Source organism: Quercus lobata, chromosome 12 (genome assembly GCF_001633185.2).
Source record: "Quercus lobata isolate SW786 chromosome 12, ValleyOak3.0 Primary Assembly, whole genome shotgun sequence".
NCBI classification, from domain to species: Eukaryota; Viridiplantae; Streptophyta; class Magnoliopsida; order Fagales; family Fagaceae; genus Quercus; species Quercus lobata.
In genome coordinates this window covers 8,007,443-8,068,390 of record NC_044915.1, presented here as the reverse complement: position 1 = coordinate 8,068,390, position 60,948 = coordinate 8,007,443, and the positions used below count along the sequence as shown (strand labels likewise).

Genomic DNA, 60,948 nt, shown 5'->3' with positions numbered 1-60,948 from the left:
GACTTGCAAGACCTGTCAATCCGTGGAGCACGTCACAAAGGAACGTTGGATGTGGCTATGTAGAAAAAAAACAATTGATGACTGTCTGAGACACTCTCTTCATTACGCTTTTTCTAAGTAATTGTACGGGTTCATGATAGTGACAAGGGTCACTTGTATTGTGGAGTGTGAACCTCGGTTACGAAGTCTAGCAATCTTTTAATTCACTCAATATCTATCTTAGACATAAAAATCAAATAAATATAAATAATATTAGAAATACAATTTTTTTTATAAATTATCAATTTAGTGAGTAATTATTGATAAAAAAAAACGATATTAATAATATGTCTAAATGAATACTAATAAAAAATTGATCACATTAAAATTTTGTAACAATATTATAAAATAGTTTGTCATTGTAACATTATTCAACAAATATATCTCTTGCAAAAATTTGGTTTATAATTAATATAAAAATTTATTTCTTTTTCAGCCATTTTTCAAAAATTTCACATAATAATATATATATATTTTTAATTTTAAAATTTTTTTAGTTATTTCTCTCTCATTTCGTACATCCATCAAAAAGCATTCCACAAAGTTTCAAAAAAAAAAAAAAAAAAAGCATTCCACAACTGAAAATTAAAACCTTATCAACACCTATATTCTTAAACAATAACGTGGGTTTTGGTTATGGGCTTAAACATTCCACCGCTGCTTCGTCCTCTTCTTCTTCTCTTCCTTTTTTTTTTAGTTTTCTCTTTATCTTCCTTTCTATTGTTTTATGATCTGCCCCTACCCCACGAGAGTTTATTAGTTTTTTACAAATTGGCACACTTTTCAAGGGACTGACACCGGTTTGAACTGAAGGTTTAACAAGTAGTGTGAAAATTTGAATGTTACTTTTTAACTATTCAAACTCTCTTTTATCACATCAATCAGTGGCCAGTAAAAGTCACACTCACGTGTTCAACACTTTAACTACAGGCTTTATTTTAAAATTCATTTTTCTTTTTAGTAATTAATAAATTATAAAGCATTATAGTTTACAGAGCATTTTAGTTTATATGTGTGCCGGTGTATGTTCATAAATTATTAATTAGTTTTAGTATATAAAAAAATTATTATTTATTTATATAATTTTAAATATTATTAATTAAAATATTTATAACGTTATAAGTTCGATCAGAAAATTAATAATCAGTCATTTTTTCGGTTTTTTAACCGTATCAATTTTTATAACTACGGTTAAGATCCAATCAATAATTGATACATAAAAATATTAGATTTAGGTGTGAAAAAAGATATATTGTTAGCATTAATTAGAGTTAGGGATATAAATTTTTTTCAAAATACAAAAGAGAAAAGAGGGAAGACAAGACAAGACAAAAGAAACGAATAATAGCAAGAAAATGAGAAAGAAGAGAAAAGAAATCAATTGTCTAGTGTATGTTTGGAAATAGGGAGAGAAGGAGAAAAGAAAGGAGAATAAAGTATTTCTTTTTCCTTTGTTTGGATTGTTTCGATTGCAATGAGGAAGAAAATAAAAAGAAAATATATGTTTTTTTTTTTTACTTTTATACCCATATAAATGTAAAAGAAGATACATGAAAATTATGAACAAATATGTAACTTTATATCATAAAAGAAGATACATGAAAATTATGAACAAATATGTAACTTTATATCATATTATATTGTGTACGTGGGTTTTATTATTTAAAAACCATTCTCCCCCTTCAATTACGCCCAATTTGAGCAGATTGCAAATATGTGAATTCAGAAGAAATGGTTTCTTCCTTTTTTATTACTTTTATGGTATCCATACAAAGGAAAGAACTACGCATCTTCTCATTTATCTTCTCTTCCTCTTTCCTCCCGCCTTTCAAAACGAAATGTAAATTTCTCTAAAGACCTAGTTCCTTTCACACTATAGACCCCACTTCCCACATGGGTGCACAGTAATCTTTGCCGAAATCCTGGCGCCACATTAGCCCAAAACCCACCCTCCCCGTCCCATCATCAAGTACACAATGGCTCACTCTCTCACTATAGCTCACACAAATTAGAGAAAGCGAGAAAGAAAATAAAGAGCGAGATATCTGGCGGTCAAAATCGAAGGACTTAACATTTGACAGGATAGGGTGTCTTAGTGGGGCGCAAACGTATCAGAAAAATATTTTATATAAAAGAAAGAAAGAAAGAGACAGATAGAGATGGAAAGAAAGAGAGTGATGGGAAGTGCTATTGTGTGTAAGACTGGCTGATAGAGATGGAAAGAAAGAGAGTGATGGGAAGTGCTATTGTGTGTAAGACTGGCTGATAGAGATGGAAAGAAAGAGAGTGATGGGAAGTGCTATTGTGTTATTGATGTCTATTACTGCATCGGGAAACAGCTCCCGTGCTGTTTCCACGCGTTCTCTTGCTAACGACAGCTCCATTGGGACCCACAGTCCATGTCAGTTGGTCCCACTCACCAGCCAAACTAGCAGGTACAGTCACAGTGTGTGTGAGAGAGAGAGTCACACTTGGTGTCAGTGATAGATAAAAAGAATCCAAGTTAATTAAACGAAACAGAGACTCCCACACTCAAAAACAATCACTTTGGTACATACATTTTTTTCGTTTGGTAACTTTCAAGTTCAGTGTGTCATCGCACTATTTAAAGAAAATTTGATTTGAAAATGCTCTCATTACTTTTATAATTTTCAAAAAAAAATTTCTTAAAAATAAAAATTAATATATACTCTAAGTCACATGTTAATAAAATCCTTCTTATTTTTATGTCTCAGCTTGTGAACCCAAACAACAAGGACATCAGGGATATTCCTGGATTAGCGCCACCCGCAATGACTCGAATTTTACTTTGGAGTGCTAGTTAAAAATTTAGGAAAGGATCATCTAATGAGATTGAGATGTTAATTTGTCATCTTATTGGATGGATATCAGCTTAAGCTTGTGATGCTGCTGGTGGCACCTGTTTTATAGAGTTGGTCTAGTTGAGTATAGATTTCTTTCTAGTAATTTTTCTGCAGAGTGGTCAAACTTTGCCTAACGATAGTCTCTCAAACAACTGCTGGGATTCATTAGCTTCAATTGGAAGTGGTCTGTATGATTATTTCTTCCCCGACTGAAAAATCATTCCTATTTGAGGGAAACTAAAAAATGTGTAGATTGTGTTGGTTCACACCATATATTTGCTACACTTGTAAGATATTTTGATATGCACTTCATAATTGATTTATATGTTTTACTGGAAAATTTTGTTATTTACTGTTTATTTTGCAATATCATATCCGCTATTATCTAGAAATCTTCACATTCAATTGGATTTTTATGTGATTTAAAAATATTCACATTAATAAAAAGTAACTTTATTTAGAAATAGAGTTATAATTATCAAATAATAAATTTCATTTTGAATTTAAAAAGAGAATTCTTAAAATTTAAGATTTTTTTTCTTTCATGTTCAAAAAAAAAAATTACAATTACTGCTTATTTTTAAAATTTATTCTTTTTATTTGTTTGAATTTTTTTCTTAAATGTCTGGATTACTTCCAGTACTTTTTTAATTCGAATTTTCTTTTATTTTAATGAGAAACTGTCATATCATTCACAAATTAAATAAAACATGGAGATTAAAACCCGTTACTAAAGGTAACGCCACTGCACTATATGACTCTTACATATTTTTTGCATTATAAATTCCATGATGTTTTATTTTTTTTCTTTAACTACGCGTATGGATGCGTAGAGATGAAGCCCAAGGCTGATATATGGTGGATTTATTACAAAAGTATACGGTTGTTAGTCAAAAAGTAATGTAAAATAAAATTTTTTATAGTTGGTCAAAAAGTAATGTAAAATTCACTTAAAAACCTTACGAAAAGTAATGTAAAAAGAACTTTATAATGAATAGGTCACAATATTCACCAAAAAGAAAAAAATTGGTCACAGATCAATATGATAAGAAATTATTTGTTCTTTTTTATGCTCTAATAAAGGTTTTTGAGAAATTTCTTACATGCGTGTGATCTGCAACTGGCTACTCAAACGTCAAGAGATAGAGTTGCTCCATTACCCATTTCTTTTACTTTTGTCACTCTCATATGATAATAATTAATAACATGGCTTTTTCTTTACACTATGTTTGGATTGGTGGATTTTTAAGAGGATGAAAAAATTTAGAGAGAAAATGAGAAAGAATGTTATTTGGTAAGGAGAGAGGGGGAGGAAAATTTTTGGTGGTGTCCAGGTATTTTTCACCTGGGCCCACCTAAAACTTGTCTCTTTAAAATGGAGAGAAAATAATATGAGAGGAGTTTTATGGATAAATGACAAAATTACCCATCATACTAATTTCGTCCCATTGTTGTTTTTTTATTTTTTATTTATTTATTCTTCTGCCTGCTTTCCTGGGCGTTTGCTCCTTTTAAGGCATTATTTATTATTATTTTTACTTTCTAAGAACGATGCCTACTCTTTTTTTATTTTATTTTTTTTTATCCTTTTTTCTTTTGATTTTCTAGGCTGTACATAGTATATTATGTTTTTTTTTTTTAATTAGACATGATTTTTTTTCCTTGACATAATTTTTATTGTTTTAATAAATTTGAGTGATTTTTTTTTTTTAATTGCTTGTCATTTTTTTATTTTAATCGTGCATCATTTTTTAACAAGGGTATATGAGTAAATTTATACAAACTCACTTTTTCCATCCCTCCACTTTTTCACTCCCAACCAAACAAAAATGAGGAAAATTAAAGTATTTTCTATCCTCCCACTTTTCTCACCTTCCAACCAAACACACCCTTAGATTGTGGTACATTGTGATTGGAAATGGCCAATGGTGCATTTCACACCGCTCTTTTCACAAAAGTCACCATGTGACGTGGTTTCCACACTACGTATCTATTTGGTATAATTAATTTTGCCATTTATACATCTCATTGTATTTTTTGATACTATTTATAAGTCCTATTGTATTATTTTAATTAACTTTTATTTTTATTTATGATACTTTTAGCAAAAAATTTTCAATTTTAACAAAATAAACAAATTTCAAACAGATCTAACACAAATTTTTAACTTCAAAGCAATCGGCTTTCAGTGACCACTGAAACACCATGCCAAAGTAACGAAGGTTTCTTGGAAATTTCCTCTGTCTCTGTCTCACTCTAGCATTTTCCTGGGTTGATTGATACACGTTGAGGTGAAGGAATGGAAATTCTTTTACATACGCGTAAAGAACCTCAAAAGTTGTGCTTGATCCTCCTTTCTCTTTGTAAAGAAAAATTCTAGGCACATCCTCTTTTGTGCTGTGATACTGTGATAGGAGCCGAAGTGAGGTCCACCACAATACAAATACTTACTAAGGGGCTGTGAAATTATCAATTACTCTCAAGAGAAAAAAATATAATTAAGGAAATAAATTTGAAAAAAAAAAAGGAAAAAAGAGAGAAAGAAAAAGGACAAAAATACTATTTTATGTATGTGTATGGAAGTAAAAATGAAAAGAAAGGAAAGAAAAAGAAGGAAAAAATAATGCTAAAAAAATTATTTTATTTTTTACTTTTTGTAAATTATAAATGAATAATTCATTAAGAGGAATTAAAAGTAATTTTACAAAATACTCAGAACTTTTTTATACTTCACAAAACATACAGTGAGTTTCCACACTAATACACTAACTTTTAACTTCAAAGCAATCGGTGCCCTCCGCAAATCACAGACAGCTTTTGACAACTTTGTTCAATTTTCAACACTAATCATATCATCAAACCCAGCAAATTCTCAGTCATGAGCACTGAAACAAAATGTAATGGTAATGAAAAAAAAACTTTGTTTTTGGTACGAAAAACAAAACTTTATTCCCAGTCAAAAACAATATAAAAACTTAGAAAGAACTTTTATATTTGGTCAAAAAGTAACGTAAAAGGAACAATGCCAGTCCCACACAGTTTTTAGAGAGTTGCGCCATGATCCATTTCTTTTACTTTTGTCATTCTCAGAAAATATTAATAACATGGTTTTTTTTTTTTTTTTTTTTCCGTTAGATTGTGGTACAATATTTGTGATTGGAAAAGGCCAATGGAAATCGAGAGGAAAAGGGTAGTGTTTGGTAAAGTATTTTGAGAATTATTGTTTATAATTTTTTAATGTTTTTTTAAATATATATATAAATAAATAAATATATCATAATATATATAATATTATTTAAAATATAAAAATTATTATTTGAACTCGATGGTTACAAAAGTGTAGTTTTCAGTAAGTTTCGGCACTAATTAACATTAATTTTTAACTTCAAAGCAATCGTGTTTCGGTGCCCTCTGCTAACCACGCTGACAACTTTGCTCAATTTTTAACTATCGTGAAGGATACTCTCTACATGGAGTTATCAAGAGGGTACAGTGGGAAATCAACGGGCAAAATTTGGCAGGATAGGTGATTTGATGTTTTCCTGCGTCTATGTTTGTCTTGGATGTCAGGCTAGTCTGTGTAGCCCTGAATCATCTATCCCTTTCTCTCTTGTACTTTTCTCATTATTATAATATAAATTCTACCCATTCAGTCAAAAAAAAAAAAAAAAAAACACCACGCAAATTCCCAGACATGAGCACATAAACACCACGCCAAGTGAGGTTTAGTTCCGGAACAATGAGTGGAACACGTAATTTTACCCAGTGCGGCTTAACGTACATTTCAGGGGGTTCAATGCACCCCTGACTTGAAAAAAAAAAAATATATATATATATATAATATTATTTTACTAATTTAATATTTTTTAAAATATTTTTACACACTTTATTTTAAAATCTAATTACATATCAACTTATCTCACGATTAAAACAACAATTTATTATATTATTTATGGATGGATAGGTGTGGTCATGTGAGTTAATAATTATATAGTACAAGTAGAGTTGAGTTTTTTCATTTAGTTTAAAATATTTTTATAAAAAAAAATGACAAATATATAACCACAATTGCATAAAAACAAAAATATTATACAAACTTAACAAAATAAAATGGTCATACTTATATTGACAATAGATAATGAAAACTGAAAATAAATTATTTTGAGACGATTTCAAAATATGAAAATTCATAAAAGGAATTTGTATAATTTCATATATTGGTGTGTTTTTGTTTTCGATAACTCAATATGTTCAAGTTTTTTTTTTAAATTAAATTTTTGTTTAATTTAAGTTTCTTAATGATTCCACTGGAAAAAATTTCTAGAGCTGCCATTGATTTTACACAATTTTGATCATAATTATTTATGTGATTGGTTGTGAGTGATAGAGGTATAGATTCATATAGACCCATCATCATATATTTAATACATTGTGAGTTAGGGTCAAAATTATGTGGTCTTAGCCACCACAATACAAATATTGTGAAGTGGGTATTAAATTTTCAATTACTCTCTAAAATTAACACTATGTTTAATGGGAAAAAAAGAAAAGAAAAAAGGAATGGGTTTGGAAAAATAAAACAAAAAAAAGAAAGAAAGAACAGGAACAGAAAATACTCGTTTATGTATGAGTTTCGATGTGAAAATGAAAAGGCATGAAAGAAAAGGATGGAAAAAAATAATGCTAAAAAATGATTTTTTTAATTATTTTATTTTTTGTAAATTATAAATTATCGATTCATTTGGATTAATAAAAAGTAATTTTACAAAATATCCAGAACCTTTTTTTAATATATTTTCATGAGGTTATAAGAGTAATCTTGCAGAAAAGTGAATCATTTCTTTATTTTTCTTTCAAATCCACAGCTTCCATCCATTTTCCAATTCTCTACTTCCTCTCGTCCAGTACAACCAAACATAATATAAAAAGGTTCTAATGAGAACTTCGTCTACTCCAGAGCATTCAAGAAGCTCTCTCTTTCTTCTCTCTCTCACACAAACAGATTCTCTCTCATACACACATAGATTACCGGCAGAGAAGTGGAGATCGGAGTTCTACACAGATCGGCATTCCGCAGGTTTATTTTTTGTTTTTGTTTTTGTTTTGTTTTGATTAGTTTTATTTTATTGTTCAGATTTCATTAGGCTTGTGAGAATGATTGTTTTTGCATCTCAGATCTTTCGATTGGGTTTTGTGTTTTTGTTTTGATTGTGGTATGTTTTAGTTTGTAACCATTGAGATAGAGAAGCAAGAGAGAGTGAAGAACAAAAGGGAAAGGAATGAGAGAGAAATAATTATTTTATTATTCAACCCGGTATCATTTCAAGGGATAATATTGTTTAGAGATGTTACAGTAATTGCTACCGCGCTCTCCATTTTAAGAGAGTTACTGTTGCAAATCTAAAATTTTTTTTGGAGATGGAAAGGCCGTTGGAGGGTTTTTATTTTTTATTTTTTTTATTTTTTGTGTTTGCTCTCTATATTTGGCTCTAGAGAACCTATCGTAGATACTCTTACGTAATTTTTAGCAACAAATTTTAATTTTTAAACAGTATTATACGTATTTTAAATTTTTTTTATGTATTTACAAACATCGTATTTATCGACACCATGATTAGAGCAATATTACCAAATACCCCATAAGATTCCTGGACATTACCACTGTTTGGTTGAAGAAAGAAAAGAAAAAAAAGAAGAGATTCGGGATAGAAACTTTCACGTAACGTAGGATCACTTTGCTGTTTGCTCCTCAAAAGTTGTGCCCCTCTTCCCCTCTCTCTCTCTCTTTGAAATTAGTGCACCCTCTCTATATATCTCTCTTTGAAATTAGAGTAATGTTTTTGGATGTTGAGATTGATACAATAATTGTTCCGTTAGCTGAAGGAAAATTATCGTGTAGACTACTTGGAGCTCTCATATGGAGTAGGCTCACACGTTGAGAAGAAGAGTTGGAAATTTCTTACATGTGGGGTTTAGTTGTGCTTGTTCTTTCTTTCCCTCTCTTTCAAGAAAAATTCTAGTAGACACATCCTAAATTTCACCGAAAATTTCATATACCTGCTCTAACAATTTCATGTTGTGAATCTTGTGACGGGAACCAAGAGTTTTAGTTCCAACGCAATACAATTATTGCGACGCGAGAGTCATATTTATAATTACTCTCTAAAATTAACACTCTTTTTAAAGAAAGGGAAAAGAAGTGGAAAACGATTAAAAAATGGAAAAAAACAAGATGAAAAGGGAAAAATATTCTTTATGGTTTGAACGTAAAGATAAAAGGTAATTTCCTTTTCTGCATTCTAAATTATATCTTATATACTATGTCGTAATTAACCTCTATTGTTTGTTTTATGCTAAAACTAATAGATTTTAACATTAAAAAAGTCATTTATTTCTCTTTTAAAAACAAAACAAGTGGAAGAGGGTAAATTGATATTTGAATACTATATTCCATTAGACTTAATGTTACATAGTTTTAGGGGTTTTAATTTGGGGAGCCGACTGTGTATTCTTGTATAGGCGATGGTAGAATAGTTTAAATTTTTTTAAAATGAAAAGAATGTAAAGAAAAAGTTGAAGAAAATAATGCTAAAAAATGATTTTCTTTTGTATTTTTGTAAATTAGAAATGTATAGTTCATTACAAAGAATTAAAATTAAAAAATAATTTTACAAAATATTCAGATCTTTTTCATACTTTTACGAGGGTGTAAGAGTAATCTTGTATAAAAGTTAATAATTTCTTGTTCTTTTTTTCTCTCTCGAATCAGACAGAAAACGAAAGTTAGAAAAATTTGTGGAGCGCAAACGACCACAGCTTTCATCCATTTTTCTACCCTCTACTTCCTTTCATCGAGATAATTAAATTTTAGGTCACGTTTAGTAGACTGTGTAATAGAAATATTCTAATGAAATAGATATTTTTATAACATAATTAATTGTTTGGATGTTTGGTTATATTTTTATTACAGTGTATAGTTATTTTTTATTAATTGCTATTCTTAAAATGGACAATAACTATTTTTTATCAAAAATGTTGAATATCTATTCTTTTATTTTATGTAATAACTTTTAAAAAAAATTTCCTAAATAACCATTAGTTGTCACATCTTCAAAACGAAAGAAAATAAAATTTTCTTGCTAATTATTGGCTCTGTTTTGAATTTTTTTATGTTAAAATGGTTACCAAACTAATGAGGAATAACTATTCTTTCTCAAAAGTACCAAATATGTATTCCTCTAACCTTATGTAGTAAATTTTTTTTAAAATTTCCTAAATAATCATTACTTACTACATTTTTGAAAGGAAAGAAAATTAATTTTTCTTATTAATTATTATCTCTATTTTAAACATTTACTTTTTAAAAAAATTTCATAAATAACCATTATTTGCCACATCATTTGGAAAGAAAATAAATTTTTCTTATTAATTATTGGCTCTATTTTTAACGTCTTTAAATCAGTGTATAATAAGTGTATTTTAAAAAATTTGACGTAAAAGTGATTTAATTACCCATCTTTTTTAAACTCTAAATAATGAATAGTAATATTTTCTTACATTTCAATTTTAATGTGTTTTTTGTAATATTTATTCTTTTTCTCATGTAATATTCCTTACAGTGTAATAATCATTACAGTGTACTAAACGTGACTTTAATATGAAAGTAGAGATATAAATTCATATAAACACGTCATCATATATTTATCACGTTGCTAGATAGTGAAATGGGTATTTAATTTTCAATTACTCTCTTAAATTAACACTATGTTTAAAGGGGAAAAAAAAAAAGAATGAGGGAATGGGTTTGAAAAAATAAAAACGAAAAAGAAGAAAGAAAGAAAAGGGACAGAAAATAGTCTTTTATGTATTAGTTGCAATGTAAAAATGAAAAGGCAGAAAAGAAAAAGAAGAGAAAAAAATAATGTTGAAAAATGAATTTTTTATTATTTATTTTTTTGTAAATTATAAATTGTTGATTCATTTGGAATAATTAAAAGTAAATTTCCAAAATATTCAGAACTTTTTTTTAATATACTTCTACGAGGGTATAAGAGTAATCTTGCAGAAAAGTTCGTCATTTCTTTTTTATTCTTCCAAAGCCGCAGCTTCCATCCATTTTCCAATTCTTTACTTACTTTCGTCCGGTACAACCAAACATAATATAATAATGAGAAGAATATGTGGCTAAACTTAAACCTGTAAACACATATCCCTAGACCATTTTGCCTTAACATTCACAACACCTCCATTGGTAAAATTACACCCGTTCTCCTTGAGTTCTGAACAGTGACTTTAATTGCGGTTTTTCATAAAGAACAGAAACACAGAGGTTATGTTATAATGTATGACCCATCTTAAGAAGGGAGAGATTCAAAACATTGCATCAAATTTTTTTTTCTTCTTTCATAAATTATTTTTTTTTCAATTTTTCTTCGGTTCTAATTGAATGTACTCTTTTTACAATGCAGACCTATTCCGTGCTTCAATGGCTTCAAGCTCGTCATCTTGTTCTTCTATTATTTCTACCAGCCGATGGACGTATGATGTCTTCTTGAGTTTCAGCAGAGCTCTTCAAAACAATAAAAGAATCCAGATTTGCTGTGGTCATTCTCTCAAAAAATTATGCATCTTCAACTTGGTGCTTAAACGAACTTGTAGAGATCATTGCCTGCGAAAAAATGGGAATGACAATTCTGCCTATTTTTTACATCGTGGATCCATCTGATGTGCGGAAACAAAAGGGAACTTTTGCACACCCTTTTGATGAATATGAAAAACGATTTGAGGAGAAGGTGGGCACATGGAGAGCTGCTTTGAATCATGTGGCCAACATCTGCGGATGTCATGTTGATAAGAGGTAATTTTATTTGATATATATTCAGCTGACCCACTTTTGTCAAAACCTATCTATTTACATATTTATATTTAGTCGGCAGATTCGAACACCTAATATCTACCATATTTTTCATGGGACCTATTAATTGGTCATCGTATCTTGTTCTCTCTTCATTGCAGTCCTCTCTCAACAGCTGTCGAAAGCATTGCTGGACAAATATCGCAAAAATTGAGTTGTGAATTCTCAGAAATTACTGAGGGCTTGGTTGGAATGGAATCTGCAGTGTTGGAATTGAGGTCATGTTTAGCTATATGGTTAAAGGATGAAGTTCTTTTTATAGGGATCTGGGCGATGGGGGGAATGGGGAAGACAACCCTCGCCGAAGTTGCCTATAAGATGTATTCTAAAGAATTTGAAGTTAGTTGTTTTATCGATAATGTTAGGGAAAAATCTGAAAAAAAAGGTTACCTAACATTGCAGAAAAATCTTATTTCTCAAATATTAAATGACACAAATTTGAATATTAAAAAAAATGTAAAGTAGAACACATGATCAAGAATAGGTTACGGGGTAAAAGGATTCTTCTTGTTCTTGATGATGTAACCTATTCTTGATCATGTGTTCTCTTTCACATTTATTTTTTATATTCAAATTTGTGTCATTTAATATTTGAGAAATAAGATTTTTCTGCAATGATAGGTAACCTTTTTTTTCAGATTTTTCCCTAACATTATCGATAAAACAACTAACTTCAAATTCTTTAGAATACATCTTATAGGCAACTTCGCCGAGGGTTGTCTTCCCCATTCCCCCCATCGCCCAGATCCCTATAAAAAGAACTTCATCCTTTAACCATAAATCACTTTTGTTTTTTTGTGTGCTAGATATGTAATGCTCTGTTAAACTTCTACTGATGTTCAAATCAATGCATATATAGATTTCTTGTCTCTCTGTAATGGGTTTTTTTGTAATTCTTGTCACTGTCCGACTTATGTAATAATGTTTTCCTTTTTCCTTACCGGCATTTGGGTCTGTGGTTCGTGCTGAAGAAATTTACAAAAGACACATTGCCTGGTTCAGATGTTGATTTTGCTCTATGATTTGCACACCTACATATAATTGAAGTGCTAATAAGAAAAGTAATCAAAATTTGAATTGACGTTTGCAAAAGTTTTATTTTTTTTCCTGTTTGGTAGTCAAAGGATGAGAAGTTATTTAATGGGTAACTATTCAATATTTATACTATTCTCGTGTGAGAGGCTAATATTATCCCAAAACATTATAATTTTTCAATGAGATTGTGTTGTAATTTAGTATGTACCAACACTAGCAACCCCACAGTAAGCGTCCAAAATGTGAACTACCCTGCAGAACGTAGATCAACTGTCTCACTGGTAGTCGTACTTCTTAACCTGAATTTACAACAAAATTAAGTGAAGTTTAAATTATGTTACTAAAAACAAAAAAAACCATTGATCCTGACACAAAATTCAAAGTAATAAATACAAACACATGTCATGACTCATGAGTCTTGTAATTCAGTAAAGTTTAAATGTTTACAATATATGTTTTTTTGTCTTAATAGGCCTTGTTAAAAGGTGAACTATTGCGTATTGCTTTTGTTTGTTGTATCAACTAAAGATTCACTATCACTGGCAATGAGACATTGAGTCTTATACATAGATATTATATATTGTAATATAGGACATAGATTCTGAATGTACACCCCTTTATGCTATTTCCAATTCCCATAGTAAATAATATGCTTAAGGACTTATGTAGTGTTAAGATCTAGATATCATTAAAATTGCCTATAAGCTTGGATGTTTGATTTCTGCCCAAAGAACAGGTTTTACTTTACTAATTTTTGCTTGAAAGTTGAGAATCAACAAAGTTGGTGATCTGAGATAGGTCTTGTATTAGCCAATGGCTGTTGGGTTTAATGTCACTTCCACCTCCTACAAGAATGGGATGGTGGGTGAGATCGCAGGTTCAAATGCTGATGGGTTTGTTGTTTAATTGCTTAGCAAAAACTTATTAGAAAATTGTCCTATATAATGCTGCTGCTGCTTTTGCTGTTGGTGTTTTGTGTGTGTGTATTCATTTTCCTTGGATCAAATTCCATCTGCTCCCTACCTAATTAAGGGGTGGTGGATAGCTTATGGGTTGAATCCCATGCAGGTCTATGAGTTCTAGTTACCCATAGAAAGGAAGTGATCCAAACGCTAACAAGATGCTGAATGACTAAAAAAAAAAAAAAAGTTAATGGTGTGTTGTTATCTTTATTTCTATTTAGCCTTAGATATCATAGATTTTTGCTAAAATTTTTGTTTTGTGTCAGTTGATTAAATCTTGCATTCCAAATGCACTAAATGATGTTCATACTCATGCAGATCAAAGAGTTGAATTCATTTGTTGCTCTTAAAAAGCAGTAAGTTAACATCAGTCAGAATTTACCGATATTTTCTATTCTTAAAGCAACAGAGATAATTTTATTCACCCGAAATGCATCTGACTTACCATAAACTCTATTTTTGGCATTTTTTTTTCTTACTATTAGTTTTTTAATGCTTTATGTTGCCCCCTTTGTCCTGAACTATTTTTTGTGTGTCCCAAATTGAGTGCCAAATCGGAGAAAACTATGCATTAAAATGATCAGTTTTCCGTTTTACCTTCTGTCAAACAAATCTAAATGCATAAGAGAAGTCAATTCAAATTGGTGAGGTACATTTTTTGTTACATGGTTTTACAACAAAGGTAATTTTTAAATCCAGTATATACATTTATATATATATCATGTGTCAATGCATTAAGTGTTTTAAATTAACTCTGTTTTCTCAAATGTGAAACATAATTTGGGACATTGGTTTTATAGTCATAAATCATAATGGAATCTATACACATTGCTGGCCTCTCCACAGTTCATTAGCTGACAAAAGCCTCAAAGTTACAGATAGATGATGCAACGTGCCAATCATTGGCGGAAAACACATTATTTTTGCTGTTTCAAGATGACAGAAGTAGCAGCATGGTTAGGCCTTGTGCAATGAAGATGTAATGATTGCACTGGTAAGAAAGAGTGATTTGATCATGTTGAAGGAGCAAAAAGGGTTAGAGAGGCAAAAATAACAACGGTGATAAATAGATTAGAGCACTTGTAGTTAGATTTGATTCGGTGGGATGGAGAAAAAAGATACGTGTGCTGACTTTCTATGATTACAAGATTCATTATTTGGGAATGAGAGTAGAAAGGAAAGTGGGTGCATTTTTTTTGGCTGCAATAGAAAATTAGGAGAAGCGTGAGTAGGCTGCTTTGTATAATGTTTCTCACTTTGCTGCAGACGCACACCTAATGTAGTCCAAATAAGCAAGTAAATTTTTATTTGGATCACATGGGCAGACAATCTGAGCTTTTTTCATAAGAAATCTCAACTAACTAGTGTAGTTGAAGAGTTAGTTACAGCTCTTATTCATTACTGTGTTGACATACTTAAATTTTATAGGGTTAAAAAATGGTTAAAGAAGAATATATGTTATTTCTTTTTAAAAGGTAGTTATGTGATAACCAAGAAATTACTTCTATGCGTTGTTGTTATGTATTTTTATCTCTTGTTTGCCAGTTCCTCATCCGGGATTTGGATTGGGCTTTGAAAGGCTTGTTTAATTTGCTACAGGAATAGAGAATATAAGAGACACGATCCCTATCCCTCGTATGCCTGGTTCAGCTGAATTTTAATGGTGTAGTTGTGTGTCAATTTTTTTTTTTTTTGTTATCTTATTGTGGTCAACCACTGCATCATTTTTTTACGGATCCTGGTTCTCATCTCCTTAAGTAAATTCAATTTGAATCACCTTCTCTGTTTAGCACTTATGTGCATCAAAACTTCAAACTAGTATAGGAAGGCTACAAAAAACGAAAAAAAAAAAAAAGGATTAATGGAGTTGGCCCCAATCGGTTGGGACCAATGCTTGGATTATTGGTAATTGTGAAGTGATTATATATTTGTTTGGAAGTTATAAATAAAAATTTTATTTTTGTATGACATTCATCTGAAACTCATTGAGTTCTCGTGTGTCATAATATCATTTCTTTTGTTTTCGAATCTTTTGTATCACTGAATAATTACTTGAATGCTTCTTATTCTTTTCTTAGGATTTACTTTCAATTTGTTGTGGATACTGAAATGCATCAATTCTTTGAAAACAAGAGAATCGATCTCTTTGAACGGGGCAGCAAAGAATATAAATAATGCCTTGCTACATCTTTTTCACCAATGTGCTAGTTTTCACTGATGTGTCTACTACTCTTGTCAGCCTTTCATGCTAAAATGAGTTATTTATGGGTTTATATTTTCATACAACCTTATGGCTATTGCATTTTTGTTGTAATGCTTGGATGATTAAGGATACCTTATAAACACAAGTCTATTTGGTGGTGGATTTGTCAAGGAATTTTGTCTAATTGAAAATATTATAATAGTTTCTGTATGTAATGAAAAGATACCAGATTCATATACATCCCAGTGAAGTTGTTTTGGTTAGCTACTTTAGTGATTGAGTTTGATGTAATGCATATTACAGATGAAGTTACCGTGGATGGCTGCTGTCTGTTGGTGCAACTAACCGTTAAAAACCCTCAGAACTTGGCCAATTTGATGGCTTTAATCTTTGTGGACACTATCTTGATGATTTTAAAATTTTTTATTTTTGAGAATTTTTTGTATGCAATGTAGTGAGTGCACAATAGCTACCTGGAGCATGGAGGTGGAGACAGTAGAGTTCCGTTTGTTAAACAAGCTAGGCATTAAAGAGACATAGAATGTGAGGAATCCAGCCAAGGAGATTTTTTTTTCCTCTTCTTTTACCTGTGAGTTATCATCTTTCTTACTACCATTATATAATCTAGTTCTTTCCTTTATTTTTTGTTTTGTATCTTTTTTTTTTTTTTTTCCCGGACATTTTCTAACATGTCTTTTTCTGTTAAACTTCAATTCTAAATGCATATTGAGATTTCTTATTTCTCTGTTAACAGTTTGTTTTAATTCTTGTTTTTCTTTTTCGCCAACAGTCCGACATATATAATAATGTTTTCTTTTTTCCTTTCTGGCATTTGGGACTATGATTCATATTTATTTACAAAAGTCTCCTATCTTGGCTCCTTAGATGTTGATTTTGCTCTATGATTTGCACACTTGAAGTTTGCAAAACTTTTTTTCTGTTTGGTAATCAAAGTATGAGAAGTGAATAAATATTAAAATTTTTCAATGGTATTGTGTTATAATTTTGTACAATGAATATGCGGTATTTAGTACGCACCAACACTTCCTTTGGGTTTTCATCATATCATCTTTTGGTGCAAAGGACATGTGTTTGTATATCCTAGGGGATAGTATGCAGAAACTAGCGACCTCACAACCAACGTCCATAATGTGAACTACCCTGCAGACAGATAAACTGTCTCACTGGTAGTCATATTTCTTAACCTGTCATGACATGTCATGACTCATGAGGCTTGTAATTCAGTATAGTTTTGCAGTATATGGTTTTAACTCTTAATAGGCCTTGTTAAATGGTAAGCTATTGCGTGTCACTTATGTTTGTTGTATCAACTATAGATTCTATAAGACTCAAAGTCACTCATAGTGAGACATTTGAGTCTTATATATAGATGTTATATATTGTAATGTAGGACAGAGATTCTGGATCTACACCCCATTTAAGCTATTTCCAATTCCAATACCGAACATCCTGTAAAAATCAGTAAATAATATGCTTAGGGACTTATGCAGTGTTAAGATCTAGATATAATTAAAATTTGCCTATAACCTTGGGTGTTTAATGTCCTGCTAGCATCATGTAAGTGCACCTTTTTCACCCATGTGCTAGTTTTCACTAATGTGTCTACTACTCTTGGCTGTCTTTCATGCTAAAATAAGAGTTAATTATGGGTTTAAATAGTCATACGAACCTATGGCTCATGCATTTTTGTCGTAATTCTTGGATACCGGATAAAGACATTTCTATTTGGTTGTGGATTTGTCCTAGAATTTTGTCTAATAGAGATAGTTATAATAGTCTGTATCATCTGAAAAGATGCCAGGTTCATATGCCTCACAGTGAAGCTGGTTTGGGTAGCTACTTTAGTGGTTGTGTTTGATGTAATGTATATTATAGATGAAGTTACCGTGGATGGCTGCTATTTGCTGGTGCAAGTAACTCTTTAAAACCCTAAGTACTTGAGCCAAATTGATGGCTTTAATGATATTTTGGTGATTTTATAGTTTTTTTTTTTTTATTTTTTTTATTTTTGAGAATTCTTTTATATAATTTAGTGAGTGCACAAACACACACATGATAAGTTAAGATAGAAATGATAATATGAAAAAACCACTCTCATTGACATCGTGTAATCAGTGTCACAGTAGTATTGTGTCTAAAGTATCTTTGTGAACATCTTCCTTTTTTATGGTTAAGAAATTGTAAATTGCTGCTTCTAAAGTAACCAATGCATACCTTTAAGTTTAATCTGGAATCATGCCCTATGTTTGATATATTTCATATCAATATATGTTGCTTCAAGTACTTTATAGTTTATATGTTAAATGTTTCTCAGTTATGAAGTATATTTAATGCTAAGGCAGCGGCTATATGCATGCTGCCATGACAAATCAACAGCTAATAGATAGTGGAAACCGGATGATGGACAAGACTGATCAAGCCATTGGAGGTCATAAAATGTTGGATTATCTCTGATGATCATTTTGTGAGGAAATTAGTTTTATTTATTTTGGTGAGTTGAAAAGGGATAAGTTTCGTAGGCTATTATGAAGTGTGATCGTTATTTCCTATCATTCTTCTCTATTTCCTTGTAGAGGGTTATAGGTGGAATTGTATTTTGTATGTCTAAAACGTACTAGTCTTTTTAGCTCTGCCTTGAGTATCACTTGCACTGTTTTGTATCAAGACCTGAACAAATTATGGAATGTTTTTAACTGACTCATATCCCCCCACCCCCCTCACCGAAAAAAAAAATAAGAGTAAGAAAACATAAAACTAGTTTTACTGTTCAAAATAGTATGGAATCATCGCAAAAGAAAAATAAATTTAGTATCTCCTTGTTTGTGGTAGACTGTTCAAGACGCCATCAATGTTGGAACAGAAACTGCAGCTGCACTCAAGGATGAGGTGTAATTTGTCAGCTTTAAAAAAAATGGATTTCTCGGCAGTTTAATATTTCACATTGAATTAAAAACTGTCTATCTGTCTCTGTCTCTCTCTCTCGCTCCCTACTGTTTCTCTCTTGTTTCGTTTAATCTTTCAAAAAATTTCAATGCCATGGAAACTAAAGAAATCAATTATATTTATGTTTAGACTGAACAAATGAGTCGGGCTGTCAAGTGTTAATGAGCAGGACTATCCATTTCTCGATCAAGAAAGCTTCTCAACTTGTGAAGGAACTTGGTAGGCAGGTCAATCTCTGAAAGTATCTTCCTCCTGTTCTTGTCATATATTGACTATTATTTGTTACATGTTTTACTTACCTCGTTTATTTCTTTAGGTTGCAACTGATCGGTGTATTATCGCATTACTCTTCCTTATTATTGCCATTGGAGTCATGGCCATCATTATTGTAAAGGTAAGATAGCTTATCATCCATTTTCTTTGCCATTAACAAAATTTAATTTTCTAAATACTTGATTTTGCCTTTGCCATCTGTTTACAAATTGGAACCAAATCCTTGACATCCCTTTATTATATAGATGTAGCTTCAAAATTTTGAATACTAGGCCTTTTTCTTCTTCTTTTTTTTTTGGCTGTGGAGTTTCTCAGGCCTGTTTTTAAATGTATATAACTGTATATGTTATTGCATAATCTTGTTTTATGCTTTTAGTGGACCTTTTATAAATAAGTTGATCTCAGATTGACCTTGTTTGGTTAACCCTTATTTGCTTAAAAGTTGCAGGAAGATACTTTTATAATGCCAAATGTTGTAGTTAACTGTAGTGATTCTTAGTGATTTTTTGCTTACCTTAATAAAAAATAAAAGAATCGAATTCAATATATCCTCACTAAAAAAATAAGAAAAGTAGACAAACACAAGTGCATGAGTGAGTAAAAGGGTTAATCTAATAGTTGTCACATTTTCATGTCCATTGGTAATGCGCTGATTGCAACTTGATGTCATCTTGAGGAGAAGGTCAATTCCCTTTCTTTTCTGAATAGATGGCTTTACCACCAAATGGATAGAGGGAAATAATAATTTGAATTTTTGTATATCATTTTGAATAGTTTGATGGATGCTACAGACATTGATCGTAAAATTGGTGATCTTTTTTATCTGAAAACAGGTTATACTTACAGAGAGAGGTGAAGGAGAAGAAGGGGGGGGGGGGGGGGGTTGGGTGGAAGGAGAAGTTGGAGCTTACAGATTCTTTTGGAACTTGACTACTTAAGTTGCATATAAGTTTGAGTTCGAGGATGAATCGTTTGGTTGTTTTCATGACTTGCATTGTCCAGAAAATTTGTTTCACGGCCTCTTATATCATGTAAGAACCTTTTACTGGTTCTATGTTGTTCATTTCAACATGTCTTAAACCTTGTATAGTGAGAGGGTGTCTTAAGTCACCAAGAACATTCCATGTTTTGCATGTCTCATGTGACTGTCAAAAGCCATTAATAACTTGAGAAACAGCTGGTTTTATAAGAGTGCATTGCCCGATTCTTTCCATTTGGTTAAATGCTTTTTTTTTTTTTTTTTTAAATTTCAGCTCGTGAACCCAAACAACAAGGACATCAGGGATATTCCCGGATTAGCCCCACCAGCAATGGGTTGGAAATGGAGTGCTAGTTAAAAATTTAGCAAAAGGATCATCTAATGAGATTGCAATGATGATTTTCCATCTCATGGATGGAACATCAGCTTAGTTCGTGATGCTGCTGGTGACACCTGTTTTATACAGCTGGTCTAGACTCTAGTTGAGTTTGGATTTCTTTTTAGTAATTTTTCTGCAGATTGGTCAAACTTTCCCGAATGTTAGTCTCTCAAACTACTGCTGGACCGAATGTTAGTCTCTCAAACTACTGCTGGGATTCATTTGCTCCAATTGGATGTGGTCTTGTGTGATTATTTCTTCCTCGACTGAAAAATCATTCCTATTTGAGGGAAACTGAAAAATGTGTAGATTGTGTTGTTTAACAGCATGATTTGCTTCACTTATAAAATGTTTGATCTGCACTCGATAATATATTTATGGAAATTTTTGTTATTCACTGTTTATTTTGAAATATCTTATGTACTATTATTATTATTATTTTTTAATTTGATAGGTATAAGTTATAACAACAGGGGAGGAATTCAAATCTCAGTTCTCTTCATAAAGGAGAGTAGATAACGTTACTGTCTTAGACTTATATTTAACCATTTTAAAAACTTACTTTATCATTAGGGTCTTAGGCACACATTAAACTTTTTATTTTTGGAAACATTTTTTCGGTAATTGAAAAAGTTGTCATTACTTTTTCAATTCTCGATAAAATTATTTCCAAAAATGGAAATTAATGTGTGCTCTTAGGGCACACATTAGTAAAATCCTTATCATTATACCATCTTATTTTACAATACTTCCACATTTCAAACTTCTATTTTCCTCTTTTACTCATTAAAATAATATGTTTACAAAATAAAATTATATATATCAAAATTATATCTTTTCTCTCTCATCTCTCTCCTCTTTCATTTTCAGCTCTCTTTCAAGTAAACCCCAAAAACCTTAGGGCAATCCCAGAAACCTCAACCCCAAAACCCATGGCCACCGCCATCACCACGGCAAACCCCCACCTTCACCATCATGAACCCACAGTATAAACCCCACCCCCTTCCACCATGCCACCACCCCACGGCAACCCCAGAAACCTCAGCCTCGAAATCGACCACCATCCCATGGGCCACCTCCCCCCCCCCCCCCCCCAGAAAAACAACCTTCTCCACCATGAATCAACATATGACCCATAATAAAAACCCCACCCCCTTTCACCACCACCACCACGGCAACCCCCAGCTCCACCACCATGAACCTACAAAAAAAATCCATTCCAAAATCAAATCAAACCAATAGCAAATTTCGAATCCACAAGATGACCCACAAAAAAAAATCAAGTCAAAATTTACAAAAACCCAGTTACAAACGGATCTCGTCGCTGCAAACCACTCTGGAAACCCATGAATACGCCGCCGCAAACCACCATACCACAGCGCCGCATACCCATGAACCCAGAGAACGTACCCAAAAATACCCAAAAATCGCCACCATGGCACGCCTATCTGACTTCCCAGTCTCACCTCCACGCCGAACCCACGAGCCACGCCAAAAAAGGCCCACCGTGAGAGGGAGATGTGATGAGAGAGAGACGTGATGAGAGAGCCATTGTGGAGAGAGGAATGAGAAGAGAAACAACGTGGGAGAGAGAGAGAGAGTCAGAAAATGGGGAATAGAAAAATATTATAAGTTTTAGAATTGTGCTACAGTACTATTCTAAATATTTTTGCAATACTCCATTTAACCATTTTTTGATGCAGTGGTTATTTGGTGCATTTATGCTAAAATGCTCTTAGATATAGCACTAGCATCTTCTGATGCTAATGCTCCAAGGCATATCTTATGCCCTATTGATTCCCTAATGCTCTATATTTTATCTTCTTCATGTATATGTATCTACCGTGTATAGAGATGAAATTGAAGGTTGGTGGAAAGTCCCAAAAAATATATATATGTATATATTTAAAAAAAAAAAAAAACTTTGCTGAAAGATGAACATATGATTAGTCCCTCTCTCTCTCTCTCTCTTAGCACAAGTGAATATGAGCACACCCAACATACACAAGTGAATATGAGCCCACCCAACATTGGAAAACATGCTGGTGAAACATGTTCATTGTGTAATAATGAAACTAAACGTGTGATATTCATCCAAACTTTTACAAAGGAAATTACTTCTGTAATATTTTCGCCATTAGACAAAGACAACCTGCAGTTACTATAGCTATGTAGCCAACAAACTTGCCTCAAATCCCGTGGATGGCTTTAAATTCAAAATGATAACTAATCATCCCATTAATTAATAGTGAAATTTTTGGCAAGGACAAAATCTTTACGAGAAAAGAGCAATGCTATAAATAACAATTTTCACAACAGTATTTTATAACAATTGATTTGACAAAATTTTTACCGTTTCTCATTTGAGTTTATTCAAAATGCTAATATTCAATTTTTTTTTTTTTTTTTTTTTTTTTTTTTTTTAACACCTACTAAGAACAACTTGTTACCTTAACTATTGTGAAATTTTTTGTATATGTAGCATTCATGAGAATAGCAATTATTTCTTGGACAAACAAATCTATTATCAACTTTTGTGGGTTATTTCCTTGGATTAGTGATTTCACCATTAATATCACCCAAGTAACACGACATGGCCGCTGTGTTTTCCACTTCTTGAAGCTAAAAACTTAAGTTCTCTTACAAATATAATGTTTGAATAAACATATGCAAGTATGCAATACTAAAGAGTAATTTTCAAATTGTCAACATAAGTGTATGCAGAAGTTAAACCTATTAAAAGATTAAGATTAGTTAATTTAACTTTATATCAAACAAGAGTTGATTAAACTAGATATTAAATAACATCTTTAGGTTTGATTTTTGTTTTTTGGTTGAACAATAACATGTTATGAAATTTCTTTTTTTAACTTATTAATTTATGGATAAAGTTTTCCTCCAAAATGGATTTGAGGTGTTTCTTTCAAAGCATCCGCTATGGTTCATAAGACCATTCACCTATATTAAATCATATGGTCAATAAAATTATTTAAATAAGACACATGATTATTAAGTAAGTTATGTCACTACAATTACTCTTGATAATCTTTTGGTTTGAGGAAAATTATGCCATTCTTTTCTCTTATAAAAGAAATAGCATGAATACAATTTCTTACCCCTTCACTAATTTATGAAAATGATAATAATTGAATTATAATTAAGAATATATTATTTTAGTTAATTAAATAGATTGATTTACATTATGACTTACAAAAATTATATTTATCAACCATGTATTGTTAATCACATGTCATTTTTACTAATATGGATGGTTTATACTATCAATAAATTAAAATGTAATATTTTGATATCTTATACATTTATTAACAAACTTAGATAACCCCAATCTTAAATCAGGATCATATTTATAAGTGTGTTAAGAAACAAACTATTATATTTTAATTTTGAATTGTTTAATTGTCAAGTCCAAATTTAAACATGTTTAGTTGTTTTTTTGACAAATAAATATAAATGATATTTTTCCAAATTGAACATTACTTGCATATGTACCGCTGGACTTATTTACATGTGGTAATTCTAATATGGTATTACAATTTGATTGACAACAATGTTAGTAACTAGACCTTTATTATGGGGACTGGTTTGAAATTCAAATAATAATTTAATGACAAAAAATATTTACAATTTTTTTAAAAAAGTTTTGTCATATTGTAATTGGTTTATATGATGTCAATGGTAATCTCATATGAAAGTCATGTTAATATAAATCACTGCTTTTTCCCATCAATATTTTTTAAAAATATTATTAAATTTTTTTTGTGATGTCAATGATAATCCTATACAAAAGTTATGTTAACATATATAACAGCTTTTCTCCAAACAAGTTGTTAAAAATATTATGAAATTTTGTGTGTTTTTAACATTGCTCAAATCCTGATCTATTTATCAAGTTGAGCAAATTGGGCCCACATTTCACCAGGTCTTGGGTTGGGCTAGTACTAAGTACAACTGTTATTGTACAATTGGGAACTTTGGAATGTCAGAATTAATTAATCAAGTCATAGAATCCATTAACCAAAAAGCAGAAGTCATGCAAACATAAAATTTGAAGTGAAACAAGAAATGAGAGAACTTCTGGTTAAGTAATCGCGCATTTGTGGTCATCTTCACACTACTTGGGGTGGGATCAATAATTCACTTGAGATCATCTTATTACAACTGTTATTGTACCTTTTGTAACTTTGGAATGTCAAAATCAAGTCAGGCAATCCAATAAATTTTAGTCATGCTAAGATAAATGTGAAGTGGAACAAGCAAAGAGAGAATAGAGGAAAAATGCTTTTGGTTAGTAACTGCGCATTTATGGTCATCATCACAAATTTTTACCTGGGGTGGGCTCAATAATTCACTTGAGATCATCAGTTTTTTTATTGCTTATTTATTAGGGTGAGTTGGACGTCTATTGTGTGAATATATACAAATTTTAAAACCTATTAGAGAGAGTATCTTGTTGATGAAGCAAAGCAAATCAAAGCTGGATTTGAGAGCTTTTAGAATATGGATTATGAAACCTTTCTCATGTTGGAAGAGGGGAATATGGCACTACATAGACTAGCAAGGAGTGAAAAATGGGTAGAAGAAAGAAACACAGGCGTGGATTGAAGAAGCCACACTAGCTTTTTTGGAGAACATTTTATTTCTATTTTTATCCAAAGTTGATGAATAAAATATTTTCAAAAAAAAAAAACCCTTTATTATAGAGAGTGGAATGATGAATTATATTTGGATATTAATATTTACAAAGGAGTTTTAAAGTAATTATTTGTACCACCACGCACCTTTGGTGCAATGGTCACTTCACAAGTATAAATGCTTGTGGGGTGTAGGAGGCAAATGCCGGAGTTCAAGTTTCTAGAAGGGAGTTTCACACATATATATACTTAGATTATACTGGAATAGAAATTCTATCTTGTATCAAAATTATTTGTAAGTTGGCGTGGATTGTTATCATTTAGGTGACTTTGTTTTCCTTCCTTGGAGATGACTGGAAAAAAAAAAAAAAATCCCTCGAACAAAGAGAAACTATAGAAATTTAAACAAAAGGGGAGAAATTTCATGGATTTAGTCTTGTGGTTTTAGACCCCATGTCATTCATAAGGTTTTAGTTCAAATCTTTTAGCCAACTTAACACCTTGCGGCCACTCCTAACAAATTCATCTTTATAATTATCTAATGTATGGGGGATGAAAAAGGAACCACGACCATTAACTTTGAAATTGAGAAAATTTATTTTTGGATAAAGATTTGTTAGATTTATAATTAAATAAAAATGTTAATTCTACTCTCTTCAATTTGTTAGGAAGGAGAAGGATTGAGGTCCTTGCAATATGGAAAAGGATAAATATTTGTTCCATCAATGACTTTAGGAACACAAATGTTTTCATAGCTTTTTTTTTTTTACAACTATTGACTTGATTATTATGATTGATGCATCATAAAATTGATGTTAATTTGGTAAAAAATAAATGATGTTAATGATGGATTCATGTATAAGTGACGTTGCTTCCAACTTGTTATTTTAGCAAGTTTTGAAAAAGATGATGAAAATAATTGTGTCTCTAGTATTATTCTATTATGTTCAAGTGTTCAACCTAGAAGGGTTTGAATACAATTTTGAAAACTGAACTGTTAGAAGAATAAAAAAAATGAAGAGTTACAAGGTTTTGAGGCTAGTGTTGGGGAAAAAAAAATTGAGGTTAGACTGGGATTGGATCGAAGATTGAAATATGATGATATCATGATTAAATTAATAATTAATTAAAATAATAAATTTTTTTAAAAGTAAGCAACTTTCAAAACTTTTATAAGGTAGATAGAAAATACTAATAAATAGTAAATAGTAAATACTAGTAGGGTTAGGATGATATTACACCCAATGTAATTCTTTGAGATATTACATTCCATAAATTTTATAAAAATATTTTAAAAATATGATAGTTGGATTACATGTTTCCATTACTATTAATCTGTATTTCAAATTTTGTGTTAATCATATGTTAACTATCTAATCCACATATTCATGTTTTGTATATAAGTTTAAATGTAGAAAAACATAACTTTAAATTTAAACACTTTATAATTAGATAGTTATTATTCTTTGATAATCTTGATATTTTGCAACCATAAAAGGTATAAGGAGATCTTGTAATACAACAATTGATTCATCAAAATGCTTTTTCAATAAAAAGTTTTGGAGTTGTGTAACACCACATCCAGTTATTTGATGTGTAACTTAAACCTAACTCATAATGATATTATATATAATTTATTAAAAAAAAACATAAATATGCATAAATAAACCCAAGAGAGGGATATCATAATATCATATACTTGAACTAGTCATCACAATCTATAACCAAACAATGCTCCACCGACTGATTACTTTAGTGATGGAAAACGTTCAATTCCAAACTAATTTGAAGCTATATTCTTCTAACCTACTTTGTGGCAGTTAAAATACCATCCACATATTTTTATTGTATGGCTTTTTGAATGAGTTATGTGACTTTGTTTAAATAATACATATAGATAGTCTTAAAAATTTTTATGTAATAGGTTGAAAGAGATAGCTCAAAACCAATTTGAAGTTAAACTTTATTCTTTAGAGATGGTGAAGTTGCACCAGAGACCATCGAGCAAAGTGAATGGCGATTACAGACCAAAAACTAAGGTGGTGGAGAGAGAAAGAGAAAGAGAGAGTTCAACAATGACTCTACAATTCTTACAACATTATTACTCAACATCCTAAGTGCCACCTCCACCATTCAAACTAGAGAGCAGCTCGTATAATGGTTCCACTTATTTCCATGAAAGTTTTGATTTTTAGAATTTTTTTTTAAAAAATTAATGATTGGTTCCTAATTAATACTAGAATAAAGCTACATATGCAACATTTTCATCACAAAATTTAAATAATAAGTTGTTAATAATAGGTAAAAAACAAATGTTAATAGTGGATCTAAATAAAAACCAATATCAACTTACTAAGTAAGTTTTTTTTTTTTTTTTTTTTGCGAACTTGTTCATAAAAAAAAAAAAGTTTTTTTGCGAAATTGTTGTCTAATAGTCTAATACTATTCTTAATTCCAATCCAATTTGACCGGTCGATCAGATTGTCAAAACTATGGGTTTAATCATTTAATGAGAATTTTATCTTTTAGGTGGGGACAGTCATGGCACGGGGATTGAGGTCCCTATTGAGGTGGAAAAAAGGATGCATATTTCTTACATTCGGAACAGAGGGTTTGGTAACAGATTTAATGTGTTGGGTGATGACAATCATGGCACTCCGAATGGCTTAACGCAATGACCTAGAAATCAGGAAGGCATGTGACTCATACAGTGATCATTTTGGACAGTTCGTCAAACTGATACTCTATGGCATCCAAAAGGTATCCTGATTATGCATGAACACCAAAACAATCTCTTATTAATTTGTCATTGAACTTGAGTCAAAGGGATGTCCTAATTATTGCATTGGAGATCTTAAACCGAAATCTCAAATTGTATTTAGGATGCATTCCTAGAAATTATGCCATATTGCCTTTGTTAAGTAAACATAGTTAAATTGAAATGAGACCCACAAAAGAAACAAGGAAAAGGTCAAAAGGCCAAGGTCAAATAGATTAGCAACAATGGAGGGAATTGAAAATGCTTAATGCTTGCTTTCTCCCACGTCATTAATAGGTATATATTTCGTATTAGTGAAGCCACACATGGAGAAGAAAATAGTAGTAGCCTTTTGTGTTCACACTTCACACCAAAAAATCAATTTTTAGATCTTGCTGGGGGAGTTCCCGTATGTTATCCTTATGTTTTGGTTAAGAAAAGTCTAATCAGATTAGACAATTTTCTAGTGCGCATTAAAAAAAAAATAAAGTACATCATTTTTCCTTACAAACTGACCGTCTCTCTCTCTCTCTCTCTCTCTCTCTATATATATATAAAGTGTAACTAAATTATGGACAATTCTCCCTTAATGTTATGGAGGAAATGACAATTCCCTATTGAGATTTATATAAATGAGTAGGAATTTTTTAAAGGAATATTTTGTTTAAAAAAGAAAAACAAGAAGTGAAATAGTATGGATTAATTCGTTACATTTATACAAACTTTAAAACAGTTTGTCTATAATTTAAGAGGAGAGTCATTTTGTAAAATCATTAAAATAAAGAGAGAGAGAGAGAGAGAGGTGTGTAATTCATCCAAATAATATAATAGGTTTGGTACTAAAAACTTATTGTGGGGGCCAGTTAATTAGGAAATATTGTTAAAGCAGTATTAACTGGGTCTATGGCCCTGTTCGAGGATGTTAGACCATCCGAGAAGGCCCACATAAGGTTACGAGTTGAACGGAATGAAGAGAGGAGTAGAGACAACGTGAGATAGGTCTAATAAGCGTCCGAGGACAAAAGTCTTCTCGGCAACTTGTGTCTGAGGTAAACCTGAGTGTCATATCATCATGGACTTACAACGGAGTTACATCACAACTAAGGGTGGGACATTGGACCAGGGATAAGAAAAGAAAGGTAAACAAATATCTTCAAAAGCTGCTGCCTCTGCATTAAATGCCTTTTGATCAACTCTTTAGCCGCATTAATGTGGAAATGATGCATGAACAGTGATCAAGCAACCTTACGGCTACTGGTTGATGGTTCTGGGAGGTGCTGGATGGGATAAGAAGGAATCTCCCGAATCTAACCTACACGTGTGTGATAAGGATGACACCAAAATTGTAATAAGGATGACACCAAAATTGTAATATATAACATGGAAAAATGTACTAAGGGAGGGATCGAGAAAAAAAGGACTGGAACTCTTGTACAATTTTATGATTGAATAAAACCATATATACAAACTACTGAATCTGTTCCGAAGATAGATTTTCTAATCTTACTTATGTCAAACTGTCTTGAACTGTTAGATCTAATCGTTTTTCTTTTGGGATAAATCTAGTTCTTCCATCCACGCTTTACAAATTTATTGTTTGGGCCGTTAGAGTTTGAGCCCAATCCGGTTTTGGGACCAATCCAATTTCAGTCCTTACACTTATGTTTTGGACCTTTTAATTAAAATTGAATTATCGTTGTGTATGTTTCATATCAATATTAATTATGTATTGATTATATATCTTAATACTATGCATCATGAGTATAATATTGAAACTTATCATTTGGTTAAAAAAATTTCAATTAGATCCGACAATATTCTAGGCTTCTAGTGGACATGAGAGAGAGAGAGAGAGAGAGAGGGAGAGGAGCTTCGCATGGTGCATTGGTTGTGTCTCTATTCGATCTCTGGTGTTAGGGAGATAATCAACTGGACAATCTTCATTAAATATCTCAATACACGTGTTCATATTTTTTTTTTTTTTTTTTTTTTTTTAGAAAAACATGCATCCATACTTCTTACATCGTTCTTGGGATTATTACTACAAATTTACAACTTGAGTCAAAGGGATGTCCTAATTATTGCATTGGAGATCTTAAACCGAAATCTCAAAATTGTATTTAGGAGCAGTCCTAGTAATTATGCCATATTGCCATTGTAATGTAATCATAGTTAAATTGAAATGAGACCCACAAAAAAAACAGGGAAAGGCCAAGGTCAAATAGATTAGCAACAATGGAGGGAATTAAAAATGCTTAATGTTTGCTTTCTCCCACGTCATTAATACGTATATATTTCGTATTAGTGAAGCCACACATGGAGAAGAAAATAGTAGTAGCCTTTTGTGTTCCCACTTCACACCAAAAAATCAATTTTTAGATCTTGCTGGGGGAGTTCCCTTTTATGTTTATTATCCTTATGTTTTGGTTAGGAAAAGTCTAATCAGATTAGACAATTTTCTAGTGCGCATTAAAAAAATTAGAAAAAGTACATCATTCTTCCTTACAAATTGACCATCTCTCTAAACCTATAGATGACATTATCTTTTCTCAAACTATAAACAAAATGACTTGAAATTTGTATAGATATGATAAATAAGTGGATACCTAATTTCATTAATGGAATACTCTCTCTCTCTCTCTCTCTCTATATATATATATATATATAAAGTATAACTAAATTATGGACAATTCTCCCTTAAGGTTACGGAGGAAATGACAATTCTCCGATTGAGATTTATATAAATGAGAAGGAATTTCTTAAAGGAATATTTTGTTTTAAAAAAGAAAAAACAAGAAGTGAAATAGTATGGATTAATTTGTTACATTTATACAAACTTTAAAAGCAGTTTGTCTATAATTTAAGAGGAGTGTCATTTTGTAAAATCTTTAAAATAAAAAGAGAGAGAGAGAGGGGTGTAATTCATCCAAATAAAATAATGGGTTTGGTACTAAAAACTTATGTTTTGAATCTTTTAATTAAAATTGAATTATCGTCGTGCATGTTTCATTTCAATATTATGTATTGATTATATATCTCAATACTATGTATCATGTGTATAATATTGAAACTTATCTTTTGGTTAAGAAAATTTCAATTTGATGTGACAATATTCTAGACTTCTAGTCGACATGAGAGAGAGAGAAGCTTCGCATAGTGCATTGGTTGTGTCTCTATGATCTTTAGTGTTAGGGAGATAATCAACTGGACAATCTTCATTAAATATCTCAATACACGTGTTCATATTTTTTTTCCAGAAAAACATGCGTTCATACCTTTTTTTTAATTTTTTGAGATTCACATGCGTTCATACTTCATACATCGTTCTTTAAAGCAAAATATCAATTGATACTGTGTGTCATCTTCTTTCATATGAAATGTATAAGTTGTGTCTTAGAAGTGATTGGGACAAGTTGATGTCATTTTCCTTATGTCACTTATAATAAAAGTGTACTCATTGGACTAGAAATACACAATTATTAAGTTAATTTTACTCTAGGTAAACTCTATCAATGGTCCAACGATTTTGAATTTTGCATCTATTATAAATAAATAAAAAACCTTTTATGACTTTAATTTAATTAAAATTATGAAAATAAAGCAAGACTAAGAATGTGATTGTTACATTGGATGATAATTACGTTAGTAATAATAATTCATATTACTAAAAATAAAATGTGACATAATGGATAACTATTCCTATAAATACTTTTGGATGAGAATTAGGAATAAAACCATATGTCTATAGTTTTGGAAAAATAATAATTTATAATATATTATTATGCACAAATTACAGAAGTGACATTTACTATCATTGCTATTTTCCTTCTTCTGAGTCTGACTAGCTGGGTTAGGCTCATTAATTTGCCTTGCGTGTTCAATGTTCATTTAACTACATATCCAGCTGGGTTAGGCTCATTAACCAATAGTTAATGATATGTAGTTAAATCCTTATTAAACCTCTAACATCACATGTATGTTATCATATGGGACACTAAACGAAACTTAATAATTAAGTTAGTCTTACAATATTAAGGAATAGCTATTACATTTAGAGATAAATAGACCACCGTATACGCTTGGTGCGGTGGTTATTCTACAAGTATAAATGTTTGTGAGGTGTGGAGTGCAAGGACTGAGGTTCAAGTCTCCAAAGGGAGCTTCACACACATATACACTTAGATTAAGCTAAAGTAGAATTCTATCTTGTAAAAAAAAAAAAAATAATAATAATAATAATATAAATAGTTATTTAGGAACTATTACATCTCTTTTTTAGAGAGGAATAGATATTTCATGTGATAAATATCTAACCAAACAATTAAATAGTTATTCCAAATGAATAGCATTTTATTACATGATCTATTATAGCATACCAAACATATATGCCCAAAATAAAAGACAACCATATATACAAATTCAAATAAGGAATTGAGATTAAATAGTGGCTTTTGGGTGTACACCACATATGACATGGTTTTTTTTTCTTCATTAATATATATTTTTTATTTACTCATATATGACATGTTATGTACTTATATTATGTAATGGTGATATTAAGCATGTCATTATTTTTTCTTGACTCATAATACCATGTGATGTAAACATAGGTATAGAAATTTTTTAATATAGTATAAAGTTTTAGCTGTAAGTTTGTAACTCCAAAATGGTAAGCTGAAATAGGTTGTTACTAAAATATTTCGATTCAATTGACAAATTGAAACATGGCCTAAATGAGTATTCAAAACATTAACAGTCAATAGTGTAGGTCATAGACTTGAAGATCACTCTCTTAATTTGAACTTTTTTTTTTCTTTCAATAAATTGCTTCAACATTACTAACAGATTATATGTTCTTATTTTTTTGCATTGTTTTCATTTAATATTCACAATATGAAGTAGGATGGTAAGTTAGTCAAATCCTACCCTGCAAGAACATTGTTATTTCTTCACTTGATATTATTATATTAGTACTAGAAATTGAGTTCAATTCGGTGAAGTTCTTGTAGGGTCATAGACCTCGTGATCAGCTTATCCACCAAATTTTATTTTTTATCTCACTTAGAAGACTAAAGGAAAGACAAGCAAACCTATGGAGGCATTGCGAAGAGGCAACATCCAATAATGGGTAGTCAACTAAGAGCACCCGCAGCAGATGTGCTAAATGTGCCAAATGCCAAATTTTTGGCACATTTAGCACACCAAACACAAAAACGGAGTTTTATCAGATGTTCCAAATGGTAAAAATTATACCACATATGAACAGTACCGTTGCAAATTTGCAACGGTACGGACGAAAATGGTATAAGTTTTATTAATTTTTTATTCTCTTTCTCTTTCCTCTCTCTTCACTTTATTTTTTTCTCTTCTCTCTTTCTCTTTCTCTCCGCCTCTCCATCTCTGTCTGTGTCTCCTCTTTCTCTTTCTTTCTGACTCTCCCTCTCTTTCTTTGATTGTTGATCTTTCTTTGTGGGCCGAGTTGATTTCGTGGGTAGTGGTGGATCGTCCTTGTTCGTGATTTCATGGGTCTAGGTTGATTCATGGTTCGGTTCTTCGACAAGTGTGAGTTTGGGTTGATTTCGTGGGTTTGGGTGATGGTGGTTCGGCAAGTGTGATATGATTTTGGTGGGTTTTGTAGTTTAATTTCAGTGGGGTGATTTGATTTTGTGATTTGGTTGGTTCGTGGGTCTCTGACTGGCATGGGTCATCGGCTAGGAGATCTGTTGGTCATTGGCGTGGGCATCATGGTGGTTGTTTGCTAGATTTCGTGTGTTTGGGTTGTGTGAAATGTGATTTGTGGCTTGGTCGGTGGTTGATCTGTGGGGTGGCCGTTGGTTGTGGCTGTGTAGTGTTTGTTTGAGTTTTTTTTTTTTTTTTTTGGTAGCAATGGCAGATATTGGTGGTGGTGGTTGACCTGTGGGGGTGGCCGGTGGTTGTGGCTGTGTAGTGTTTGTTTGAGTTTTTTTTTTTTTTGGTAGCAGTGGCTGATATTGGTGGTGGTGGTTGACCTATGGGGGTGGCCGGTGGTTGTGGCTGTGTAGTGTTTGTTTGAGTTTTTTTTTTTTTTTGGGTAGCAGTGGCAGATATTGGTGGTGGTGGTTGACCTGTGGGGGTGGCCGGTGGTTGTGGATGTGTAGTGTTTGTTTGAGTTTTTTTTTTTTTTTTTGGTAGCAGTGGCTGATATTGGTGGTGGTGGTTGACCTGTGGGGGTGGCTGGTGGCCAGTGGTTGTGGCTGTGTTGTGTTTGTTTGAGTTTTTTTTTTTTTTTTTTTTTTTTGGGTAGCAGTGGCTGATATTGGTGGTGGTGGTTGATCTGTGGGGGTGGCCGGTGGTTGTGGGCTGTGGCGGTTGATCTGCAGGTGTGGGTTGTTGTTGTTGTTAATGGTGATGATAGCGAGGGATAGTATATTATTTTTTTAATGTGTAATAAATATTATTTTAATGTATAGAATTGAATAATAAAACATCTGATAAATGAGATGTTGTAAAATGATGTGGTAAAATAATAAAGTAGGTGTTTGGTGTGATAAAATGACATAATTTTTGCCACATTTGCTGTGGATGCTCTAAAGAAAATTGACAAAAGGTAATCGTTAAGGACCTTAAATATTAATATAAGTGTATATACATACTAGCACTAGCATGCGGTCCTTCACATCACGAGAGAAGAATTCTCGTAAGTGTGCATTTGGGAAGGAATTATAAATTAAAATTATTTTACTATTCAGCTTATTTTTGTTACTATTTATGGGTCTTATTGCACTTTTTGACACTATTGATGGGCTCCACTATACTATTTGAACTAAATTTTACCTTTATCTACAGTATTTTAATGCAATAATTTTTCAATTTCAACAAAATAAACGGTATCCAAATGCACCCTAAAGTCCTACACATAGATTCCAAGTATTGTGTGCCATGTGGGCCTTACCCGTTGTGACAATTTTATTCATACATCAATAATCTTAACTTTCCTTTCACTTTAAAATCTTAGGTTTAGCAAAAGTTATTGACTTCGTTATATATGTATATATATACATATACATATACTTCTAGAATTTAATGATTATAGAATTATTTTATTTTTGAATAATCTTGTTTAAAATTTAAAGTCTTTAGATTCTTCAATAATATGAGTCATTATATATAATATTTCAAAAAACAAAAGTATAATAATGTTGTACTCTCTCCTCTTTTCTTTTAAAAAAAATGTATTCTCTCCTCTAACATTATAATTGGTTCCGCTAGTTAAATTAATAATAAAGTCTACTGATTAAATTCCAAAATATTATATAATTTCCCTTCAAAATAAATATTTCTTTAAAACAAATATATTATCAAGATAATTTTTTTTTTTTTTTTTTAGAAAGTTATCAAGATAATTTTCATGACATCTCCCTTAAAAATGCCAAAACGAACCAAATTAACTCTAAGTATCTTAGCGTAATTTGACTTCCTTTGACTGTATTATAAATTTTGTAATAGGCACCTTTAGAGTTTTCCCTAGTAAAGAATGGCATTGTTTTCATATGATATAATCTAAAGAGTCTTGATGGAAATCATTTGATTTATCCTATTAAAATATAAGTAATATATTACTTTACTTAAATAGCCCCTTTTGGAGTTTTCTTTATGTCAAGCATGAATAAAATGTTAAAAAGACATCACTTCACACAATTTTTTTTTGGTCAAAATGCAAAATTCACCTTCTAAGTTTCACCATTTTTCATTTTAGATTTATAAGTTTGGATTTTGTCATTTTAGTTCTCTAAGTTTCATTCATTTCCAATTAAGTCTTTCGTTAATGTGTTGTTGGTTTCTGCTGTTAACTTTTATTTAATTTTATATTTTTATTTATTTCTTAATTTTAGAAAAAAAAAACCTTAATAAAAAAAAAAAAAAGCCAATACCTGATGTGAGAAACTAAGAATGAGAAAGAGGGATCTGAAAGGGGTTTGCAAGGCTGTCTTCATGAGAAGTTGGACATGCAAGACCCAAATAAATCACTTCGAGATCTGGTATATTAATATTACCGTTGCAATCCAATTCCCCATCATTGCATTGTCTCCAATTATAAGATATGCCTGACTTATGATTGTGCTTGTCCATTCGTTGACGCCATAGAAGGTATTATTATGCATGCATTGAGAATTTGAGATCTAGTGAAAAAACAATTTATTATTGAAAAGGTTTGAAGTTGAACACTTCGTGAACAAGTTAATTTGAAGGTTTGAAAAACAATTTATTCTTGAACACTTCGTGGGATGATCCTCATTTTCCTACTGTCCAAGGAGTCATTCATAGAGGTTTGAAGGTTAGAGCGCTGATACAATTTATTCTTGAACAGGTGATTTATCATTAAGCTTTTCCTTAATTAAGGGTTTTTTTTTTTTTTTTTTTTTTTCTAACAACACATTAATGAAAGATTTAATTGGAAAGAAATGAAACTTAGAAGATTAAAATAACAAAACCCAAACTTATAGGATTAAAATGAAAAATTGTGAAACTTAGAGGGTGAGTTTTGCATTTTAGCCATTTTTTTAATAACTTTTTTGTCACTTTAATATAATTAGTGAATTAAAGCTGGTGGCCTCTTGTCCTAAAGCCACAAAAAAAATTCTAGGACCACACCCTTTCCCACACTATTTGCCACAACTATTATATAGTTAATTTTGAGTGGTAAAAAAAAATAGTGGATTTATGTGAAAGTAACGGACAATAAGTCATTATTTGCCATATAAAATAGTTGTGAAAAAATATAAGGTAAAAATTGTGATACTAAAATAATTTATAGGCACATCCATTTTTGTAGTAGGTAATTTACGGGTGTCTTTAAAACAAATGGTGGGTAAACATATGTCTCAAAAGACTTGGTAGAAAAGCCACAACTTAAAGAAGAATAAAAAGCATATTTTACCTTTTACTATCAATTGAATTCCAAGAAGTAGGGTTGGACTCTAAGACCTTGTGTTTGGAGAGAGAGAGAGAGAGAGATTACTTTGTATTTTCTATCTTTTTTTGCCATTAATTTTTCATTTTCAGTTTCATATATATGTATGTGAATTGGAGAAGATTACTATTTTGTTTGTGAGCTGCTATTTTCTTTAGCAACACTGGGTCACAAGAATTCTCACAATATATTTCATATATGTCGAGGTGGAAAATTATTTATGACAAATAATAAAGTGGTGTTTGTGACAGATTCACATGAGAGTCAATAAAAACTTGTCAATTTAATTGTTATGGAAAATGTTGTGTATATAATTTTACTCTTTGTTTAAAATTTCTTTAGATAGTAAGATTTTTTTGTATTGATATTTTCTCTTTTATATTATTATTGTATATGTTTGGACAAAAATATTTTTTTTGGTAAACTATTACTCTGTATTTTCTTGCTCATTAATTTTGCTTTTTTTTTTTAATTACAAAAATATCTTAATTTTAAATGTTTTAAGAATATGTTACTACCCAGTCTACCCATAATTTAAAAGACTTTCACACTTCACATACTCTTTACTTTTTATATGGGCAATAGAATTAGTATAAAAAATTTAATCTTTTTTTTTTTTGAGCACTAAAAAATTTAATCTTTAAAATATAAGTAAACATGGGCAAAGTATTTACCATGATTCCATGATGCATGTTTTTGAAAAACATTCAAAATTAAGGATGTAATATATAAGCTGAGCCGAGTCAAGTACTAAAAATTTAAGATTTTTAAATACAAAAGATTTTATTTTGAATACAAGATAGAATTAGGTTTATTAAAACTAGTTTACATGTTCAAGCTCATTTTTTGTTTCTTTTTTTTTTTTGTTTTTGGGGTTGTTGAGCAAGCTTGAGTTTGTTTACAAACTTATATTAATAATTAAAAACTATAATTTAGCTTAAATTATATTGTTTGTGCCAACTACCACTACTGCTGCTAATGGAAGCCCATTTCTTATTCAAACAACTCTTGAAGTTTGAGAGTTAATGGAAATCCCATTAGGATTGCCAAAAGTTATTGACTTTGTTATAAATATATATATATATATATATATTAATATATATATATATATATATTAATATATATACTTTTGGAATTTAATGATTATATTATTATTCTTATTTTTGAATAATCTTGTTTAAAATTTAAAGTCTTTAGATCAATATGAGTAATTATATATAATATTCCGAAAGTATAATAGTGATGTACTCTCTCCTCTTTTCTCAAAAAAAAAAAAAAATTATACTCTCTCCTCTCACATCATAATAAATTTCACTAATTAAATTTATGATAAAACCTACTAATTAAATTCTAAAATATTGTATAATTTCTCTACAAAATAAATATTTCTTTAAAAAATATATCATCAAAATAATTTTCATGACTTCTCCCTTGAAAATTCCGGAAGTTGCCAAATTAAGTCTAAAGCTCTTTGGCATAATTTGACTTCCATTTACTGTATTATAAATTTCGTAATAGGCACCTTTAGAGTTTTCCCTAGTAAAAAATGACATCGTTTTCGTATAATCTAAAGAGTCTTGGTGGAAATCCTTTGATTTATCCTATTAAAATATAAGTAATATATTACTTTACTTTAATAGCCCCTTTTGGAATTTTCTTTATGTCAACCGTGAATAAAATATCAAAAAGAGTCAAAAGACATTTCACACAATTTTTATTATTTTTTGCCACTTTTATATAATTAGTGCATTAAAGTTGGTGGCCTCTCGGCCTAAAGCCACACAAAATATTCTACCACCACACCCTTTCTCACACTATTTACCACTACTATTATAATAAGTGGTTGATTCATATCTGAGACGGACTCAGGTGGGGGGTTTGGGCCCCCTAGTTCCAATTTATTTTATATATATATATATATATATATTTATATAGTTATTATATATTTTATTTTTGTAGTTGGGCTTCTTCCAAAATCTTAAGCCTTTTTTCCCTAATCAGTTTAACTAGTTTAACCTAAACAATAACTATCCAACTAAAAAACATAACAGAAAAAATAAAGACATTTACAATAGTGATTGTTGTAAGGACACAATTCTCTGGCGGCCCAATAAGGATGTTGGGCTCGCGTACGAAAGATCCCTCACAATATGATTTGTAGAGAGTGGGCTTGAGAAGCTAGCCGTTGGTCAAGTGGCGTTGTCCGGTCATGGCTTTAGAGGAATCTACGTAGAAAAAGGGGATTGGGTATGAACATTTAAGCCCTGAGGCGTCGTACCCCGTGGGATGGAGCTCCTCGGAGTTGATCCGAGGACCTGTTGAGGTCTTCTCTCGGTTGCCCAACGACGGACTTTCTTCCATGAAGTTCGGTGTTCCTGAGATGTTTCCCCATGTCGTCTCTCTTTTTTCGGAGGTGGAAAAAAGGGCCTCCTCTAGATCTACTTACTTTCTTATTTTATACTAGCTTGCATTCATTGCCCTTCGTCCACGTGTAGGGTCAATCTTTACGAACACTGACATTTGTCCCATCAATCCAATCCCGGAATTGTTGGGGATGGTTTGATAAAGCTGCAGAGTACGGCTCTATCAGGCGTCGGGCCTTATCTAGAAGGGTAGTATGGATAACTTCCCCAAGATATTCTGGATTTCCTTACTAATTCGTCCCTATACCAGTTTTGCCCCTTTATTCTGGTGGGATTATGGATCTGCCGAGGACTAAACTGTCCTCGGCTGCTTCCCAAAAATTGTTTTGTGCTCTGCGTTGTAGAGCTTGGGCCACAGCTCTCCTCGGATTGGGCCTTCGGACGCTCTAAGGATAAATGAGCCTGGTCCACGAATTGTTGGGCCCCACAATAGCCCCTCAAAACCTTTCTGTCCGACTTCCGGGTTGGAAAGGAGGGTTTTGGCAAACCCGGGCCCTCAATATGGCCCATTTAATTTGACCCCGCATTTATGTGAGCGGTTTTCCGCCTGTCCACGAAGTTAGCCGTTTTTCAAGGGAGTCCGTTTAATCTGCTCGTGATCTGCTCCTGCTGATTGACTATCCCAGACATGCCTTTAGTAAATCCCCTTTACGAGGCTCATTTATGTCCGGCGGCTCATCTGATAAGGTGGGAAAGCGGAAGGGACGCCTCTTTTTCTTCAGATTCTTTTGGAAACTTTGAATGCGTTTAATTCCCTCTGTTTGGTTCTTCCTATAAGAAGGCAAGCAGGAGGCAATCACTTTCGTACAGACTCCTCCCCTTCCTTCTGAGATCTGAAACCCGTAGCCTCTTTTAGCGTCTGCTTAGCCTGTTTGTTATACATCATATCCGTACACGTCCTCCATAACGAATGATGAAGGAAACACACTCCTCCTCAAAACACCATATCCTGACAAAACTTGAAATGGCTCGGTCAGGGCAAGGGTGGCGCAGACTTAAGATCTGTCCCGCCTCTCTTTTAGCCAAAATCCGAAGCAGGGGCTCGTCATGTCGAATTCTCGGCGTGACTGAGTCGAGAACAACCAAGACCAGCACCACCCGGCTCCTCACGAGCGTACCTAATATGGCACCAGCGTGTTAGGAGTCAGGGCTGAGGCAGGGGCTAAGTGCTTCTGCTTCTCCCTCTTTTGCTCCCTGGTGCCCTCCCCCGCCCTCTTCTTATAATCTTCCCAGCACCAGTTCCGTTCTGGTGCTTTCTCTTTTCCCTCTTTTGCTCATTTCCTTTCTTTTTATCTCTTCTCTCTTCTTCTCCTCCTTCCTTACTCATGTCCTCCATCTTCTTCATCCATCTCCTCCATCTTCTTCATTGATTTCTTCCTTACTATTTCCTTCTTCTTCGTTTTTTTTTTATTTATTTATTTATTTATTTTTTTATTTTTAAAGTGAGTTCTTCTCTTAGTATGAGCAGCTATGAGGCAGAGATCGGAGGGACCTTGAAGACAAGTTTAAAAAGGCGCTTGACCGTTTGCTTATCTGTACTGTGGATGTTAGTACTGCTTCGGCAGCCCCTCTTTTGTATAGGCTGGTTGAAGCCTCTCTTTGTATATTGTAATAATTTTTCATATTAATAAAACTTGTTTCTATTTCACTTTGCATGTTCGGTCTCTTTGTTTTTTATAAATTTGTAAGCGCCGCTCGGCACAATCATATAGCATCTAAATCAATGACGACTAAGACCAAAATACTTAATAATAAAAAAATGTTGCCATAACTTTAATGGAAGTGCCCGGCATGATAAGGCAGACCAATAAAAAGTAATACTTACCCCCCTGGCTTGGGTCCGAGGACCATGCAAGGCCTTGGTCCTTTCCAAAACTTTAATAATAATAATGTTTTGTACTTGGTTTCCCCATAGGCTTGAGTCCGAGGACCATACAAGGCCTTGGTTCTGTCCAAAACTATAATAATAATAATGTTTTGTGCTTGGTTTCCCCATAGGCTTGAGTCCGAGGACCATACAAGGCCTTGGTTCTGTCCAAAACTTTAATAATAATAATTTTTGTACTTGGTTTCCCCATAGGCTTGAGTCCGAGGACCATACAAGGCCTTGGTTCTGTCCAAAACTTTAATAATAATAATTTTTTGTACTTGGTTTCCCCATAGGCTTGAGTCTGAGGACCATACAAGGCCTTGGTTCTGTCCAAAACTTTAATAATAATAATGTTTTGTACTTGGTTTCCCCATAAGCTTGAGTCCGAGGACCATACAAGGCCTTGGTTCTGTCCAAAACTAATAATGTTTTGTACTTGGTTTCCCCATAGGCTTGAGTCCGAGGACCATACAAGGCCTTGGTTCTGTCCAAAACTAATAAATGTTTTGTACTTGGTTTCCCCATAGGCTTGAGTCCGAGGACCATACAAGGCCTTGGTTCTGTCCAAAACTTTAATAATAATAATGTTTTGTACTTGGTTTCCCCATAGGCTTGAGTCCGAGGACCATACAAGGCCTTGGTTCTGTCCAAAACTTTAATAATAATAATTTTTTGTACTTGGTTTCCCATAGGCTTGAGTGAGGACCATACAAGGCCTTGGTTCTGTCCAAAACTTTAATAATAATAATTTTTTGTACTTGGTTTCCCCATAGGCTTGAGTCCGAGGACCATACAAGGCCTTGGTTCTGTCCAAAACTTTAATAATAATAATGTTTTGTACTTGGTTTCCCCATAGGCTTGAGTCCGAGGACCATACAAGGCCTTGGTTCTGTCCAAAACTTTAATAATAATAATGTTTTGTACTTGGTTTCCCCATAGGCTTGAGTCCGAGGACCATACAAGGCCTTGGTTCTGTCCAAAACTTTATTCCCTCCCCTTTTCTTTTTGCACCTGTCTTTCCTCAGGTGTCTCATAAGTTGCCGAGCAGGAAGTTGTCCTCGGTAATGGTTATTCCTTGGTGTGGGCCATAGTCCGTGGGCTTCCATGCAGAACGGGCCTGGGCCGCGAATTTATTAGGCCCACAGGTTTAGAGGCATTTCCGTAGCCTTTGGTCACGCGGTACTTTTTGGCGTCCCAGTATTCGAGGTGCGCCTTTACGAGGCTCCTTTAATCTCAGGGTTGCAGACGGCATTGGAAATCGAGCCGGAGACATTTTGTCTGTAGCGTTCCTTGGGACGCTGCGTGAATTAAATGCCATCACTTCTTCTTTTAAATAAATAGGAGAGAAGGTTGCTTTACTTTCACACGAATTCTTCAGTCTCCTCTCTTAGTACATCATGTTTGAGGCGAGGATTGGGGCAAAGGAGCTCTCTCCGCCACAAAAGCGCTGTGTCTTCCTGAGACTCCAGATAGTGAGGTACAGGCCAAGGAGGCGTAGACTCAAGAGAATATCTCAATTCGAGAGAGGGGAAAGGATGTTTCTCCCTCTTTTAGTCAAAATCCGAAGCAGGTTCTGGTCATGCCAGATTTTTGGCATGCCCGAAGAAGGAATTTCCGCCATCAGCGCCGTCTGCCTTGTAGCAGGCAAACTTCTGCGGGGGCTTCCCAACTGCCGGCTCCCTGCATCTTTGCTGTAGATGGTGTTAGCCTGAGGTCAGGTTCTTTGGCTGCCTGAGTTATGGGCATGTAGAAGCGTCGAGGAATAGTTTCCTTAGACGACATCTTGGAACAGTAGCCAACCTCTCCTCTGAGATATCTCCTCGGCATCATCTTTACTCTTTTGTGCTTTTCTTTTGCTTACGCAGTTAACTCTAATGTAAGCTGGTTTCAGCTTTTATTGTACACTGTACTGTTCTTTTGTCTTAATAAAAGATGTGTTTATTTCTTTATACATATGTTATTATTATTTTTTTTGCAACAATCACTTTGGGTCTGAATATTAAGTCTAAACATGCCTTTAACAATATTCTGGACGGAAGAACACTTTAATACAAACCCTTATTAGTTTAAACTCGCAAATATTATCAAGTATAACAATGGTAATCCTCAATAGATTGAATTTATGGAACTAACCGAGATAGCTGTTGAGCGCTGCGTGATGCACGCTAGACGAATATCCGAGAGAGCAGCCAAGCAGCGATGGACTTGGATCGTGCCCTTGGGACAACATACTGTGCCGTATCGTATTAGCCCCTTTGGTACTGGGGATCTGCGGGTAGACCGGGGAACCCGTGCAATTAAAGACTGACCCAACTGTTAACGAGAAGTCCTCTTCGGATGGATTTTAATGCTCTAGTAACAGTTTTTATTTTGTGTACTTGGTTTCCCCATAGGTTTGAGTCCGAGGACCATGCAAGGCCTTGGTTCTGTCCAAAACTTCTAAGATTTCTTTTATGTACTTGGTTTTCCCATAGGCTTGAGTCCGAGGACCATGCAAGGCCTTGGTTTTGTCCAAAACTTCTAAGATTTCTTTTATGTACTTGGTTTTCCCATAGGCTTGAGTCCGAGGACCATGCAAGGCCTTGGTTCTGTCCAAAACTTATAAGATTTCTTTTATGTACTTGGTTTCCCCATAGGCTTGAGTCCGTGGACCATGCAAGGCCTTGGTTCTGTCCAAAACTTGTAAGATTTCTTTTATGTACTTGGTTTCCCCATAGGCTTGAGTTCTTGGTGGTTTCCCATAGGCTTGAGTCCGAGGACCATGCAAGGCCTTGGTTCTGTCCAAAACTTCTAAGATTTCTTTTATGTACTTGGTTTCCCCATAGGCTTGAGTCCGAGGACCATGCAAGGCCTTGGTTCTGTCCAAAACTTGTAAGATTTCTTTTATGTACTTGGTTTCCCCATAGGCTTGAGTCCGAGGACCATGCAAGGCCTTGGTTCTGTCCAAAACTTCTAATGTACTTGGTTTCCCCATAGGCTTGAGTCGAGGACCATGCAAGGCCTTGGTTCTGTCCAAAACTTGGATTTCTTTTTGTACTTGGTTTCCCATAGGCTTGAGTCCGAGGACCATGCAAGGCCTTGGTTCTGTCCAAAACTTGTAAGATTTCTTTTATGTACTTGGTTTCCCCATAGGCTTGAGTCCGAGGACCATGCAAGGCCTTGGTTCTGTCCAAAACTTGTAAGATTTCTTTTATGTACTTGGTTTTCCCATAGGCTTGAGTCCGTGGACCATGCAAGGCCTTGGTTCTGTCCAAAACTTGTAAGATTTCTTTTATGTACTTGGTTTCCCCATAGGCTTGAGTCCGAGGACCATGCAAGGCCTTGGTTCTGTCCAAAACTTGTAAGATTTCTTTTATGTACTTGGTTTCCCCATAGGCTTGAGTCCGAGGACCATGCAAGGCCTTGGTTCTGTCCAAAACTTGTAAGATTTCTTTATGTACTTGGTTTCCCCATAGGCTTGAGTCCGTGGACCATGCAAGGCCTTGGTTCTGTCCAAAACTTGTAAGATTTCTTTTATGTACTTGGTTTCCCCATAGGCTTGAGTCCGAGGACCATGCAAGGCCTTGGTTCTGTCCAAAACTTGTAAGATTTCTTTTATGTACTTGGTTTCCCCATAGGCTTGAGTCCGAGGACCATGCAAGGCCTTGGTTCTGTCCAAAACTTGTAAGATTTCTTTTATTTGTTTTATTTTTCAACCACCAGCCCCTTCACCAAGGCGGGGATAGTTGGCCTGAGGCCGGAAGCCCCTAGAGACGCCCGCGCCCTTAGCACTGCGAGGCGTAGCCCCTAGCAGAGGCTTACGTCGGAGCAACAACTATATGCCGTCGGAGACGGGGGAAATCCCGGAAATTTCTGCTTGCTAGAGAGCTGACTCCACCGCCACCTGCGCCAACGCGCAAGCTTTCCCACAGACGGCGCCAATTGTAAGGACACAATTCTCTGGCGGTCCAATAAGGATGTTGGGCTCGCGTACGAAAGATCACTCACAATATGATTTGTAGAGAGTGGGCTTGAGAAGCTAGCCGTTGGTCAAGTGGCGTTGTCCGGTCATGGCTTTAGAGGAATCTACGTAGAAAAAGGGGATTGGGTATGAACATTTAAGCCTTGAGGCGTCGTACCCCGTGGGATGGAGCTCCTCGGAGTTGATCCGAGGACCGGTTGAGGTCTTCTCTCGGTTGCCCAACGACGGACTTTCTTCCATGAAGTTCGGTGTTCCTGAGATGTTTCCCCATGTCGTCTCTCTTTTTTCGGAGGTGGAAAAAAGGGCCTCCTCTAGATCTACTTACTTCCTTATTTTATACTAGCTTGCATTCATTGCCCTTCGTCCACGTGTAGGGTCAATCTTTATGAATACTGACATTTGTCCCATCAGTCCAATCCCGGAATTGTTGGGGATGGTTTGATAAAGCTGCAGAGTACGGCTCTGTCAGGCGTCGGGCCTTATCTAGAAGGGTAGTATGGATAACTTCCCCAAGATATTCTGGATTTCCTTACTAATTCGTCCCTATACCAGTTTTGCCCCTTTATTCTGGTGGGATTATGGATCTGCCGAGGACTAAACTGTCCTCGGCTGCTTCCCAAAAATTGTTTTGTGCTCTGCGTTGTAGAGCTTGGGCCACAGCTCTCCTCAGATTGGGCCTTCGGACGCTCTAAGGATAAATAGGCCTGGTCCACGAATTGTTGGGCCCCACTGTATTTTAGCAAAAAAAAAAAAAAAATTATTTTATCACCAAAGAACAAAAAAATCATGTGTTATAAGAGAAAATAAAGCTAATTTTTTTGCAATTACAATAAACTAGTATAAATATTAGTTGATTATAGCAAGTTGTTAAAAATAAAATATAATATTTTATTAAAATTATATCTCTTTCTTCAATTAAAAAAAAATCAAATTCTCTTTCTTCCTTTATTATTTTAATGAGTTGTTTATATTATTTTAAATGAAGTGATAAAAAGAATAGAACATTTGATATTGGGTGTATTGTAATGTGAGGTGGTAAAATAAATAAAATTGCTTTTTAAGGTGTTAAAAGCTAAAATTTTTAGCATCACCACTGTGTATACTTTAACTTTAACAAAAAATAAAAATAAAAAATCCTAGTCAATCTAGTATTAAAAAAAAACATTTTTTATTTATTATTATTTTTTTTTGTTTTTGTCTTTGTTGGTAGTTGATTGTATCTTAATGTATTTAGAAATAACGATTTTATGTATTTATAATTTTTTAATACTATATGAATTCCATATAAAAGTACCGGACAGTCACAATTTATAGAATAAGATAATTATGGACAAATGAGCACTAAAAATTGTGGTCCTAAAATAATTGAAAAGCTTGTTCATTAATGGACAAGCCTTTAAAACAAATGGTGGGTAAACATTTGTCTCAAAAGACATTGTAGAAAAAGTAATAACTTAAAGAAGATTGAATAAAAAGCATAGTTTACCTTTTACAATCAATTGAATTCCAAAAAGTAGGGTTGGACGAGAGAGAGAGAGAGAGATTTTTTTTCTTCGTATTTTCTATCTTTTTTTTTTTTGCCATTAATTTTTTTATTTTCAATTTCATACATGTATGTAAATTGGAGAAGATTACTATTTTGTTTGTGACCTGTTATTTTGTTTAGCAACATTGGATCACAAGAATTTTCACAATATATTTTATATTTTGTTGAGGTAGAAAATTATTAATGGTAAATAATAAAGTGGTATTTGTGGAGGACTCACATGAAAGTGAATAAAAATTTACCAACTTAATTATTGTGAAAACTATTGTAAAAATTGTTGTGTATATAATTTTACTCTTTGTTTAAAATTTCTTTAGATGGTAGGATTTTTTGTATTGATATATTCTCTATTATATTATTATTATTGTATATTTTTGGACACAAGTACATCCTTTGCCGTCTAGTACGCTGTGTTTTCTTGCTTGTTAATTTCACATTGTTTTTATTACAAAAATATCTTAATTTTAAATGTTTTAAGAATATTGATTACTACCCATAATTTAAAAGACTTTCACACTTCACATACTTTTTAGCTTTTATACGGGAAATAGAATTAGTCTAAAAAGTTTAATCTTTAAAATATAAATAAATATGGGCAAAGTATTTACCATGAATCCATATATGATGCATGTTTTCAAAAGGAAAAGCATTCAAAATTAAGGATGTATTTTTTTTTTTTATAGAAAGTTTTAATTTATGGCGTCTGCTCCTGATAATAACTAAAATAGAATTCACAATAGGTTAATTCCCGGTCAACTCTATCTACTCTCCCTCCCTTCCCCTCAATTGAAATAAACCATTAAGCTAGTTATTCATTCCCCTTATTTGAATGTCTTAAACATTAAGTAAAGGGGAATCGATATCCCCCTTTATTTGGATATTTTAAAAATTAATATTAGAAAAAAATAATGTCATACAAATTGGCTAATATACCCCTCTTTTGTTCAATTTTTAATATAAAAATCATAGAATTTTCATTAAACAAATATATTCAAAATGACACCATAAGGGTAAAATTTATGTAATTTATAAAATGCTAATATAAGTGGAATCCTTGTTTCAACTTCACCAATTTGAGAGAATTTAAAATGAGGGGTTTGGAGAGGTATCTCACCTCTCCAAAACCCTCAAACTCTTTCCTTCTCCTACTCTCTTCTCTTTCTCATCCATCCAAATTTCAAACACCTTAAGTTCTAGATATATTATAGCATACCAAACATATATGCCCAAAATAAAAGACAACTATATATACAAATTCAAATAAGGAATTGAGATTAATTAAATTGTGGCTTTTGGGTGTACACCACATATGACATGGTTTTTATTTTCTTCATTAATATACATTTTTTCTTTACTCATATATGACATGTTAGTACTTATATTTGTAATAATGATATTAAGCATGTCATTATTTTTTCTTTACTCATAATACCATGTGATGTAAACATAGGTATAGACATTTTGTAATATAGTATAAAGTTTCAACTGTAAGTCTATAACCCCAAAATAGTAAGTTAAAATAGGTTGTTACTAAAATATTTCGATGCAGTTGACAAATTGAAACATGGCCGAAATGAGTATTCAAAACATTAGCAGTCAATAGTGTAGGTCATAGACTTGAAGATCACTCTCTTAATTTGAACTTTTTTTTTTCTTTTAATAAATTGCTTCAACATTAAAATCAGAATATATGTTCTTATTTTTTTGCATTGTTTTCATTTAATATTCACAATATGAAGTAGGATGGTAAGTTAGTCAAACCCTACCCTGAAAGAACATTGTTATTTCTTCACTTGATATAATTATATTAGTACTAGAAATTGTGTTCAATTCGGTGAACTTCTTGTAGTGTCATAGACCTCGTGATCAGCTTATCCACCAAATTTTATTTTTTATCTCACTTAGAAGACTAAAGGAAAGACGAGCAAACCTATGGAGGCATTGCGAAGAGGCAACATCCAATAATGGGTAGTCAACTAAAGAAAATTGACAAAACGTCATCGTTAAGGACCTTAAATATCAATAAGAGTGTATATACATGCTAGCACTAGCATGCGGTCCTTCACATCACGAGAGAAGAATTCTAATAAGTGTGCGTTTGGGAAGGAATTATAAATTAAAATTATTTCACTGTTCAGTTTATTTTTGCTACTATTCATGGGTCTCACTGCACTTTTTGGCACTATTCATAAGCTCCATTGTATTATTTCAACTAACTTTTACCTTTATCTACAGTATTTTCAGGAATAATTTTTCAGTTTCAACAAAATAAGCGGTATCCAAACACATTCTAAAGTCCTACATGTGGATTCCACGTATTGTGTGGGCCTTACCCGTTGTGACAATTTTATTCATACATCAATAATCTCAACTTTCCTTTCACATTTAAATCTTAGGTTTGCCAAAAGTTATGGACTTCGTTATATATGTATATATATACATATACTTCTGGAATGTAATGATTATAGAATTATTTTATTTTTGAATAATCTTGTTTAAAATTTAAAGTCTTTAGATTCTTCAACAATGTGAGTCATTATAATTGGTTTTGCTAATTAAATTAATAATAAAGTCTACTAATTAAATTCCAAAATATTATATAATCTCCCTTCAAAATAAATATTTCTTTAAAACAAATATATTATCAAGATAATTTTCATGACATCTCCCTTAAAAGTACCAAAGGGAACCAAATTAACCCTAAATATCTTAGCGTAATTTGACTTCCTTTGACTGTATTATAAATTTTGTAATAGGCACCTTTAGAGTTTGCCCTAGTAAAGAATGGCATTGTTTTCATATGATATAATCTAAAGAGTCTTGGTGGAAATCATTTGATTTATCCTATTAAAATATAATATATTACTTTACTTAAATAGCCCCTTTTGGAGTTTTCTTTATGTCAACCATGAATAAAATGTCAAAAAGACATCACTTCACACAATTTTTTTTTATAACTTTTTTGTCACTTTTATAAGTAGTGAAATAAAGCTGGTGGCCTCTTGTACTAAAGCCGCACAAAAAATTTTAGGACCACACCCTTTCCACACTATTTGCCACAAATATTATATAGTTAATTTTGAGTGGTAAAAAAAATAGTGGATTTATGTGAAAGTAACAGACAATAAGTAATTATTTGCCATATAAAATAGTTGTGAAAAAATATATGGTAAAAATTGTGATCCTAAAATAATTTACAGGCACATCAATTTTTGTAGTAGGTAATTTATGGGTGTCTTTAAAACATATAGTGGGTAAACATTTGTCTCAAAAGACTTGGTAGAAAAGCAATAACTTAAAGAAGAATAAAAAACCATAGTTTACCTTTTACTATCAATTGAATTCCAAGAAGTAGGGTTGGACTCTAAGACCTTGTGTTTGGAGAGAGAGAGAGAGAGAGAGAGAGAGAGAGAGAGAGAGAGAGAGAGAGAGAGAGAGAGAGAGAGAGAGAGAGAGAGAGAGAGAGAGAGAGAGAGATTTTTTCTTCATATTTTCTATCTTTTTTTGCCATTAATTTTTTATTTTTAGTTTCATATACATGTATCTGACTTGGAGAAGATTACTATTTTGTTTGTGAGCTACTATTTTCTTTAGCAACACTGGGTCACAAGAATTCTCACAATATATTTCATATATGTTGAGGTGGAAATTTATTTATGGTAAATAATAAAGTGGTGTTTGTGGCAAACTCACATGAGAGTCAATAAAAACTTACCCTGCGTACCCTCGATGTGGTGGTCACTCCACAAGTATAAGTGCTTATGGGGTGTGGGGGGCAAGAGTCGGGGTTCAAGTCTCCAAGAGGGAGTTTCACATACATATACACTTAAATTAGGCTAGAATAGAAATTCTATCTTGTATTAAAAAAAAAAATTGCCAATTTAATTGTTACAAAAAATGTTGTGTATATAATTTTACTCTTTGTTTAAAATTTCTTTAGATAGTAAGATTTTTTTGTATTGATATTTTCTCTTTTATATTATTATTGTATATGTTTGGACAAAATTTTTTTTTGGGTAAACTATTACTCTGTGTTTTCTTGCTTGTTAATTTCGCTTTTTTTTTTTTTAATTACAAAAATATCTTAATTTTAAATGTTTTAAGAATATGTTGCTACCCATAATTCAAAAGACTTTCACACTTCACATACTCTTTACTTTTTATACGGGCAATAGAATTAGTCTAAAAATTTAAATCTGTAAAATATAAGTAAACATGGGCAAAGTATTTACCATGAATCATGTTTTTGAAAAACATTCAAAATTAAGGATGTAATATATAAACTGAGCCGAGTCAAGTACTAAAAATTTAAGATTTTTAAATACAAAATATTTTATTTTGAATACAAGATAGAATTAAGTTTATTAATCAACTTATTTACATGTTCAAGCTCCATTTTTTTTTTTTGGTAGTTGAACAAGCTTGAGTTTGTTCATGAACTTATATTAATAATCAAAAACTATAATTTAGCTTAAATTATATTGTTTGTGCCAACTACCACTACTACTGCTAATGGAAGCCCATTTCTTATTCAACAACTCTTGAAGTTTGAGAGTTAATGGAAATCCCATTAGGATTGCCAAAAGTTATTGACTTTGTTTTATATATATATACTTTTGAAATTTAATGATTATAATATTATTTTTATTTTTGAATAATCTTGTTTAAAATTTAAAGTCTTTTTTTTTTTAAGCCAAAATTTAAAGTCTTTAGATCAATATGAGTAATTATATATAATATTCTGAAAGTAAAATAGTGATGTACTCTCTCCTCTTTTCTTAAAAAAATAAAAAATAAAAAATTATACTCTCACTTCTCACATCATAATAGATTCCACTAATTAAATTCATGATAAAACCTACTAATTAAATTCTAAAATATTGTATAATTTCTCTACAAAATAAATAGTTCTTTAAAAAATATATCATCAAAATAATTTTCATTACTTCTCCCTTAAAAATACGGGAAGTTACCAAATTAAGTCTAAAGCTCTTTGGCATAATTTGACTTCCATTTACTGTATTATAAATTTCTTAATAGGCACCTTTAGAGTTTTCCCTAGTAAAAAATGACATTGTTTTCATATAGGCTAAAGAGTCTTGGTGGAAATCCTTTGATTTATCCTATTAAAATGTAAGTAATATATTACTTTACATTAATAGTCCCTTTTGGAATTTTCTTTATGTCAACCGTGAATAAAATATCAGAAAGAGTCAAAAGACATTTTACACAATTTTTATTATTTTTTGCCACTTTTATATAATTAGTGCATTAAAGCTGGTGGCCTCTCGGCCTAAAGGCACAAAAAATTCTACCACCACACCCTTTCTCAGACTATTTACCATGACTATTATAATAAGTGCCTGATTCATATTAGGGACGGACTCAGGTGGGGCCCAGGCCGCTAGTTCCAAATATATATATATATATATATATATATATAGTTATTATATATTTTATTTTTACAGTTAGACTCCTTTCAAACTCTTAGGCCTTTTTTCCCCGATCAGTTTAATTAGTCTAACCCAAACAGTAACTATTTAATCAAAAAAACGTAACATAAATAAAAAAGACATTCACAATGGTGATTGTATTTTAGCAAAATTACTATTTTACTAACAAAAAATCAAAAAATCATGTGTTATAAGAGAAGCTAAAAGCTAAATTTTTTGTAATTGCAGTAAACTAGTATAAATATTAGTTGACTATGGCAAGTTGTTAAAAATAAAATACAATATTTTATTAAGATTATATCTCTTTATTCTTCAATTAAAAAACTCAACTTCCCTCTCTTCCTTTATTATTTTAATGAGTTGTTTATATTATTTTAAATAAAATGATAAAAAGAATAGAACATTTGATATTGGGTGTATTGTAATGTGAGGTGGTAAAATAAATAAAGTAACTTTTTAAGGTGCTTAAAGCTAAAATTTTTAGCACCACCACTGTAAATGCTCTAACTTTAACACACAAAAAATCCTAACCAGTCTAGTATTAAAAAAAACATTATTTTTTGTTTTGTTTTTGTCTTTGTTGATAGATAATTATATCTTAATGTATTTAAAAATAGCAATTTTGTGTATTTATAATTTTTTAATACTATTTTCTCAAAAAAAAAATTAATACTATATGAATTCCATATAAAACTACCGGATGGTCACAATTAATGGAATAAGATAATTATGGAAAAATGAGCACTAAAAATTGTGGTCCTAAAATAATTGAAAGGCTTGTCCATTCTTGTAGCAGGTAATTTACAGGTGTCTTTAAAACAAATGGTGGGTAAACATTTGTCTCAAAAGACATTGTAGAAAAAGCAATAACTTAAAGAAGATTGAATAAAATGCATAGTTTACCTTTTACAATCAATTGAATTCCAAAAAGTAGGGTTGACTCCAAGAGTCTAAGACCCTGTGTGTGTGTGTGTGTGTGTGTGTGTGTGTGTGTGTGTGTGTGTGTGAGAGAGAGAGAGAGAGAGAGAGAGAGAGAGAGTTTTTTTTTCTTCGTATTTTCTATCTTTTTTTTGCCATTAATTTTTTATTTTCAGAGTTTTTTTTTTCTTTGTATTTTCTATCTTTTTTTTTGCCATTAATTTTTTATTTTCAATTTCATACATATATGTATATTGGAGAAAATTACTATTTTGTTTGTGACCAGTTATTTTGTTTAGCAACACTAGATCACAAGAATTTTCACAATATATTTTATATTTTGTTGAGGTGAAAAATTATTAATGGTAAATAGTAAAGTGGTATTTGTGGAGGACTCAAATGAAAGTGAATAAAAATTTACCAACTTAATTATTGTGAAAATTGTTGTTGTGGGTACTCAGAGCATACTTTTTAGCCTTTTTGGCTTTTTTTTCAACTTCTCTTTGTGTCCCAAATCGAAGGCAACTCCCTCCTCCCTCTGCCTTATAAGCGTGAGCTGAAGAGAAAGGATTACCATCAGTTATTTGTGTGGTAGTGGTAGAGGCGTGCTCTTCAAATGGGAATAAAACCGTGCGGGTATCATGTGGTGTCGGACATGGCCAAGCCAATCCCACCCTTGCCCCAAAGCAGACAATACTCTTGATGGTCGCTCCAAGGACTTATAAACCATGAGTGGGGTGCATCTTTTGTTGATGTGGGACTCGGTCGCTAATTAGCACGAGCCTCCCCACATCACATGGAACAAAACCGTGCGGATTTGGCTCCTCAAAGCAGACAAATAGTTTGTGCGGTGGGTGAAAAAATCTCCCCACAGTTGTAAAAATTGTTGTGTATATAATTTTACTCTTTGTTTAAAATTTCTTTAGATGGTAGGATTTTTTGTATTGATATATTCTCTTTTATATTATTATTGTATATGTTTGGACACAAGTACATCCTTTGCCGTCTATTACTCTGTGTTTTCTTGCTTGTTAATTTCACATTGTTTTTATTACAAAAATATCTTAATTTTAAATGTTTTAAGAATATTGATTACTACCCATAGTTTTTTTTGGTACAGATTACTACCCATAATTTAAAAGACTTTCACACTTCACAATGTTCACATACTTTATAGCTTTTATACGGGAAATAGAATTAGTCTAAAAAGTTTAATCTTTAAAATATAAATAGATATGGGGAAATTATTTACCATGAATCATATATATATATGATGCATGTTTTCAAAAGGAAAAGCATTCAAAATTAAGGATGTAATTTTTTTTTTTATATATAAAAAGTTTTAATTTATGGCGTTCACTCCTGATGATAACTAAAATAGAATCCACAATAGGTTAATTTCCTGTCAACTCTATCTACTCTCCCTCTCTTCCCCTCAATCCAAATAAACCATTAAGCTAGTTATTCATTCCCCTTATTTGAATGTCTTAAACATTAAGTAAAAGGGAATAGATATCCCCCTTTATTTGGATATTTTAAAAATTAATATTAGAAAAAAAAATAATGTCATATAAAATGGCTAATATACCTCTCTTTTATTCAATTTTTAATATAAAAATCAAAGAATTTTCATTAAACAAATATATTCAAAATGACATCATAAGGGTAAAATTTATAATTTATAAAATGCTAATATAAGTGGAATCCTTGTTTCAACTTCATCCAATTTGGGAGAATTTAAAATGAGGTGTTTGGAGAGGTATCTCACCTCTCCAAAACCCTCAAACTCTTTCCTTCTCCTACTCTCCTCTCTTTCTCATTCATCCAAATTTCAAACACCTTAAGTTCTAGATATATTTAGCTTTCTCCTAAGAAAATAATTTTTTACTCCACCATTGCCTGCTGGGTCAAAAAATTTTCATTGGGAGCTTTGCCTTACTATAGTTTATAATATATTTTGAATAGGCCAACACCCAAAGTGATTAAAACAGGAGACAATATTAATATTGCTTCAACTTTCCACCCCTACATTGGACATTGACCCTTTGAATAAAAATATTGGTAGTGTGAACACAATGATACAAACTAATTATCGTTGAACCGCTATTATGCCAAAGAATACATATCCATTCCAATACGATTTTGTCCTCTCGTTTCCATGAATTTGTGTGCGCAAAAGCTATATAATAATATAAACACAAAGTGGGCCTAAAAACCAGATTGCATATCGTCCTTCACACTCAAAAGAATTTGTCTGCGTAGACTGACTAGCTCGATTAAAAAATTGATTGATTTCAATGTTCTCCTTATCCCTAGTCCATGCATGAGAGCAACAGAAGCGAATTGCAACAATACAAAACTACGTTTTAAATTATGAAAATTTGTATTTTTTTTTTATGGGTATGCATAAAAATATTATTTATTCTAATGATTTATATATGTGACTCATCTCTCGTTAGATTACTTCTAAAATATTTAATTAGTGGTTGTTCTCCCTCTTTTCTACTTTTATTATTTTCGTTCTTAAATTATTCTTTGTATGCGTTCTATATCACTTTATAATCATACAATAGATTCGTCTCACTACAAAATAAAGATAGAGTGCATTACGTGAGAATATACATTATACGCAGTTATATATATATATATATATATAATGAGCACGTGCTTAGATACTCTTTTATTTTTTGGAGCAAAGGTTAATAATTTACATCTATTATAATTTAGAAACATATATTTTTTTTTCAAACAAATAAAAAGAATATACTTTAGAAATGAGCAGTAACTGTAATTTCCTTTTTGAACAAGAAGATAAAAAAATCCTAAATTTTAAGAATTCTTTTTATGAATTCAAAATGAATTTGTTATTTTACATTTATGATCATATTTCTAAATGAAGTTGCCCTTCATTAATAAGGGTATTTTTGAAACACATAAAAGTCCAGTTGGAAAAAAGGAAATCCTTATGTGTGTATATATATATATATATATATATATATATTTCTCTCATGCTTGTATTATTGTTTATAATTCATTGGATATTTCAAATTTTTTTTATTCAATTAAAATTTGGGCAAGGCTTGTGTCCAATGAAAATTTTCATTGGACACGGCAAGATTTGGACACGTGTCCAAGATCTAATGTGTCCAGTGAAAACTTTCACTAGACACAAGTCAGACCCTTAAAATTTATCAACATATAAACAAATCAAGCTAGCTCTATGCATGCCATTCTTGAATTATTAATGACATATACTCGTACATTTAGGTACATTCATGTACCTTTAATCACTTAACATATTTAATAATCATGAGACTTATTAGATGATTTAATGAGTTATATAATTTAATATACTATAAGAAAGGAAAAAGAAATGAGAGAATAGCTTTTCTTCTTACGTACTGTTTAGTTTGCAAGGTAGATAATATATATATTTATATATATAAATATATATCATTGTTACACATGACACCAAATGAATAGAGATTTTTCATTCTACTTTTGTGTTCTTTTTAGATTCCACTAATTGCCATATGTGATTGATAGAGTATAAAATAGAACACAAGAAATGAGAAATATGATATTTAATCGACACCATATATGAGCTCTTCATGTACAACTCTCTCTTCTTTATCATTTACTCCCAATTTGGAAGGAAATAAAAATGGTGGGCTACATAGAATTTCATTCCCTCCATTTTCCTTTTTCTTCCTCAATTTTCTCTCCAACGAAACAAATTATTTTTCTTCTCTTCCATCACTTTTTCCTTTCCTTCCATCCAAACTTAGCCTAATAGATTGAAGGAGGTTCCTTTGTTTTGTTGTGAAACATTAAGTAGGCGACACAAGATTAAAGAAGATGGAAAAGAGAAATCAACACAAAGATTTTACATGGTTTAATAGTATGCCTATATATACTCATGAGAGCAAGCAGCTATCAATCCACTATACGAGAAATTAGCGTTACAATAATGTTTATATGATGTAATCTTACATGGTAAAAACTCTTCAAAATATAAATGTACCGTACCACAGGGTCCATTAACTATCCCTGTAACCCCAACCTATTATTCAACATGGTAAGCCAATTCTAATTAAACACTCCCATGAAGACTCTTTGGACATGGACAGGAAACAAATATGAGAAAAGTACAACATTTTCTAATTCAATTTGGAGAAAAACTTGGTACATAGATTAGAGGGCTTCCTCTAATTTTGAGAAAAATTATATTCATTCCCGTGACTCCCGTCCAACACGGCAGGGAGAGAGAAAGAGAGAGAGAGATAGAGCATTTACTGCATGCATGTGTCACCAGCCTATTAACGAAAATGCAAAACAAATTGGGATACGATATTAGATGATGGGATTTACATACGTGGTTCCCACTACCAATCAGTCCCAAGCCACATGCTAAACTTTTTAAAGACAACTAGTCAAAACTCAAAATCAAAACCGAGTACATGGAACGTGGTCTTTTCTTTTCGTTTCTTTTCTCAGTTCTCACTTCCTGGTGGATCAGAACATTTTCCATTAACTTTTTACCAGTACTACTTTTTTATGTTGATGCTAAATTTACTACAAAAATGTTGTTTCCTTTTTACTAGTACTACCTTTTTTTTTTTTTTTTTTTGCTAAATTTACTAGAAAAGATGTTGTTTCCTTTTTAACAGTACTACTTTTTTTTGGTCATTGCTAAATTTTCTAGATAATTGTTGGAGTAATTTTAAGATCACACTCTTTATTATACTTTTTTCACAACTATTTAGGTTAGATTATAACTAATTATATATAATTTTCACTTAAACTCACTTGACGGTTATATCAAAATTTTAACACAAAAAATTGCCGCTTCTAAATTTTTTTTTTAAAAAAGAATTTCTTTTTACTAGTGCTACTTTTTCAATAACACACTACTTTTCAGCTTTGCTAGCTGTCGTCTTCCTATGAATTTTTTTAAGGTAAATCTTGAAGAAATGGATGGTCCAAAGGTCAAGAGGCCGTGCAGACCAGAACCCAAAACCATAGTACCAAACGCGCTATGTTTAAGAAAACCATAGTACCAAAACTTCAATGTAAACGAGGAGAGAGAGACACATTTAGAAAAGGTCTTCTTGGTCTTTGCCTCTGCGTGGAAATCTGGTCATAGTTGCGTCACTTTCATACGTTGTATTTTTCCGTTTCATACACGACACCCTTTCTCTGTGGCCTTTTGATTTTGTTCTCATCTATCTTTTGCTTATTAGCTAATTTAGCTTCAACATTACTTTTCAAAGTTCAATTCCCATTCCAATGTATTACCGTTCCCATTTAAACATATATTGTCTGTTTCATCTTACAATTCAATCCTTATCTAGCTGTGTCTAGCTTTTCACACCTTGTGTTCCAAACTTCCAGTTATCGTGTGGAATTTCTTTCTTTTGCATACTTGTCTTTATAATTAGCTTCTTCTCATTCTTTTGGCATCTGGGTTTCCATTATTATTTTTCCTATAAACCTATGGTTTCCCTCCTGGGGTCCATTACTGTACTGTGCTTTCTTTGAGTTCTCCTTGTTTTCTTCTTTTTTTTTCTTTCACCTGGGTTGCCTTTTTCTTCTCTTCCTTCCATCAACTCCAGTCTTTATCTGTAGCTTTTTATGTCTCTCTCTTTCTCTCAGAAATAGATCTCTAATGGTTGAATTTTGATGCTGACACCATTCATTTTGAGATAAACTAAGAGGAGGGTTAGATTGAGAATCACCACAATAAATTGAATTTTGGAGTTTGATTCCAAAAGATTAAACCAAAAAAAAAATGAAGTGTTTCTTCTTCAAGGACAAATCCAAGAACAAGAGAGGATCAAATTCAGCCCCAGAGCTGCATAATCAAAATAAATCAGATACTTCGGCTATAACGCGTGCAAGCAAGTCATCGAGTTCATTACCATCTCCAAGGAGCATACCAGAATTGTACAAAGAAAAGGAGCACAATTTGAGAGTTTTCAGTTTCCAAGAGCTGAGGGAAGCCACAAATGGCTTCAATAGATTGCTAAAGATTGGAGAAGGTGGTTTTGGAAGTGTGTATAAAGGTACAATTAAGCCTCCAGATGGTCGGGGTGATCCAACTGTTGTTGCCATAAAAAAGCTTAACACCAAAGGCTTGCAGGTACTTGCTTCATTAACTTTATTTCCTTGTTATTGCAATTGCTTTTTGCTTGTTTTGTGTTAAATAAATTGCATTGTGGATGATTTAAGAATGTGGAATAAGTTTATACCATCTTTAGACCTTTTGCCAAAAAGAATTTCGACTTTAATTAACTAATAGATGTGGCATGTGACATTATGTATCTAGGGTAAGAGATTGTATGGCCTATTGAGCTTTCTTTTCCTAAATAAAGTGAATAAGTGTTATGATTACCGAATCTTAAGTCAATTTAAAGCAGATAATGTTTTGTGAAAACGTTTGGAAAGCCGGTGTTAAAAACCAAATGTGGCATACTAATTAAACTATAACTGTGAAACAATGTTGGAATGTCTTAATGGATGGTAATGTTAATGAGCTAGTAGGTCAGCGTTAATAACAGAATTCAGTGGCAGTAAAGAAGCAAAATTCTTTGAACAAGAGTAAAGAAGCCAAATTCTGTAATCTATTCTAACTGCCCCTAGCTGAATCAGTGATGAACAACAATTGCTAGGTTGCATTTCTAATTGAGATATATATGTGCTGTTGACCATTCTTGATTGTTCTTGACTTCTGTTGATCTTACTTGGTCATAGTAGTCACAATAGGTGAGTTGAAGCTTCCAGAATTTTTATAAATCTTGATGTTTGGTTTAAAAGTTTGATATGTGATTCTACTTTAAAGAAGCAATTGAATGGTATTTCTTTCTTTGGACCATGGATTATAGAGCTTTATTCCTCTGGGTTTTTTCCCCCCAAAAAACAACATTGTAATAATAGTACAGAATGCCTGCTGAGAGATGAGATTATAAAGCAAAGTGATAACCTGGATGAGTTTCTTTTTACACCAGTATTATTGAAGTTTTTGGTTGAAATTTTTATGTGGTTTTCTGAGTTATATTTTCAGCTACCTTCAATAGGAAGCTAATGATGTGATTTGCAGTCATCCTCAAAAGGGAAAAATGATGTAGATTCATCATTCATGTAGATAACAAGGGGTATGGTTGTGTATGGATGACATGTGAAGGAAATCATTTGTTCTGTTTCCTGTAGTTCTTGGAAAGCACAAATCCATTTTGTAAAATGTTGTTCTAGACATTGGTGGGGGGAGGGGGGTGCAACATTAGAAATAATAAATGGAATTTAAACTCACTAATGCATACACTGCTAGTGTGATCCTAAATGACATTCTTGACTTGAGCTGGTAAGCCATTTCTCTATGGTTAGATGCTGAACCATTTAATTTCCTGTAGCTCCATTCACTTAATGACATACATGATCCACCATTCCACCATAATTGTATAGAAAAGGAAAGCATAAACCCCTAGATATCCTCGTTTCCAAACCCTGAGATCTCTTTAAACATGATCCTTTTATTTGTAGCATTAGCACTTGTTGTTCTGAAGTTCAGTTCTTAATTGAATATCCTAGTTTTGTTTTTTATTGTCTTGTTGTTATTTGTTCATCATGATCTTTTCTTCTTTCTGGTTTCTAAATTGGTATAACTTGCAAAGTTAGAGTAATCTCTGTTTCTTATGTTAGTTTCTTGTTTTTATAGGGTCACAAACAATGGCTTGCTGAAGTTCAATTTCTTGGCGTTGTCAATCACCAACATCTTGTGAAACTTCTAGGATACTGTGCTGTTGATG

At 32.2% G+C, this 60,948-nt stretch overlaps 2 protein-coding genes across 11 annotated transcripts in view; both read left to right on the top strand.

The window, feature by feature from the left end:
* Positions 1-7,749: 7,749 nt before the first annotated feature.
* Positions 7,750-21,016, top strand: LOC115972192 (disease resistance-like protein DSC1). Of its 10 annotated transcripts, none has more exons than XR_004087425.1 (7): positions 7,750-7,980; positions 11,372-11,760; positions 16,473-16,606; positions 18,868-18,924; positions 19,111-19,200; positions 19,298-19,375; positions 20,508-21,016. XR_004087425.1 is itself a non-coding variant. In XM_031092396.1 (3 exons), the coding sequence occupies exons 2-3, from the start codon at positions 11,582-11,584 to the stop codon at positions 12,280-12,282; spliced, it is 543 nt and encodes a 180-aa protein (XP_030948256.1). In that variant the 5' UTR covers positions 7,752-7,980; positions 11,372-11,581; the 3' UTR covers positions 12,283-12,516. The 10 variants fall into 10 exon arrangements, 2 of the variants coding, with proteins under 2 accessions (XP_030948256.1, XP_030948257.1); XR_004087424.1 differs by lacking the exon at positions 20,508-21,016 and adding an exon at positions 20,088-20,135; XR_004087422.1 differs by having other exon boundaries at positions 7,751-7,980; positions 19,111-19,208.
* Positions 21,017-58,226: 37,210 nt separating this feature from the next.
* Positions 58,227-60,948, top strand: part of LOC115971121 (probable serine/threonine-protein kinase PBL19) — a 6,217-nt gene continuing 3,495 nt past the window's right edge. Inside the window, exons 1-2 of the mRNA XM_031090816.1 lie at positions 58,227-59,285; positions 60,858-60,948. The exon at positions 60,858-60,948 is cut by the window's right edge and continues 170 nt beyond it. Coding sequence (XP_030946676.1) covers positions 58,935-59,285; positions 60,858-60,948 — 442 coding nt within the window. The 5' untranslated portion in view covers positions 58,227-58,934. The remainder of the gene's footprint in view (positions 59,286-60,857) is intronic.

Bases quoted from the DNA above. Each gene is read 5' to 3' on its own strand.
- LOC115972192 (XM_031092396.1), top strand. From the start codon at position 11,582: ATGGGAATGACAATTCTGCCTATTTTTTACATCGTGGATCCATCTGAT. The intron at 11,761-11,918 runs GTAATTTTATTT...TCTTCATTGCAG, and splicing joins GGATGTCATGTTGATAAGAG to TCCTCTCTCAACAGCTGTCG.